The sequence below is a fragment of the Zingiber officinale genome, chromosome 8B (genome assembly GCF_018446385.1).
Source record: "Zingiber officinale cultivar Zhangliang chromosome 8B, Zo_v1.1, whole genome shotgun sequence".
NCBI classification, from domain to species: Eukaryota; Viridiplantae; Streptophyta; class Magnoliopsida; order Zingiberales; family Zingiberaceae; genus Zingiber; species Zingiber officinale.
This window is the reverse complement of record NC_056001.1, coordinates 48,056,387-48,128,475: the sequence shown is the minus strand read 5'-3', so window position 1 is coordinate 48,128,475 and position 72,089 is coordinate 48,056,387. Positions and strand designations below refer to the sequence as shown.

At 36.5% G+C, this 72,089-nt stretch overlaps 2 protein-coding genes across 2 annotated transcripts; one reads left to right on the top strand and one right to left on the bottom strand.

The window, feature by feature from the left end:
* Positions 1–44,413: 44,413 nt before the first annotated feature.
* LOC122014518 (protein PSK SIMULATOR 1-like) lies at positions 44,414–58,682 on the top strand. The gene is made up of 13 exons (XM_042570754.1): positions 44,414–44,647; positions 44,998–45,377; positions 46,737–47,062; positions 47,176–47,268; positions 47,356–47,446; positions 50,707–50,800; positions 53,050–53,147; positions 53,294–53,360; positions 55,759–55,880; positions 57,280–57,396; positions 57,503–57,579; positions 57,676–57,720; positions 57,810–58,682. Exons 2-13 carry the CDS (start codon positions 45,108–45,110, stop codon positions 58,330–58,332), a joined length of 1,923 nt encoding a protein of 640 aa, XP_042426688.1. The 5' UTR covers positions 44,414–44,647; positions 44,998–45,107; the 3' UTR covers positions 58,333–58,682.
* A 2,691-nt stretch (positions 58,683–61,373) lies between these two features.
* On the bottom strand, positions 61,374–68,920 carry LOC122015661 (probable magnesium transporter NIPA6). Its single transcript, XM_042572663.1, has 9 exons — positions 68,648–68,920; positions 68,515–68,571; positions 68,350–68,440; positions 68,097–68,257; positions 67,846–67,973; positions 67,630–67,767; positions 62,849–62,941; positions 62,638–62,755; positions 61,374–61,990 (listed from the first exon to the last, which is right to left on the bottom strand). The coding sequence occupies exons 1-9, from the start codon at positions 68,820–68,822 to the stop codon at positions 61,860–61,862; spliced, it is 1,092 nt and encodes a 363-aa protein (XP_042428597.1). The 5' UTR covers positions 68,823–68,920; the 3' UTR covers positions 61,374–61,859.
* Positions 68,921–72,089: the final 3,169 nt, after the last annotated feature.

Below are 72,089 nucleotides of genomic sequence, written 5' to 3'. Positions count from 1 at the left end.
GGTAGTTAATCCAACTTTGAAGAAATTGACACTCAAGGAGCATTTTCAAAGTTATTATAAACTTTTGAAAATGAAATAGATTTATGATTTACTCCTTGAAAGAGTAAAATGTGCCAAATTTGAGAAGTTTTGGTTTTATTTTAAAATGGCACATATTGGAAAATCGTAAGACCTACTAAGTTGGGATTTTGGTATGTTCTTAGGAAATTAAAGGTAATTTGAGCCTTAATTTAAAGTGCTACTCTTGTGGAAAAATGAAATATGTCAACATTTGTGGAATAAGCTTAATTTCAATTGGCATAAATTAATCAAGAGAATTAAAAATGCCCATTTAGGTTTTGGCACTTTCTTGAAGCACTTTGGGCAATCTAGGGTTTAAGTTTTAGGATTAGCAAAGATTAACGATACTTAGATAGGTAATCTAGGTATTTTATTTATGCTAGACTTTGCCATGATTGTTTGCTCATTATATGCCATGACATCATGTTTTATTTTTGCACTCATGCCTTATCATGAAAATACAAAAAATACCATGTCATGCTATACATACATCATGTAGTTATAAGAAAATTTTCTTTTGAAAATTATTTCTTTTTGATGTATGTCATAAAATTATCATGCATTATGCTTATTTCATTAAAATTGAGGACAAATGGCATTTATCAACAAGTCAACAAGTGACATCCTAGGTGGATGTTCAATATCCACAAAATACCTAGATAGATATGCATGATCCCTAGATTAGGGCAAAACTAAATTTTACATCTCACAAAGACCTATAAGATGACTTGTATGTGTTTTGTCCACAATAGATACAAGTGAGATGTTAGGATGATGAACAAAACTCAACATGTTGATTTAGTGCATTTCTTTGAGTTTTAAGTTCATCAAAACACATAGTTATGTGTTTTCCCATCATTGGGAAAGCTAATGTACAAGTCATGTGCATTAAGCCCAAGGAACATGGTGGGATATTGGTTTTGAAAATGTTTTTAAAATAATTTTGGAAAACCTTGGTGAAGGCTATCTTTTGATAGTAATCACCATTGAATAGTTAGACACAAACTTGAAGAAAACATTAAAGTTTTTGCAAGTTCTCAAGTTTGTGTCAATCTTTGGAAATATGATGTATTTTCATAGAAAACTATTTTTTCATGATAAATTATACCTTAAATAATGTCTACACAGATTTTTACGATTTTTGAAATTTTTTAGAATTTTCTAGGGGTTTCTGAAATTGGCTGAAATTGAATTTCAGCAATTTCAGGCCTCCAATCGATTAGTGGATCGATTGGAGTGCCTCAATCGATCAGCCGATTGATTGAGAAGGCATTTCTCGCGAGCAGAAGCTCGCTGGATCGATCCAAGAAGACTGAATCGATCAGTGGATCGATTCAGCAGGGTTCAATCGATTGGAACTCAACTCCAATCGATTGAAGATGCTGATTTTGGCTGGGAAAGCTTATTTTCAGCATTTTGAACCTATTTTAGTCTAGGTAGCCATTCCTAACCCCTTAAAATACATGTGTATACATAAAAAGGATGTTTTCATATTGAAAACAAGGATGGATTGGTTAAGAAAGACTAAATTGAAGTTTAGGTTGAGGTTGATTTCAATATTGAATTTTTGAACCTCAAAACTTCTAAATTTGGATTTCCTAAAGGTTTAGGGATTCCAAGTCATTGTTGGTGCAATGACAGAAGTTATCACCATGTCTTTAGGGGGAGGGACTCTTTAAAGACATGAACACTATTTTTTCATACACCTTGGAAGGTGGTTAACCTTCTTTTAGAGGAAATGCTCAAGGTTGGGCGTTGGGATTTAATGGGGAGTGGATATCCTCATTGTTTAAGTGGTTATTGCTCACGGATGAGCAAATTGATGATAATGAAGGGTATGGGACCTTCATTATTGTGTTATGAGCAACGAGTGAAGTTGTAAACAACGTTGGGTAACTCTTCAGGGGGAGAGTTTGTTCTTGATGTGTGTCCAATGATGAGGGCATGTTGTTGATGTGTGTCAATAGGGGGAGAATGCATGGTTAAGTTAGGCCTTCAGTACCTAAAGGGGGAGTTTGCCCTCTAGGAAAGGAGGAGAATGAAGGGAACCATCATTCATATATTGGCATGAAGGGAGTTGAGGCTATGGGAGTAGCCTAATTTCCTAACTTAACAAGAGGTATTGTCAAACATCAAAAAGGGGGAGATTGTTGGTGCAATATTTCCTAGGTCAAGGTTGACCTGGTTAACCAAGCCTGAGTCTTGGTTTGGGTTTCGATGTTTGACAATATATTGGGTATAGATGATATGGACAATGCAGGTGCAGTTGTTCATTTGGGGAGATTGTTGATACAATTCCCGTTTGGTCAAAGTTGACCAGTTAAGATTGTGAAGGAAAGTCAAGTAGGTCAAGGTTGACTGGATACTTGACTGAAAGTCCTGGTGAGTGAAGCCAGGCAAAAGGAAGTCCTGGTGAGTGAAGCCAGGTAGAAGGAAGTCCTGGTGAGTGAAGCCAGGCAGAAGAAAGTCCTAGTGAGTGAAGCTAGGCAGAAGGAAAAATCCTGGTGAGTGAAGCCAGGTGAAAGACCTAGTGAGTGAAGCTAGGCAATTGGGAAGTCCTAGTGAGTGAAGCTAGGCAGGAGGAAAATCCTAGTGAGTGAAGCCAGGTGAAAGACCTAGTGAGTGAAGCTAGGCAATTGGGAAAGTCCTAGCGAGTGAAGCTAGGCAGGAGAAATCCAGAGGGGTCAAGGTTGACCAGACATCTGGTGAGAGTCCAAGTAGGTTAAAGGGATTGACCGGATACTTGGCACGAGGAAGAAAAGTCCAAGTAGGTCAGAGGGATTGACCGGATACTTGGCAAGAAGAGAAAAGTCCAAGTGGGTCAAAGGGATTGACCAGACACTTGGTGAGAGAGTCCTAGCTGGTCAAGGGTGACCAGATGCTAGGTCTTATGTACCAACAAGTCATGGTTGACTAGATGTTGATTTAGGGGGCTTTGGACTTGGTTTTGGGCAAAAACCAAGATCTGGATTGATCAGCCGATTGATTCAGCATATTTGGATTGATCAGCCGATTGATCCAGCAGATCGGATCGATCAGTGGATCGATCCAGCAGATCTGGATCGGTCAGTGGATCGATCCAGAAGATCTGGATCAATCGGCCGATCGATCCGGTGAGTCCCCGCGAACAGAACCCCTCTGGATCGATCGGTGGATCGATCCTGAGGTCCCAATCGATCAGTGGATCGATTGGGAGTTGCTGTTTATGCGCGATAAGCCCTGGATCGATCCACCAATCGATCCAAGCTATTCCAGAGAGCACAGAGGTGCTCTGGATCGATCCGTGGATCGATCCAAAGCCTCCCCGATCGATTGGGAGCAATCCAATCGATCGGGATCTGACCGTTGGCGTCGATTTAAGCCGCAGGCGTTCATTTCCTTCAGCAGAACTTCACCGATTCACTCCAGATACTCTCCAGCACCTCCATAGCTCTCTCCAAGCTCCAGATCGCCAGTTCTTGAAGATTCTTGGTGGCTTTTCAAAGTCAAGAGGCGGATCAAAAACAAGAAGAAGAAGTTAGGGTTAGGGTTTTTATTGTACATCTTGTAAGCTTTTACTTATCTTGTATTTCCCTTTCTTCTTCTTGTATTGAGAGTGTTGTAGGGCTTCTCCGCCTTTGGTAGTTACCATAAAGGAGTGTCATTCATAGTGGAGGGTGCGTGAGTAGGTGTGGATCCTTGGACTAGTCACCTCTTGTGAGGTGGATACCAAGTAAATCATCCTTGTTAGCGTTGTATGCTTTTGTTTCTTATATTTCCGCTGCATACCATCAAAGAAACGAGCAACGCCAACGACAAGCACGCAAAGAGCTATTCACCCCCCCTCTAGCTACTTTTCGGTTCCAACAGAGACAACTATTTACTTACTAAATAGAGTTTCGACTTAGGCAGCCTCTACTACTCCATTTATGAAATGGACTAGTAAAAATCCTTTTTTATCTTATTTGAATATATGAGGTTGTTCTACTTATGTAAAAAGGACAATATCAAATAAGCTGGATGCTAAGTCTGATAAGTGTCTATTTATTGGTTACCCTAAGGAAACTAAGGGTTACCAATTCTATCATATATTAGAACAAAAGGTGTTTGTTTCAAGACATGCTGTATTTCTAGAGAAATAGTTTCTCTTGTAGAAAAATAGTGGGAGTATGGTTCAACTAAGAGTAGTTCAAGTGACTCCAATATACTCAAAAGAGACGTCTAATCATGAACCACAGCTAATTACTCATTTGGATGAGATAACATCTGAACCTATTGATACACCACTTCTTCGTAGATCTAGTAGGATACATCTAATTCATGAGAGATATGGATTTCTCATAAGTGAATCGAAAGACGTATTAATCATTGAGAATGAGAAACCTATTAGTTATGAAGAAGTTTTGAATAGTTCAGAAAGGGTCTCATGGTTTGAAACCATGAAATCAGAAATGGATTTCATATATGAAAATCAAGTTTAAAGACCTAGTGAGTGAAGCTAGGCAGAGGAAAAGTCTTGGTAAGTGAAGCCAGACAGTTGAAAAATCCTGGTGAGTGAAGCCAGGTGAAAAACCTAGTGAGTGAAGCTAGGCAGATGTGAAAGACCTAGTGAGTGAAGTTAGGCAAATGTGAAAGACCTAGTGAGTGAAGCTAGGCAGTATGAAAACCCTAGTGAGTGAAGTTAGGCAGATGTGAAAGACCTAGTGAGTGAAGCCAGGCAGTTGGGAAACCCTAGTGAGTGAAGCTAGACAGATGTGAAAGACCTAGTGAGTGAAACTAGGTAGATGTGAAAGACCTAGTGAGTGAAACTAGGTAGATGTGAAAGACCTAGTGAGTGAAGCTAGGCAGTATGAAAACCCTAGTGAGTGAAGCTAGGTGAAAGTCATGGTGAGTGAAGCCAGACAGATAGAAAACCCTAGTGAGTGAAGCTAGGTGAAAGTTCTGGTGAGTGAAACCAGGCAGATGGGAACCCCTAGTGAGTGAAGCTAGGTGAAAGTCCTAGTGAGTGAAGCTAGGCAGAAAGGAAGTCCTGGTGAGTGAAGCCAGGCACGTGGAAATCCAGGTGGGTCAAGGTTGACTGGACACTTGGTATTGAGAAGTCCAAGTAGGTCAAAGGTTTGACCGGATACTTGACACGAGGAGAAAAGTCCAAGTGGGTCAAAGGGATTAACCGGACACTTAGTGAGGAAGTCCTAGCAGGTCAAGGGTGACCAGACACTAGGCATAATATACCAACAAGTCATGGTTGACCGGATGTTAGTTTTAGGAGATTTTGGACTTGTTTGGGCAAGAAAACATGAGCTAGATCGATCAACCGATCGATTGGCTCATGCCCAATCGATTGGTTGATCGATTGGGTGAGTCCCCATGAAATTCTCCTTCCCAATCGATCAGTGGATTGATTGGGAAGCCGACGGCGTCGCACAAAAAGCCTCACAATCGATCGGTTGATCGATTGGGAGCTTCCAATCGATCGGGCGATCGATTGGGAGTTGGGATTTCACGCGATAGGTCCTGGATTGATAGGGCAATCGATCCAGGTGATTTCTATATAGCACAGAGGTGCTCTGGATCGATTGGTCGATCAATCCAAAGCCTCCCTAATCGATTGGGAGCAATCCAATCGATTGGAATTCGACCGTTGGCGCAGGTTATAGCCGTTGGCGAGCGATTTTCTGTGCACGACTTCCATTCTCTTCTACGCATGATCACAGCGAAGACCAGAGCGATTTCTCCACTCTCACAGCCATATCTTGAAGGCTCTTGGAGACAAGTGTAGGTACACTTTTAAGGTTTTCTCTAAGTGGGTTAATATCCACTACAGATAAAAATAACCTTGACTTTAGCCAACAAGTCATTCTCAGCTATAGCGGTAGGTAACAAGTTTACCGATTGCATATCACTTATATGCAACTATCACATTATGCTAGCCACTGATTGATCTTCGCATAAACATCGGGTTGTTAACACATTAACAAGTATACATTAAATGCATATCACCCAACTTCACCTCTATCCACATTGATCATGGCTTCGCACAACAAATCAATGCTTCAAGTTTAAAATTAACCCGTTAATCATGAGATTGCATCTCTATGGTTTGAACATATTTAATTTCAAGTTTGAGCTTGAGTTTGGTCAACAACTCAAACAAGAACTTAAACTCTGGTTCTTACCATATTAATGAAAAGTGTAGGTTTTAATATTGTGTAAGGAATTTGGTCTCATCTACATCATACAAATATTCTATCTACATGACATTATACGCATGATATAAATAATGACATGACATGTCGCGTGCATGGCATAAATAATGACATGACACATCACACGCATGATATAGCATGATACATCACACATATAATAAGATATAATTACATCACATGCATGATAAATTTTAATCTTGTCATTGCATCTACATGGCATACAATATGGTATGAGCATGGCATAAATTTACATATATTATAATTCTATTTAAGAAATAAAAATATGTTATAAATCTAATTTTAATAAATCAAAATTTATCTAATGAAATTAGAAAACTAATTTCTAAATTTAATTAACATATTTTATCTACAATCTTTCTATCAATCAAGAATCTTTAATTATTTTAGAAACAAATTTCTAAATTAATTTCCTAACAATTTAGGAAATAAATAATTACTATTTCTTAATTTATTATAGAATAATTCAAATCTGATTTTTTTTTATGATTTTTCAAATCTTTTCAAATTTGGCATTTCGTAACAATTTAGGAAACTTTTCAAAAATAGAATATTTTAATAAATATAAAAATTTCAGAAAATATTAATTCTATAATTTAATTTAGAATATCTCAAATCTGTATTTTTAATGATTTTTCAAATCTTTCTAAATTTGATATTTCCTAAAAATTTAAGAAACTTTCTTTAAAATAGAATATTTTAATAAATCTAAAAATTACAGAAAAGATTAATTCTATAATTTAATTTAAAATATCTCAGATCTATGTTTTTTTATAAATTTTAGAATCTTTCCATGTTTCATATTACCTAACAAATTAGGAAATTTTCTAAAATAGAATATTTCTTAAAATTTCAGAAAATTCTAGAAATGATAATTTCTAAATTAATAGAATATTTCTAAATTTAAACTTTCAAAATTATATAAGAAACATTCCAAAAAATAGAATTTCATAACAATTTAGGAAATTTCCAAAAATAGAAAAAGTCTTAATAATTCTAGAAAATTTTTAAAATTAATTACAACACTAACTACGAACTGTAAAATAATTTTACAATCATGTCGAAGCATGATCAGGCTCTGATACCACTGTTGGGATATGCCCGATACGGATGCGTGCTAGAACACGTTTCATAAACATGCACGGGGGACTATAAAACAATAATAATTTTTAATTATTACATCACACATACCACACGCATACAAGGATATAATATGCCAAACATGATCGCATAATTAAAATTTTATAGGAAGTAAATTTACACTAGGTATATCTTATGGATGACTTGTAGCGAAAAGGGCATCAACCGTAGTGACGTTGTCGAACCTCGTGTCTATTTTATCCACACCGAGCTCCTCAAGACAACTTTTTGAGTACAAGCCTCTCCGTCAAAAGTTACTAGTCACGAGTGAATAAGAGGAATCAAGAAGAAGAAGAAGAAGAAGAAGAGAAACACACAAGGGAGAGTTTTTCTCTCTTGTGGTGGTCACGCAACAAGAGGGAGCACCCTCTTGTTGGCGGCGAGAGAGAGAGGAGAGGGAGAAGAGGATTGGGCTTCCAAAAGTCAATCAACCAATAATGAAACTTCTATCTAATTCTCTCTCAATTACATCTATATATAATCATCTTTAATGAGTTAGATTAGAAAGCTCAAATCCAACCCATTATCCCTTAACCAAAAATTAGCTCATTAACCCCTTAGTTTGGTTCACAACTAAACCAAGTTGGTTCATGACTAATTCATGATTAAACCAAATATGGTTCAACTCTACCATAAAAGATGTAGCTCATCTGCGCTTCCATCGTGACAAGTATTTCTATATTTATCTTATGTATAGTCCAACCAAACATTTATCCCTTGATCTAAGAATCCTATTTTTAACTTATTTTACGTCTTTTAAAGACTCCTTAGTGCGTGTGACCAATTGGTTCTCGATTTATCTTGGTTATTCATAATTAACTACTTAATTATAAAACGATCATGAGTAGCACCTAGTAGTACATCATGATCCCCAATTAGCTGAAAAATTATAGTTGATCTTAGAACTAATTCTAACCCCTTCAGTAACTACAGTGAGTCGTGTCTTATTCCTTTCACTCGTCTTATACCCACTTGGTTCAGAACATTGTCTATGTGTTTGTCTCCACTAGACTGACTATGTCACACCTAGCCTAAGTAATACTTCCTCGTTCTATGTGCAAATTACTTGTATATGTGTACAAGAGTCTCATACTCTTAACATGTGATGCTTTGGCCAAAGACTTTGAGTGATAATCCTAACGAGTGGCCATAGGGTATATATCTCCTCACAAGGAGTGATGAATCCTCTGTGGGCTATCCAAATATCTTTGGGCATTTCGACTTATACCTAATCATCCCAGGTCCACACCTCAATAAGGTGCTTGCTTAAGATGTCAAAGTATAAATCTTCATGACCAAGATGACTTATATACCTCAAGTCGAAGGAAACTTACACTTGAGCTACAGTAAAAGCTTCACAGACATATCTATATATATAGATAACCATATGAAGTCTTACAACAAGTCACTTCAAGGAACTAGTTACCATAACTAACATCCACGTTTAATTCTCGATATCCTTATATCTCCAGCCAGTGAGAAAATAGTTGCTTGGTGAACCAAGGAGTATAACCCATGTTAGTCTTACAGAATTGATGATGCTCGAATGCATCAATTTGACGACTAGGAAAATCCCAATACGTTCATAATTACACATATAGAGATAATCACTAGTTGTGATCCAATCACAATTTCTCTCATGCTATGAATTGTATTGTGGATATTTACTAAATGAGTTTAAGACAATCAAACATATAATATGCACTCAAATAGTGAATCTATATTTAGTAAAAATCGTAAGGCGATTGCCTTAGGACATCCCTCAAAATCTAACAGTTTTTCTGTCCTAGTACAGAAACCCCCTTAAGTTGCTCCATATAGATTTCCTCTTCCAAATCCCCATTAGAAATACTATCTTTACATCCATCTGATGTATTTCAAGATTCCATAGAGCGACTATAGGCAACAATACTCTTATGGAAGTTATGCTCAACACCGGAGAATATATATCAAAGTAATCAAGGTCTTCTCATTTTCGATATCTTTTGATTATCAATATGGCCTTGTACTTATCAATTGTGCCATCTAACATTATTTTCTTCTTAAAGATCCAATTGCAACCTAGTGGTTTACTTTCCAGAGGAAGAATCACAAGTTCCCAAGTGTGATTTTGTAAAATAGATTCTATCTCAGATGCAATTGTCTATCTCCAATAAGGTCCATCAGAAGAGATTATTGCTTTTGAGTAACTTTAAGTCTCACTTTCTAACATGAAAGTGATAAAAACTTATCCGTAAGATTTTTCTATTCGAGCTCTTTTGCTCCATCTAAGCTCAACCTCGACTGGTTCCTCATCATCATCTTCACCTTATGTTTTAGATGCCCATTTTGAGGAGCTACCTTCCTCTTTGGTCTTATACAGAAGCACATGCTTGAAGAATGAGGTATTTCTCGATTCTATTATCAAACTCTTGTGTATATCCAGTATTTGTGACTCATACATAAAAAATTGATAGGCACTGTTGTTATGTGCATATCTAATAAATATATAATCAACAAGCTTTGGTCCTATCTTAATCATTTTTGGATCAGATACTAAAACTTTGACAAGGCACCCCCACATTCATAAATATTTGTAGGATGGTTGCCTTCAATTCCACAACTCATAAGGACTCTTATGTATTTTCTTTTGACAAGACACCCCCATCTTATTTAAAAGATAATTAGCTATTAACACAGTTTTCCCCACATTAACTCTAGCAATCCAGAGATCAATAAAAGAGCATTCATTATCTTCTTTAAAATTTGATTCTTCCATTTCGAGTTTTAACCATGCTTGACTACATTGACTTTCATAGTAGCTTAAGAGAACAATTTCCTCTCTGAACTCTTGTTGTCTTCTTCAATTCAAAGTATAACCACGAGTTCTTCCACACTCATCTCCTTTCTCTTGTACTTCAGGTAGTTCTTGAAGTCCTTCCAACCTAGAGGTAGCTTCTCAATGATAGTAGCCATCTAGAAGGTTTCACTCAGAACCATCCCTACTGAGTGGATCTTGTGTAATATTACCTGAAGCTACTAGACTTGGTTGATCACCATCTTGAAGTCAACTATCTTGTAGTCCAGGAATCAACCCATGATGAACTTCTTCACCCCTGCATCCTTCGTCTTATATTTCTTGTATAGGGACTCCTGCAGCTCTTTAATCGTTCTCTTCGTGCGATACACAACACACAGTGAGTCGGCAAGTCAATTGAGGATGTAGTTTCGGAAAAGGAACTCAAAGTGAGTTCAAGCCTCCACTGTACTCATAGTATATGCATCAACATCCTCAACATTCTTGGGAGGGTCCTCAGTCAAGAACCGAGCCAGATTGAGCATGGTCAAGTAAAAGAGTATTTTCTGCTGCCACTTCTTGAAGTTCAATCCAGTGAACTCTCTAGCCTTTCCCCGTTGTTGATTGACATAGTTCTAATTAGGGTGCAGGGGGTGTTCATGTGTTGAGTCTGTTGCACCTCAACACTTTATTTTGTGATCTTCTCAACAGAACAAAATTTGCTTCAAGATTGTTAGATAATCTGTTGCCGAAGATATTGGGAAAAATTACTGAATTGAAATTATACAAAATTAATTCTAACTTATCTGTTGAGATAGCCTAGGCAGATAATCTCAGATTGCCAATGGGGTTAGTTTTGCCAAGCTTCCGGTGATCTAAGTTACGGAGTTGATGCGGTGCGTAGCAGAATCGGGAGACAATCACCAAGTCGGAAAGGGAATTCACTAAGAAAGATACCGAGGCGTGTGCTCAACGTAATTTCCTTGAAATAAATTCGCCCCACCTCCAGCTGTGCTTTGAGGTTCTCTTGGGTCTTCTATTTCCCAAGATACAATGGTAAAACCACGCACACAACTAAGCACTGATTGTTCTAGGTGAACTAAGAATGCACCCGAGTGCTATCATGAGTAGTTCAGTCAAACAGGTCCACAGTTGAGAGAGTTTTTGTGGGAGAACACGGGTGGACAGAGGTTCACTTCCTTCTCTTTCTCTCGTCTCTCTTATCTTCCGCTCCTATATCTTTGCTCAAGATCTAGCATTCTTATATAGGAGCTTTCACCTTGCCTGCAATTAATGATCCACTACAAAAAAATCCAGTTTTACCGACGGTCATACCGACGGAAATAAATTTCCATCGATAGTAATTGGCAATCACCGACGGAACTAAAATTTCCGTCGGTATTATTCACATCACCGACGGAATCTTATATTCCGTCGGTAGGGAATGTTTTCTTAAAAAAAAAAAATTTGTTTTACCGACGGAACTAAAATTTCCGTCGGTATTATTCCCATTATCGACGGAATCTTATATTCCGTCGGTAGGGAATGCTTTTTTTTTAAAAAAATGTTCTACCAACGGAAATTAGTTCCGTCGGTAACCCCGCCTAAATCTCGAACCCTAGCCTTTCCTTTCTTTCCACGCGCGCGCAGCGACAACTTCTTCCTCCTCCCCGATTTCGCCGGTAAGAACTCCTCTCCCTCGCTTTTTTTCCCTATCCCTGCTTCCCTTTGTGGCGGCCGGCGCTGGCCGTCTGTGGCGGCCGCCAGCGTGCCAGCGGGCCGCTGTGCCGGCCGTGCCGGTGGCCGCTGTTGCCACTGTGCCGCTGTTCTGGCTGGCATCAGGCCGCTGCATGAGCTGGCCACTGTGTCGGTTGCTTGTGAGTTGGCTGTTCTAGACGCTACATTGGTGGTCATTGCTACGTTGGACACTGCTCTGTTTATGCTTTGTACTTGTTAATTTTTAGTAAAATTTTGTACTAAGGTGTTTTTATTTTGTATACAGATAACATTTGCTGCTCTTCTCCGGTTGACCTACACATCTTCAGGTATATTTTAGTAAATTGTACTGGATATTATTTAGCATGGTTTAATTTAGATATATTCGTATATTATTCTGTAATATAATATAGTTATTTCATTTGTAGCGTGTTTGTACGGAAATATTTGCTAATTTTTAATTTATTAGTTGAAGGTCAAAATGTCTATGAACAAAGCTTGGATGTACAATCGTTTGGAAAATGGGTTTATTAGAGATGATTTTATTACTGAAGTTGAAAAATTTGTGAACTTTGCTAAGAGTCATCCAGAATATATGAATGGTGATGAGTTACGGTGTCCATGTAATCTTAAGAAATGTAGGAATAGAGCTTTTCGTGATGAGGATACCGTGAAGGTTCACATATGCAGAAATGGATTTGTACCAAATTACTATAATTGGTATTGTCACGGGGAGCCTTATGTGTATGAATCAATTGGACCTTCTGGTGGGACGTCATCTGCCACAACTTATACTACTCCTGATATCTCAACTAATGATATTGCAATGCAGTCAATGGTTCATGATGCGATGAATGCTGCAGTTGATTATTCCAATATAGATGAAACACCAATACCTGAATATCAGCAACTATATGAAATGTTAAAAGCTAGTGAAAGAGAAGTGTGGGAAGGAATTCCCTCTGGTCATTCTCAATTATCAGCTACTGCTAGGTTATTGAATATGAAAGCAGAATATCATTTTTCAGAAAGATGCTATGATGACATATATCAATTGATGTCAGAATTGCTTCCTGCTGATAACATAATGACTGATAGTTTTTACAATACAAAGAAATTGGTCAGAGGTTTAGGCTTGCCTGTAGAGAAAATTGATTGTTGTATAAACAACTGCATGATATTTTGGAATGAAGACAATAATCTACGTGAATGCAAAATCTGTTCACACCCTCATTATAAGCATGGTACTCGTATACCAGGGCAGAAGAAGAAAAAAATTGCTTGGAAAGTCATGTATTATTTTCCGTTAACTCCTAGACTTCAACGTTTGTATGCATCTACTGCTACAGCTTCTCACATGATATGACATCATGAACATGAGCACGAGGGAGCGCTGATGTGTCATCCTTGTGATTCCCCTGCATGGAAACATCTTGATGCTTTATTTCCTTCGTTTGCAATTGAACCACGTAATGTGAGATTGGGACTTCTGCCGATAGATTTCAGCCATTTGGTCAGTCAGGGCAACAATATTCATCTTGGCCAGTTATATTAACACCGTACAATTTACCGCCATGGATGTGTATGAAGGATGAATTTATGTTTCTTACAGTACTTATTCCTGGTCCAACAAATCCAAAAGAGAAGATAGATGTTTTCTTGCAACCTCTGATTGCTGAGTTGAATGAATTATGGAATGTAGGGTCAGTCACTTATGATGTTGCAAGTAAAACTAATTTTAGATTGCATGCTGCATTATTATGGACAATCAGTGATTTTCCAGCATTCTCAATGTTGTCGGGATGGAGCACGGCTGGTAAATTAGCTTATCCACACTGTATGACAGATTCTGATGTATTTTCATTACCTTACAGTGGGAAAGTATCTTGCTTTGATAATCACCATAAATTTTTACCAATTGATCACTCTTTTAGGCGAAATAAGAAATTCTTTTTAAAAAATGTTGTAGTGAGAAAATCTCCTCCAGCCCATGTTTCAGGTGAAGAAATCATTGAGCAAATAGATAGTTATGGATTTCTACCAGTATCTCAACCGGGTTCCGATGAGTTAAATAAATACATTGTTAGGATGTCCAAGTGTGGTTGGAAGAAAAGAAGTATTTTTTGGGAGCTACCATATTGGAAGCATCTACTTATTAGACATAATTTGGATGTCATGCATATTGAGAAAAATTTCTTCGATAATATTTTCAACACTGTGATGAACGTGCCTGGAAGAACTAAAGACACTGCAAAATTACGTGAAGAATTAAAGGAACTAGTTAATAGACCAGAGTTGCATCAGGATGAAACAACCAACAGATTTCCGAAAGCTTGTTATACATTAAACAAAGATGGTAAGCAAACTTTATGCAATTGGTTGAAAGAAATCAAATTTCTAGATGGGTATGCCTCAAATATGGCTAGATGCGTGGATGTGAATAGATTAAAGATGTTTGGAATGAAAAGTCATGACTGTCATGTATTCATGCAAAGACTTATTCCAGTAGCCTTCCATGACTTACTTCCTCAACATGTTTGGCAAGCACTCACTGAATTGAGTCTATTTTTTAGAGATTTAACAGCGAGATGTATTATGATGGATGATATGCTTCGGCTAGAAACAGACATTCCTCTTATATTATGTAAGCTGGAGCGCATATTTCCACCTAGTTTTTTTGATTCAATGGAACATCTACCAGTGCATTTACCATACGAGGCACAAATAGGAGGGCCTGTGCAGTACAGATGGATGTATCCATTTGAACGGTTTTTGAGGAAATTAAAAAATAATGTTCGTAACAAAGCAAGAGTTGAGGGTTCAATCTGTAATGCTTATCTGGTTGAAGAAGCATCTTCTTTCTGTTCATATTATTTTGCTGATAGTGTGCAAACAAGACACAGCAAATGTCCTAGAAATTCTGATGATGTTCAGCCGATAAACCCATCGATGCTTTCTATTTTCAAATTTCCTAGTAAATCAATGGGTGCATCACGTTCTAGATGGTTAACTGAAGATGAATACCATGCTGCAAGAACGTACATACTATTAAACTGTGAAGAGGTCAAGCCATACATAAAGTAAGTTAACTACTCTAAGTAAATAATTATTCATTCTTAAATATCTTTCTTGATATCCCAATATTTATATAATTACATTCTTTCTCAGCTTATACGAATAACAACTATATATACAAAATCCATCAATTGCTGCAAGTGAGGTAGCTGAAAAGTTAGAGACCGAATTTGCACTATGGTTTCAAATATATGTAAGTTACAATATTTATAAAAAATTTTCCTTCAATCCTACTAATAGGTGTCCTAATTTATATGTGAATTATATTTTATAGGTGAAAGACCGTAGAATATCAAATGTGCAAGATGATAGGATAATGAATATTGCATCAGGACCGCTTCGTAAAATTAAGGTGTACTCTGGTTACTATGTTAATGGCCTTAAATTTTACGTGGCACGAAGGGATTCACAGAGATTAACTTATAATTCTGGTGTTTGCATCAAAGGATCTATGGACAACAACAATACTGAGTTTGATTACTATGGTAGACTTGAGGAGATCATAGAAATTCAATATCCTGCATTACCAATAAAGAGGTGTGTGTTGTTCAAGTGTTCATGGTATGATCCGACACCAAGAATAGGTACTAGAATTCATCCAAATTATAATTTAGTTGAGGTAAATGCAAACAAAAGATTCAACAAATCTGAGCCTTTCATTTTTGGGATACAAGCGGGTCAGGTTTTCTATCTTGAATACCCTACGAAGAGAAGAAGATCTAGTGAATAGTTGTCTGTTTGTCGAATCAAGTCTCGCTCAACCATAGAGATGCCGAACACAGTCACTCCTCAAAATCATGATGCATTTCAGAATGATGAAGTGGAGAGACATTTAGTTGATTTAGAACTCCAATCTACTTCTCAATTACTTGTAGATGTTAATGTCACTTACGAAGAGATTGATGATGGAGAGATGTCGAACAGTGAGTATGAAGTTGAACTAAGCTCATCTAGCGAAGAGGACATAGAAACTGTACAGAGTTGATTAGTCAGATGGTAACGATGATTAAGTATTATAATTAATACTCATCAAGTAAGTTATGCTTTCGTATTAAATTGTAATTTTACTATCATGTTTTCATCACCTTATTATTATCTGTTGCAATGTTGTTTTACAGATATCATTATGGCAGAGCAGCAGCCTGTAGCACCACGTGGCTACAAGGTCCTTAAAGTCGTCGGGGACTCGTACGTATTTTTTCTTATATAAATTCAAATTAATATATTATTGATTTCTCTTAACTTAATATTATTTTGTGCAGGTTCACACCAGATGGCCACCGAGTGGCCACATATATCATGGGAAAATTCAAAGAACGAGTTAGCGCGTCTGGTACTACATGGAGGCATGTAGACCAGGAGATGAAGCAATTTTACTATAATGAATTTGTGGTAAGTAAATTTAATATATTTGGTATTATAGTTAATATAGTTATCACTTAACTTAAGTGCTTAACTTATAATTGCAGAAAATGTATACATGGGAGGACGAGCATGAAGAAGAATTTAAATCTACATGGAATACATACTGTGTCAAACTATACAGAGACCATATGTATTACATGAGAAAGAAGGGCATTAGACCTGCATATGTTTTTGAGGCGATATGGAGTGCATGGACGACCACCTGGGCTGCAGAAAGATGGCAAGCAAATGCTGAAAAGGCAAAAGCAAATAGAAATACAGAACCATGTGGCCCGAGCACCGGAACCGTTCGGCATACGTCAGGATCCAGATCTATTGTAGAGCATACCATGGATTTGGTGAGTAAAATTTCAAGTTATACATTGTAACAAATTATGTATTTATTAGCAAACTTGTATAATTTTATCCAAAAAATTTGTATATGTAGGAACGCGAGCTTGCCCGACAGCCCACATGTATGGAGGTCTTTCTCAAGACCCATAAGAAGAAGGATGGATCATTTGTTGATTCTCGATCTCAGACTCTCCATGTAAGATTATTAAGTTTATTACATTTGTTCATTTCTATCTTAATTAGTAGTCAACAATACTGATTAAATTGGATATTATTTATTTGTTTACAGCAACAAATGATAGAAAGGGTGGCTCAGGCATCTCAGCCATTAGTAGAGGGGGGAGATTCACAGTCTCTATCCACCGACGCTCTAAATGAGATTTATTATGATGTCGTCAGTGGAAGGACAAAAAACTCTACCCTCTACGGCCTGGGCTCTCAAGCAAAAGTTGCATTTGATTGTCTGAGAAATCCGGCCGGCCGTGCTAGTTCCTCTTCATCTAGTGAGATGCAGTCCTTAAGACGTGAAAATCAAGAACTGCGCACTCAATTGAAATCAATGGATCAGAGGATGGCCGATATGGATCAGTGGAGAGCTGATGAGGAGAAGAGGAGAGCTGATGAGGAGAAGAGGAGAGTCGAACGTGACAAGAGTAATGATGATCTCATGGCACAGATGCGCCAGATTGTAGCTAATTTCACCCAGGGGTCACATGGTTCTGAGTCACAGGAGACTCAAGATCCATCAGCCAGTGATGATTAGCATTTTCTGAGGTATGTTCAATTAGACTTTATTAGTTTTTTATTTATCATAGATAGACCGTAGTAATATATTTATTCCATTTTATATTTGGTATAATATGTTCATTTAATTTCTAAATCTTTTATTAATATATGTTTCAGGAGTCACATTCGGTTCTATTTATACTCTTCATATGATCATATGCTCATTTTTTGTTCAGGTATCATTTTATTATAAATAAAATTTGATATACATATATGTAAAAATGTTTATTTATATATCAACATGATCATTTAATATTTGTCTTTTGACAGGATTTCTATCATTATCTTTCATTCTTGTATTATTTTGCGTACTCTGCACTATGGTATGTATTCTGTAACTTTGCACTATGGTATGTATCATTTTGACAAGATTTATATATGCACTATGATATATTGTTCAGTTTAGTTTGTTTTAAATTCAATGAAGTGTTAGAATGTTATAATTGTTTAACTGTGGATTGTATAAATGTGATGTTTTAATTTATGTGTGGATTATATATGTTTGTGTGGATTGATTGTAATGAATTATATTTGTGATGGTTTGTATATTTGAAATTTGTATATATGGAAATTGCCAAAACAGGAAGTGGCTGGGAATTTTTTTTTGATTTACCGACGGAATACCGACGAAAATTGCAAACCGTCGGTAAATATCGAAAAAAACTACCGACGGAAACACATGTTTCCTTCGGTAGACCAGTGATTTACCGACGGAAACAGGTATTTCCGTCGTATATACCGACGGAAAAACCTGTTTCCGTCGGTAGGCGCCGACGGAAGACCTTTTTCTGTCGGTAATTACCGACGGAAGAAGTCTTCCGTCGGAACTTTATTGTCGGTCCAAAATCACTGTTCTAGCAATGGTTCCGACGGAATTATGTTCCGTCGGTATTTTATTACCGACGGAAATAGGAACTTCCGTCGGTAATGGCCTTTCCGACAAATCGGTTACCATCAACTACATTTCCGTCGGTAACCTATTATACCGACAGAAGACCGACGGATAATTCCGTCGGTAAACCTATTTTTTTTTGTAGTGATCAAATTATGGTCATTTAATGCATGATTTAATGTTGTCATTAATGAGTTTAATATATTCATTAATGTCGAGATGTTACGAAATCATCATTAATGAGTTTAATGTCATCATTAATGTCAAGATGTTACTAAATCACCATTAATTTTATATTAATGCTGCCGTTACACTCTTGAACATATAGTAAAAAGAGATTTAGGTGGCAAAATGTTGGTTCATCCTCTTAGGCAAATCGTGCCTCGACCAGTCTGGCATTCGACATACGCAGGTCATGCTCGCACACGAGTCAACCTTGATTCAGTACAATCCAGACCCTAGATTTGCACCTACCCCTACCACCCATGTCTGAGAGAGTCTCTCCCCATACATATGTTTACAACATCAATGCATATGTTATAATTTAAACCAACAATAACGCTAAGAGACTTCTAATATGAAGACTAAAAACTCATGTATAATAGAGTCTCTTCGTCTCCATCTCTTTATTCCATTCACATTTCAACACATATTAATCTCTTATTGACAAACACAAGTGAACGATGAACAAGATCGATTCAAGAATCGCAATTCACACCCTCTAGCAGTAGCATCGGTTCCAACAAGTGGTATTAGAGCCGAGCAATTTTGAGCCCTCTGATACCTAATAAGTGATATCAGGGCTAGGTTGCTCTTCATCGGACTGGTCATCGAAGGAACACAACACAAGAAGAAGAAAGAGCTAAGACTTTGAGTCCTCAAATTCCTAACAAGTGGTAAAAGAGGAAGAAGACAAGTTGAATAGATGCCAAAGATGGATTTTGGATGTGACATTCAAGCTCCGCCACCCTTCGAATTAGGAGAATTTGCTCAATCAAAGGGAAGAGTGAAGATGTTTTTCTAAATAAATATAGAGGAGTGGTTCACTTTAATGAAGGGATTTGAAGCTCCGAAAGATTAAAAAAAATCCTCTTTGGAAGAGGAAATGGACTAAAGGGCAATCCCCAAGATCTTAGGCTCGCAACAAGGTAATCAAGATTTTGATTAATTTGATGACTAATAATATTTTATGTAAATTAGATAAATACAAGGATATAAGTGAATTATGGAGCAAGTTGATCAAGCTCCATGAAGATCCATATCTTCAACATAAAGTAAAGACGAGCCCAAGGAGAGAAACTCATTGACACCAAAATAAGAGGACTCGAAGGTTGAAAGGTGCTCAACATCCGAGATGGAAGATGAAGAAACTTCTACCTCAAGAATTGAACGAGAGGAAAGTGTTGGACTCCGTGGTAGTTTTGATGTGATCAACCAAGTTAGTTAGGTCCTGCGTTTTGTCTGACCCCTGTGTCTGAGTGTGCAGGAACTTAGGAGCACAAGAAGTCGAGCGGAAGACGCAGCTAGCGAGAAGGACGGCACGGGAAGGGAGCCGACGGGCTCGGTGCGTCCGAAGGACGAGAGAGCTGCGGAAGAGTACTCCGGTGGAGCGAGAAGAACGTGCGTGGCGTTCGAGGGACGAGAAGTCGGACGGAAGCCTGCTCGAGGAGAAGGTCGGGAATTGGGTTCGGGTGAGCCCTATTCCGGTGGGCCGCAATCACCCAAGGAGCCGAACCGGAGCAAGTCAACTGGAGTTGACTTGTCAACGGTTCGGTCAACCGAACACTAATCCTCAGAAGACCAACCGCTGGTGACACGTCAGAAGCCACGTCAGCAAGCCAGCCGTTGGAGGACTAATCGGTCGACCGAACCTCTTGATCGGTCGACCAAACCCAAGATTATCCAGAGACTGAGTCGAGCGCTTTCATCTGGCCAGCGTAGAGGAAGATCGTTGGCCGATCGGTCGACCGAACTTGAGCTCGATCAACAGAGACTGCACCTGGACGGAAAGCTTGGCAGGTACAGCAGATTCGGTCGACCGATCCCTCTCGAGTCAAACCTGATCTCGAAGGATCAGGTGATCTGATAAGCTCGAAAACCCCTATATAAAGAGGGTCTCGGGTAGCCTTAGAGAATATCGAATACGAACGATTTTTATCAACTCTGTACTCTCATTCTCGAAGCAATAGTTTTGTGCTCTCTAAGTGTAAAAGGTTTCTCCGCCTTCAGCAAAGGAGTTCTTTCTAGTGTGCTCTTTCATTGCCCTGGATTAACAACCCTCTTAGTTATAACCAGGTTAACTGCTGAGTTCTTTTTCATTTTTGTTAAGTCTTACTGTTTATTACTTTATAGCTATTGAATCTCGTTGAGTTGAAAATCCGAGGAGGGTATAATTTCTATTGCAGGTAATTCACCCCCTCTTGCCGGTCTCCGCTGCACCAACAAGTGGTATCAGAGCCCAACAGCCTCAGAGGGACTAACCGTCATCTGAAGCACAAAGATCAGAACAATGGCCGGCGCGAACATCCATCCCCACAAGTTCGACGAAGATTTCGCTACATGGAAACGAAAAATGAAGGTATTCTTTAAAACAGACTTTGATATTTTAATTACTATGAAATATGGTTTTGCAGCGCCGAAAGATAAAGAAGAAAACACATGGAGCAAGAAGGAGCAAGCCGACTTCGTCACCAACGGAAAGGCTGAGTTCCATCTACTCAGTGTACTGCCACCTCAGGAGGTAAATCGGATCGGAAGTTACGACTCCACGAAAAATCTCTGGGAGAAATTCCTGGAGCTCCACGAAGGTACCTCCGAAGCGAAGCTAGCGAGGCGCGACATCCTCCGGAACCAGTTGACGAACCTCCGGATGAACCAAGGTGAGAAGGTAGCGCAGCTCCAAGCAAGGATCAAAGAGCTGATCACGCAACTGTTGGTGCGGGTAGCACTAACGGTCTAATCCAGGTTTTGATGAATGACAAATGGGTTAAGTTAGTTGTGTTATTGTCTGACACTTTTATCAAGTGTGCAGGAAAAGTCCAGCTAGGTCGACGGGCTGACCGGATAGCTGGCGAGAAGTCCAAGCGGGTCGACGGGCTGACCGGACGCTTGGCGAGAAGTCCAGCTAGGTCGACGGGCTGACCGGATAGCTAGCGAGAAGTCCAAGCGGGTCGACGGGCTGACCGGACGCTTGGCGAGAAGTCCAGCTAGGTCGACGGGCTGACCGGATAGCTGGCGAGAAGTCCAAGCGAGTCGACGGGCTGACCGGACGCTTGGCAAGAAGTCCAGACAGGTAAGTGAGGTAAGTCACTGGAGGGGAGTGACTGCGAGGACGCGTTCCCGGGAAGGGAACATTAGGCGTCGATCCGGCTTAGATCCATTTCGGATATCTAAGTCGAGATCGTGACTAGATTCTGGTCTCGGAAAGACGGAATCTAAGTCATACTCTGGATGCTAATTTTTATTACTGAGCGTACCTGTAAAAATGTGCTAACAAACTGTGCTGCAGGGTTTATTTGCCTAATACTAACACCGCTTTGCGGTAGGAAATGGGGTCCGGCGCCGAATAGCTCCGGCGCCGGGATCCAGCGCCTGAGGCAAATTTTATCCGTGACGACGCGTTGACACTTGGAGCATCTTGGTTGGGAGTGTTACGTCACATTCCGTGCGCCTGAAGGGATCCAGCGCAAAGATATAAAAGAAACCCTGTGCAGGAGCTTCAATACATCGGTCTTCCGAGAACTCGAGTCCAATCACTCGCTCTGCCTCAACAACGTTCACAAAGCTCCGACGACTCACTCCGGCTCTCTTTTTAATTCATTGTTTGTCGGTTAGCTTTGTTTTCTTTCTTTTTCATTAGCAATATTTGTACGTAAACTGTAATTATCCGAATTGCTAGTGAATTGCCCAACGAAAGTACTCAAGGAGTACGGACCTTCGAGTAGGAGTCGTCACAGGCTCCGAACGAAGTAAAAATCAACAGTGTTCATCTCTTTACTTCTTTACTTTTCCGCTGCGTTTTAACTCGAGATTTTCGAATCGATATTCACCCCCCCCCTCTATCGAATCTAACGGTCTTACAAGTGGTATCAGAGCCAGGTTCCGCTCTGATTTGGTGCAACCACCAATCAGACAGGGGGTGAAATCATTTTTTTTAACAATTCCAAACTGATATTATTATCTTTTTGGAAGTTTTTTTTTTTTTTTTTGCATTTAAAATCAAAATTGGTACAACACCAACTTAGAGTTTCTATTTCTCCCGCACTGCTAATCCAAGACGAAGTCTTGGGATTTTTTTTCCAGTTAATTTAGTGTGTGCAGGATAAGATGTCTCAACAAGAAGGCTTCAGCACAGTACGTCCTCCCCTATTCAACGGGGATGACTTTTCGTACTGGAAGAGGAGAATGGAGGTCTACATGAAGACAGACTACGACCAATGGATGTGCGTCACAAAGGCTTACAAAATTCCAGTAGACAACTCCGGGAAAATAGTAGACCCTGAAGAATGGACAAATGATATAAAGAAAAAGGCATCAATTGAAAACAAAGCCATCAATACTCTACACTGCGGACTAACACGAGAAGAACTGAACCGGGTCGGGCCGCATCAAAACGCTAAGGAGCTTTGGGATAAACTGATCGAGCTGCACGAAGGAACAAGCGTAAAGGTAACAAAAAGAGATTTGCTGTTAAATAAAATTTTTAATATAAAAATGCAGGAAGGAGAAACGGCAAGTCAGCTCCACGCGAGGGTCAAAGATATCCTCAACGGTCTCCACGCGATAGGCCACCAAATGGAGAACCGAGACTTAATCAGGTACGCGTTAAATGCTTTTCCGCGAAACAATTTGTGGGCATCAATCGTAGATGCCTACAAAATTTCAAAAATTTTATCTAAATTAAAATTGGATGAACTCTTCCGTGAATTAGAACTTCATGAGCAAACTAACGCCGGTCGAGAAAGGTGTAGCTTTATTTTCAAAGGTTTCTAAGAAAGTTTGAAACTCAGAATAGGGAAAATTGGGTCGTTACAGAACACCTGGTGAACCTGGTAAGGAAAATGTTCACCAGGAAAAAGAGAAGCTTCAGCAAACAGGATCTTCAGAAGATCAGTTCGCCAGCCGACTCAAGAAATGTCACATGTTTCGGATGTAACAAAAAGGGGCACTACAAGAATGAATGCCCAAGATTGAAACTTGACAAACCAAAGTCAACAAAGAAGAAAGCCCTCAAAGCAACATGGGACGATTCCTCCTCAGACGAATCGGAAGGAGAAAGGCAAAAGCACCAAAGTCACCTCGCGCTGATGGCTCGCGAAGCTGAAACGGAAGACGAATCAGAGGAATCGGAAGACGGGTCTGAACCCGAATCGAGCCACGAGTCCGCACTCGTTTCCGAAGGTTCCGAAGAGGTATACCTAAACTTAAATCGTAAATTCTTTAGAATTATCTCGTGTTTAAATAAAAAAGTAGTTAAGTTGGAAAATGAAAATAAATCGCTTCTTGAGGAAAATCAAAACCTCAAGGAACAATTAAAAAATTCGAATCCAACTCAAGATCGAACACTTGAGGAGGAGAATTTATCATTAAAAAATGAAATTAATAAGTTAAAAGAATTGTTGGAAAAATTCACAACAAGATCTAAAAATTTAGATTTAATTCTAAATAACCAAAAGGCATGCTATAATAAAACCGGACTTGGATATAAGTCAAACTCAAACAAAACCTTTAAATCATTATTAACCCAACACAAAGCAACTAAACAAGCTTGGGTCCCGAAAGTGTGCTTAACCACGCAAGTAGGACTTAATCAATTCTATATACCTAAAGATAAAATACATTATATAAACTTGAATAAATCAGATCAAAAACTAAAATATAAATTTAACTTAAAATCAAAATTCAAAACTCAACAAAATTTAGATTATCACCAAGTTGGTTATAACTATAAAAAAAATCGACACAAACCCAAAATCTAAATTAAGGGCCAATAATTCAGGGGGAGGCTCCAGAATAGCTGGCACCTCCAAAACAAACTAACCCGACAGGGTAATTAGGATTAGTAAAAAGAGACCAAGTTTAACTTGACTCATGGTACTGGTGAAGTTTTTGGATGATAGTAGGTTTGGGAAGCTTGGGCATCGCATGTCTAGAAAGATATGGCTTCGATCTGGTGCATTTGGCCAAGTGGAACTGACCGAAGCTACCCTTAAACGAATCCTAACCAGTTAGACCAAGATTTAGTACTAAGTTCTGTGGATAGGACTATTCGAAAAACTTCGAAAGGTTGGTTACTTCTAATAATGTCCATGAGACTCACCAAGCTTAGAAGTTTATCCGAAGAATGCCTATTTGTGGAAACCAAAGCTAAGTCTGAATCTAACACTAGTTAAACCAAAACTCTATAATCAAACCAATTTCATCTCACAAAACCATAGGTTTCCCTGATTGATAATATAGTTCGGGTGAGATGAATAAGGCTTTAAAAATTAATTTCAAAATTTTAAACTTAAAAATTATTTTCAAAATTTTAACTTAAAAACTTTAATTTTAAACTTAAAAATTATTTTCAAAATTTTTAACTTAAATTTTTAAACTTAAAAATTATTTTCAAAATTTTAATTTTTAACTTAAATTTTTAAATTTAAAAATTATTTTCAAAATTTTAACTTAAAAACTAAAATTTTAACTTAAAAATTATTTTCAAAATTTTAACTTAAAAACTTTAATTTTAAACTTAAAAATTATCTTCAAAATTTTAAACTTAAAAATTATTTTCAAAATTTTAACTTAAAAATTATTTTCAAAACTTAAAAATTATTTTCAAAATTTTAACTTAAAAACTTTAATTTTAAACTTAAAAATTATTTTCAAAATTTTAACTTAAAAACTTTAATTTTAAACTTAAAAATTATCTTCAAAATTTTAAACTTAAAAATTATTTTCAAAGTTTTAACTTAAAAACTTTAATTTTAAACTTAAAAATTATTTTCAAAATTTTAACTTAAAAATTTTAAACTTAAAAATTATTTTCAAAATTTTAACTTAAATTTTTAACTTAAAAATTATTTTCAAAAAAAAAAAAACTTTAACTTAAATTAATTTCAAAAAAAAAAAAGTCCAAAACCAGGGGCCCCCTATAAATAAGGGGCAGCAGGCGCCCCCAACATCTGCCCCACTCCCTCTCACTTTTGCCAAGGTTCACTTTGAACCTCAGTGCGAAAGTACTCTAAATCAAAATCTTCTTCCGGTGACGACGCTGTTGCGATTCAACCGAGGTCGTCAAATCTATATTTTTTTTCTTCGATGGCTCCTCGGTAAAACACTCTTCCACTCTCTAAAAATTTCTTTTGTCTTCTAAATTTTTTTTAAATATTCTTTATATACAGTAGGAAACGAACAAATACTGGTGTTGGACCCTCCAATGCTAGTACAGACCCTAGGTTTCCCACAGACGAACTTAGGATTAAATTTGAGTCCACCATTTATAAGGCCATTAGGACTACTTGCATAGATAGAGCGTTCTTCCTAAGGTCATGTCCCTCTGCCTTAGAGGTTATAGGCCACTACAATTTAAGGAACCTTGTCGAATGTACCAGTCCAATAAACATAAGTCTATGTGCCGAATTTTGCAATAACCTAGTAAAAGTAGACGACTTCACCTATACCACTAGGGCGGCAGGCACTGATATCGTATTTTCCCCTACGACTATCCGAGAGTTTTTAGAGTTACGTCCTTCTACTTGCCCCTTTTTATGCTATCCTCCGAGGGATCTACCGTTCGACGATCCCTACTCACATATTACTCTCGATACGATGTATTCGTATTTTTTTGGGGGAGCGAGAGATCCCACTGTGACACAGTTTAGGTCAGTAGAACTTAGAGTCCAGGACTACGCTCTTTATAGGGTTGTAGTTCTTTGCATTTTACCACTGACCACTCGGGACATCGCTGTGATGCGCCCATTCCATTCATTCCTACTTTATGCCCTGATTCATAGGTTAGAGATTGACATTAGCCTACATATCTTTTCCACCATCATTTACTCAGCCGGATACGTGACTGACAGTCGAGTCCATATGCCATTTGGTCACATTCTGACAGCCTATATGTCCTCGCTGCACATTGATGTCACTAGAGGAGACGTTGCCCATATGACCGAGTTCGATGTTATATCCTCTCGGAACTTTTCCCTAGTCGGCATCCAGGTAGATAGAGATGATGGGACTATGACTTGGCGGAGGGGGGCACAGCACCAGCCCGATCCAGACGCACAGATGGACGAGTTCATACTCGCACTATTTCCGGAGGAAGCCGCACCGGCTCCACCACCACCCCCAGCTCGAGCACCACGACACGCTCCCCGCACTCTAGCCGACCGTATGACCGGACTAGAGAGAGCCATGGCGAGTCTCCAGCAGGAGAACTCCGACTTTCATCGGGACATACGGCGAGAGGTTGCCGAGTTACGAGCTGCCGGGGACACCCGCCACACTGAGCTGATGACACTTCTTCGATCCTTGGGATCTGGACCACCCCCTTCATCATCTCAGTAGCTTTAGTGATGACCTACTTCTGTAGCTACACTATTTGTAAAATATTTTGGATTTATCTAGTGGCATTTCAAACTTACATTGAATATGTTCTATCTTAATAGACTAGGAAATCTCAAAAATACTTTCGAAATTGATTTCACCAACTTATAGGCTAAACTTGTTTGTTTTCAAACTTTCCATTTTTAGATTTTCAAAAACAGTTTTGGCCTTAGACTAGGTTTACATCCTTAGAAAGCATGTACCCATAGGACTAGTTTTTGAGCATCTCACCAACACCCTAGGGTTACCTTGCTTGTGTTTGACAAACATAGAAAGGGGTGAGATGCATAGGCCAACTGTCTGGACTTAAGATGCTTATTTCAGTGCATCAACATAAGTTTGGACGTTAAATACAATTCAGATATTAATCAGATTAAAGTTCATCAGTCAAGTCAAACACTGACTGATTATAATTTCCTTAATCTGACTAACCTAGTGAAAGCTACTATCTTCTGATAGTTAGTTAGTACCTAATTGGTTAGACAGCTGGTTAGAGTTAAGTATCAATTTCAGGGGGAGAAATAAAACTACTTTAGTTTTCCAAATTGAATTTTAAACTTAATTTTGAAAATCAAAGTTTAAAAACAACTTGTGAAATTCTTTTACCTCACAAACTTTTTATCCATTTTTCCTAGTCTTTGAAAACTGACCTTTTCAAGTATTTTAAACCATAGGTTTAACACTTTTACACTTTGAAAATTTGATTTTAGAAAATAAATTTTACAAACACATTCTAAAAATATGATCTTAATTTCAAAGCTAAATTTTACAAACTAAGCTTCTCAAAATCATTTTCTTTGATTTTGAAAATTGAATCTTTTACAAACTTAGTGTTGAAAAATAAATCAGTTTTGAAAAATATATTTTCTCAAACTTGTTTTGGAAATTTGGTTTGAAACATTAGACCTTATACACTTATGATTGAAAATTAGACAATCTACACTTAGCAAATTTTCAAAAGCTAAAGAACAAATGCGTTAAACAAGTTTTTTAAACTCCCCCAAAGTCAAATTGATTTTTCTTGGATTTAAAGAGTGTACTTTTATCCTTGAATTTTGAACCAAACTCAGTTATTTTTCATGATTCGGTAACTTAAACACTATGCTTATTTACCCTTGTTCTTTTTTGATGAATGCCAAAGGGGGAGGAGGGTTAGGTGGTTAAGTTAGCTAAACCAATTTGAAAACTCAAACTAACTTTAAAACCACACAAATGCATGTTGTTTCGTACATATGCTTTCACTAACTTAACCAGGTTGTCATTTCATCAAAAAGGGGGAGATTGTTGGTGCGGGTAGCACTAACGGTCTAACCCAGGTTTTGATGAATGACAAATGGGTTAAGTTAGTTGTGTTGTTGTCTGACACTTTTATCAAGTGTGCAGGAAAAGTCCAGCTAGGTCGACGGGTCGACCGGATAGTCGGCGAGAAGTCCAAGCGGGGACGGGCTGACCGGACGCTGGCGAGAAGTCCAACTAGGTCGACGGGCCGGATAGTGGCGAGAAGTCCAAGCGGTCGACGGCTGACCGGACGCTTGGCGAGAAGTCAATGGGTCGACCGGATAGTCGGCGAGAAGTCCAAGCGGGTCGACCGGACGCTTGGAAGAAGTCCGACGGGTCGACGGGCTGACCGGACGTCCGCGTAAGTGAGGTAAGTCCGAGGGGAGGATCATGAGGACGCGCTCCCGGAAGGAACAATAGGCGCCGATCCGCTTAGATCCATTTCGGATATCTAAGTCGAGATCGTGACTAGATTCCGCCCTCGGAAAGACGGAATCTAAGTCATACCTGATACTAATTTATAATCTGAGCATACATAAAATGTGCTAACAAACTGTGTTCAGGGTTTATTTGCCTCGGACTAACACCGCTTTGCGGTAGGAACAAGGGGGTCCGGCGCCGGATGGCTCGGCGCCGGAAGGGATCCAGCGCCGAGGCAAATTTTATCCTGTGACGACGCTGACACTTGGAGCATGCTGGTTGGGAGTGTTACGTCACATTCCTGTGCGCCTAAGGGATCCAGCGCCCGAGCAAGATATAAAAGAAGCCCTGTGCGGAGCTTCAATACATCGCCTTCCGAGAACTCGAGTCCAATCACTCTGCTGCTCTGCGCTCCAACAACGTTCACAAAGCTCCGACGACTCACTCCGGCTCTCTTTTTAATTCATTGTTTGTCGGTTAGCTTTGTTTTCTTTCTTTTTCATTAGCAATATTTGTACGTAAACTGTAATTATCCGAATTGCTAGTGAATTGCCCAACGAAAGTACTCAAGGAGTACGGACCTTCGAGTAGGAGTCGTCACAGGCTCCGAACGAAGTAAAAATCAACAGTGTTCATCTCTTTACTTCTTTACTTTTCCGCTGCGTTTTAACTCGAGATTTTCGAATCGATATTCACCCCCCCCCTCTATCGAATCTAACGGTCTTACAGCAACTAACTAATCTTGGAGAAGAGGTAACGAACCGTGACTCTATCTGGTATGCGCTCAACGCCTTCCCCGGAACTCTAGAGTGGGCCTCCTTAGTAGATGCGTACTACATCTCTAAGGATCTCGAGGTAAGTAGTTTAGAACAATTATTTTCCACTTTTGAACTTCACGAATCTCGAGTTTCAGAGCTCAATGGAGTAGAGAAGACCAGTCAGAACATTGCCTTAAAGGCAAAAATCAACAGTTCTGACTCCGAAGCCTCGCTCGACGAATCAGAAGTGACACTACTGGTAAGACGCTTCAATAAATTTTTTAAATCTAACAAATTTAGATCGCAGAGGCATGAGAGAAAAAGAAGAACGATTCGTTGCTACAACTGCAATGAAGAAAGGCATATCAAGGATGACTGCCCGAAATTGAAGAGCAAGCAAAAGGAGAAGACAAAAACCAAGTACAAGAAACCATATTCCTCCAAGCACAAAAATCTGAAGGCGACATGGGACGACTCTTCATCCTCCGAGTCAGAAGTCGAAGAATTCTCGGGACTAGCACTGATAGCCAACCATCAGCTAGAAGAAACATCTAGCTCAGAAATGAGCATTGATGAAGGGGGAGGAACATCAGAAGAAGCAAGCAGCAGTGAAGGGGGAGCGCCACCAGAACAGGTAAGTAAGGTACGCAATCTAACCCCAACTCAATCTTTTAAATTTATCAAGGCTCTTTCTAGAGAGTTAGATCAATTAGAAAAAGAGAATGCTGAACTAAAGTTGAACCTAGCAAAAGCATGCCCGTTAGAGATGTATGATCATCTAAAATCAGAGAATGATAAATTAAAATTAGAAATTGAAAAATTGAAAACTGATGCATGCTTAAATAGATTTCCAAAATCAAAAGTTAGAGTTTATGAAAAATTGAATTGGTACATTAAACAACATCAGGGTCAACTTAGGAAAATTCCTAAAAATTATATACCCTCTATGTTTTTAAAGAATCTTGTAGGAAGGAACCTTTACTGGGTTCCAAAATCTGTACTTGATTAATTTTACAGTGATAAAATTAAACTTTGAGTTTCTTTATGGAAGCTTTGTCTAAGGAAGTGGTTGTTGCTCCAATAACCAAGAAGGCCTAGTGTCTCGCCACGACCTGGAAGCCGAAATATCGAAATAAAAATGTTTAATTAACTTTCTGATAAAAGCATTAATATTAGAATTAAACAATGCTTTAAAAAAAAAGTTTTTAAACATATCCTTAGGAACTCTTTTTTAGAAAAATTGTTTCTTGAAATTTTAACTTAGAATTTTTTTTTTTTCTAGAAAAATTGTTTCTTGAAATTTTAACTTAAAAATTTTCCTTTGAAAATTCTGAAAAATTCATCTTAACTTAGAAATTTTTTTAACACTTAGAAAATTTTTTTAAGTTAAAACCTACTTCAACTTCTGTAACTTGTTTACCCCCGTTTTTGCTGTGATCAAAGGGGGAGAATAAAGAAAAATACAAGTTTAGGGGGAGTTAGGAGGAGTTAGGAAGGTTTAAATTTTCAAATATTGTTGCAATTTTACTTATTGCAAAACTTATGCTTAATATGCTAGTTTAGTCATTTTTCTTTAAAATTACTTCTTATATCTGTTTTACCCTAACTTGAACTTGGGTTGATGCACATCAAAAAGGGGGAGATTGTTGGATCCCGTGGTAGTTTTGATGTGATCAACCAAGTTAGTTAGGTTATGCGTTTTGTCTGACCCCTATGTCTGAGTGTGCAAGAACTTAGGAGCACAGGATGTCGAGCGGAAGACTCAGCTAGCGAGAAGGACGGTACGGGAAGGGAGCCGACGGGCTCAGTGCGTCCGAAGGACGAGAGAGCTGCGGAAGAGTACTCCGGTGGAGCGAGAAGAACGTGCGCGACGTTCGAGGGACGAGAAGCCGAACGGAAGCCTGCTCAAGGAGAAGGCCGGGAATTGGGTTCGGGTGAGCCCTATTCCGGTGGGCCGCAATCACCCAAGGAGCCGAACCGGAGCAAGTCAACAGGAGTTGACTTGTCAACGGTTCGGTCGACCGAACCTATTGATCGGTCGACCGAACACTAATCCTCAGAAGACCAACCGCTGGTGACACGTCAAAAGCCACATCAGCAAGCCAGCCGTTGGAGGACTAATCGGTCGACTGAACCTCTTGATCGGTCGACCGAACCCAAGATTATCCAGAGACTGAGTCGAGCGCTTTCATCGGGCCAGCGCAGAGGAAGACCGTTGGCCGATCGGTCGACCGAACAAAAGGATCGGTCGACCGAACCTGAACTCGATCAACAAAGACTGCACCTGGACGGAAAGCTTGGCAGGTACAGCAGGTTCGGTCGACCGAACCTGGGGATGGGTCGACCGATCCCTCTCGAGTCAAACCTGATCTCGAAGGATCAGGTGATCTGATAAGCTTGAGAACCCCTATATAAAGAGGGTCTCGGGTAGCCTTAGAGAATATCGAATACGAACGATTTTTATCAACTCTGTACTCTCATTCTCGAAGTAATAGTTTTGTGCTCTCTAAGTGTAAAAGGTTTCTCCGCCTTCAGCAAAGGAGTTCTTTCTAGTGTGCTCTTTCATTGCCCTGGATTAACAACCCTCTTGGTTGTAACCAGGTTAACTGCTGAGTTCTTTTTCATTTTTGTTAAGTCTTACTATTTATTACTTTATAGCTATTGCATCTCGTTGAGTTGAAAATCCGAGGAGGGTATAATTTCTATTACAGGCAATTCATCCCCTCTTGTCGGTCTCCGCTACACCAACAGAAAGACCATTGACATCGGAATGAGAGGCACCCTCAACATCCGAAGTCGATGAGGAAGCTAATGTCCCTTCAACAAGCATAGAGAGCTCAACTTATGAAGGTATTACAATTTCGATTGTTAAAAATAAAAATCATATTATTTGTTTTGAGTGTAGAAGAAAAACGCACTATAAATGTAAGTGTCCAAAATTGACAAAGAAGAAGGTGCTAGCGACATTCAAGGCAAAGAAGAAGCAAAATAAAACTGAACCCTTGGAAAGAAGGGAAAGAAGAACATAGTATGTTTTTCATGCAACAAGGATACAGCCAGAATTAATGTCCAAGGGGGATGCATCCAAGTAAAGACAAAAAAGGAAGCTCAAACTTAGGGAGAGCTTCCAAGGTATTGTTTTATAATAAAATTCCTTTATTTCATGATAAAATCATGTTAGAGTAAATTATTATGATTTGAGTGCTAGTTATCATAAAGTTAAGAAATATGATAAACCTAATGATAATTTTAGATTGTCTCATGATAGACTTACTTTATCTAAGGATAGGAAGAAGTTAGTCAATAATCCTAAGAGTACTAGACATATTCCTAGGAAGAACAATAACCTGATAACAGTCAAGAATTAATACATTGGAGAAGGAAAATTAAATCTTAAGATCAAGAATTAATCAATTAGAGAAGACTCTAAGAAAAAAGACAAATGAAGTTAGTGGGTTAAAGTAATAAAACCTAAGATTAGGAAGATATAACAAATCCAAAGACAAGAAAAACTTGGGTCACAAATCTAAGACCAAAGTATGTGATCATATCATAGAGTATCATATAAACTAATCCTAAGTGTAGGAGTAAAATCAAGGTTAGGTATGAGGTCATTCTTATTATTGACTTTGATGAAATAACAACGACTAAAGTTTCTAAGAAGTCTAGGAAAATCATTAGAAAAGTATTTAAGGAAATTATCTTGAATGAGTACCTAATATACTTAGGGAGTTCTAATAAGTATTGAGTTTCTAAGAGTATGATCCCTTCACATTAAATGAATATAGGGTGTGTCAGTTTAGATTGAAAGAGTAGTTAATTCAACTTATGATAAAATTGACACTTTAGAGTATTTTTAAAGTATGAGAGTTATCTTGAAAAAGAAGATCAAAGAATCTTAACCTAGAGGATTTTATAGTGTGTTAATAAAAGATTGAGTTCTTAAATTGATTAAAAATTAGCATGGTAGGATAAAATTTAATGTGTGCAAGTTTGAAATTTTTTACACATCCAAGAGAGTTTATCTAGTTGTGTCAAATTTGATATTTGACATAATATTATATGACGACACTTAGATTGAAGATTGAAGTACATTTTACGGCAATTTACCAAAGGGCGCACATGGAAATCTAAATTTACCAAAAGACGTACACTACTTCGGTATTTACCAAAGAGCACACTTTTTTAAATGCATTTCCTATTTTACCCTCCTGATAATTTGACTTTTTCTACTATTTTTCTTTTCTTCTCTCTCTTCTCTCTCTTCTCTGTCGGCAGAAGATAGGAATAACATTAGTCAGTTTTTAATCACATTTTAATACATTTGAAGAGGCCAAAATAAATAATGGACATCATATTTGAACTCCTTGCAATTTTAGAAATCCACAGGAACTTAAATGGGTGCAATTGGAGCTTTCTAGGTCGATCAGTGGGTTTCGGTCAAAACCCACTGATGGACCTAGAGAGCTCCGATTGCACTCATTTCAGTTTCTATGGATTTCTAAAATTACAAGGAGTTCAAATATGGTGTCCATTATTTATTTTGGCTTTTTATAGATGTTAACAAGGAAAATCAAAGAATCGGCATAAAAGCCCACGTTGGGCCTGATATCATTCCATATCAGGCCTAACGTAGGCCTGATATCATTCCATATCAGGCCCAACGTGGATTTTTTTGCCGGTTCTTTAATTTTACTTGTTAACATCTATAAAAAGTCAAAATAAATAATGGACACCATATTTGAACTCCTTGCAATTTTAGAAATCCATAGAAACTGAAATGGGTGCAATCGGAGCTCTCTAGGTCCATCATTGGGTTTTGACCGAAATCCACTGATCGACCTAGAAAGCTCCGATTGCACCCATTTCAGTTTCTATGAATTTCTAAAATTGCAAGGAGTTAAAATATGATGTCCATTATTATTTTGGCACTCCTAGTGGTGGACCAGAGATTTTGAAAATCCTAAATCTCTCTTTATTTTTTTTTATTTTTATTTTTTATTGTTACTAGGCCTAATATCTCCCCGTATCAGGCCCAATGTGGGTTTGATATGGGGAGATATTAGGCCCACATTGGGCCTGATATGAAGAGATATCAAGTCCAACGTGGGCATGATATCTCTTCATATCAACCCTAAACAAAAAAAAGGAAAAAAAGAAGAAGAGAGATTTAGGGTTTTTCAAAACCTCTGATCCACCACTAGGAATGCCAAAAATAATAATTGACGTCATATTTGAACTCCTTGCAATTTTAGAAATCCACAGGAACTGAAATGAGTGCAATCGGAGCTTTCTAGATCGATAAGTGGGTTTCGGTCAAAACCCACTGATGGACCTAGAGGGCTCCGATTGCACTCATTCAGTTTCTATGAATTTCTAAAATTGCAAGGAGTTCAAATATGGTGTCCATTATTTATTTTGGCTTTTTATAGATGTTAACAAGTAAAATTAAAGAATCAACAAAAAAATCCACATTGGGCCTGATATGGACTCAAATCAGGCCCAACGTGGGCCTGATATGGAATGATATCAGGCCCATATCAAGCCCAACGTGACTTTTATCCGATTCTTTGATTTTGTTAACATCTATAAAGACAAAATAAATAATGGATATCATTGTTGAACTCCTTACCGTGTCAGAAATTCATAGAACTTGAAATGAATGCAATCGGGCACTTCTAGGTCCATGGGTTTCACTCAAAACTCACTTATCGACTTAAAAAGATCCGATTAGACCAATTTCAAATCCCGTGATATTTTGAAATTGCAATAACGATGTCTTTTATTGTTTATTTCAGATCTCCTTCTTATTGACATTGCGTTTATAAGATATGGTAAGCACACAAAGCTCAATGTCATATAATTAAGAGAGAGGATGAGAGACCTGATTAGGTCATGTGCATTCAAAATACTGAAATAATTTTTGAATAAGATAGTTTAAAAATATGGCTTGAATATATTAAAAATACATTGAAGCCAAAAATAATAATGGACACCATATTTGGACTCCTTGTAATTTTAGAAATCCACAGAAACTGAAATGAGTGCAATCGGAGCTTTCTAGGTAATTAGTGGGTTTCGGTCAAAACCCACTAATGGACCTAGAGAGCTCCGATTGCACCCATTTCAGTTTCTATGGATTTATAAAATTACAAGGAGTTCAAATATGATGTCCATTATTTATTTTGACTTTTTATAGATGTTAACAAGTAAAACTAAAGAATCGACAAAAAAAACCCACAGTGGGCCTGATATCGGCTCAAATCAGGCCCAACGTGGGCCTGATATAGAATGATATCAGGCCCACGTTGGGTCTGATATGGAATGATATCAGGCCCACGTTAGGCCTGATATGGAATGATATCAGGCCCAACGTGGACTTTTATGCCGATTCTTTGATTTTACTTGTTAACATCGATAAAAAGCCAAAATAAATAATGGACACTATATTTGAACTCCTTGTAATTTTAGAAATCCATAGAAACTGAAATGAGTGCAATCGGAGATCTCTAGGTCCATCAGTGGGTTTTGACCGAAACCCACTTATCGACCTAGAAAGCTCTGATTGCACCCATTTCAGTTCCTGTGGATTTCTAAAATTGCAAGGAGTCTAAATATGGTGTCCATTATTTATTTTGGCTTCTTCAAATGTATTAAAATGTGATTAAAAATTGACTATATTATTCCTATCTTCTGCCGATAGAGAAGAGAGAGAAGAGAGAGAAGAAAAGAAAAACAGTAGAAAAAGTCAAATTATCAGAAGAGTAAAATAAGAAATGCATTTAAAAAAATGCGCTCTTTGGTAAATACTAAAGTAGTGTACGTCTTTTGGTAAATTTAATTTTCACGTGCGCCCTTTAATAAATTACCCTACTTTTTATATTATTCATCTATACTTGTCATGTTTTGTGTGTCATGATACATGGATTATTATAGCAGCTATAAATTAACTGTTACGATATCAAAAATAAGAATATTTTTGGAAATAAAAATAGATTGAGATGGAATATGTTGTATGTTATTTTAATAAATATAAAGAGACATCCTTTCTATGATTTTAATAAAAAAGGATTTTTTTTTTTTTACTTTTACTTAATATATTAGATGCTATTAGTATGAGTTAGTGAATGACAAATTTATTATAATAAAATAAGGGATTAATTTTTGTCCGGCGCAAATTTTTGAAGAAAAAAATATCTCTCAACTTTTAATCAATTTAGTGGTTGATTATAAGTTGATTTTATGATTTATTTTTTTTCATATAATTTGCGGACGGACATTGAGAGACATATGAAATTAACATTTTTACCACCGTAGACGCAATTAATATTATATAGAGAGTCTAAGTGCATACCTTTCAACTAAGCTCCATACACTTCTGACTTCTTCCACCCTGCTTTCTTGAAAAAAAATGCCCAGCCTAAATTTCTTCGTCTGACTTATATACATATCTCAGTGTATCTTGGCTGCTCAGCATTCATGGGGAAAAAAACATGAAATAAAGCTACTTTCGGCAAAGTCAGTATAAAAGTAAGAAAAAAAAGAAATTGCTGACACCGAAAGTAAATGAATCAATCTCCCATATTTCATGCTCTAGTTTGCAAAGCAGTTACCCTAATTCTAGGTGTAGCCCTCATCAACCTGCCCCTAATTGCACAACTTGACCATCTGTATGCAATGTCGTTTGTGGATGCTGGACGGAGAAATAACTACTCCTGGTCCTAGACCTAGTGAAAGGTCGTCACCATTGATGGAACCTCTCGACAAAGACGGGAGATGCACATGTCAAGTCCCGGCTATAATGTCATAGTAAAACGTTTAAATAGTCTCAATTATTGATATATTACAGGATATTTTTCTCAAATAGAATAAAAAATCTAGGGCATGGTGAGAAGCCGATTCACTAGAGACGGAGCCCCTGAGTCCAAGGTAGCCCCTAAGTAAAGAGGGAAGAAAAACAAAGATTAATAATTTTCAACCATCAAGTAAATCCTAAATACCAAGTCAAAGAAGAGAAAAAAAATCCATATATTGCGTTGTTTTCAATTTTTTATTAATTCAGAAAATTTTAATTTACACTTAAGTGAAGATACGGTTCACAAATTTATTTTATCATCTTTGTGCACCTGATCATTTTACTTTTAATTCAATTATATATTTAATTAATTATTTTTTATTATAATTATAAATACAGATCATCTGTTTTGTTCTGTCATTTAGATTAAACTTACAACATGCATATTTATTATTTTCTTAGCTACTAATCAATTCTGGCCATGGATGGTAGTTTTTATTTCTACCCTTCTCATCTTTGCTTCCAAGATCACGGTCCAATTCTCCGTCTCACTCGCCTAGCTTCTCTCATCGTCGTCCTCCGCTAGTCGTCCTCCGACAATATCGCATCCCTCGTCCATCTTATTTACTTGTCTCCATACCTTTTTCATTGTCCCCACTAGAGGCGTAGGCGTAGTCGTCAGCATGATCACTCTCGATCGTGGCTACCACGATCAGATTGACATGTCTTCCACATTAGTGTACCCTTACGTTGACACTGGAGGCAAGCAACCGTAAATTGAGGTCTCGCGTGAGATGCTCGAGCATGGTCTCGCACCACGCTCGTGGATGGCCTACCTCTATCTCACCGTCGGCAACACACTCTCTAACACCTCATCGATCAAACTTTCTACGATAACCCTTAAATTTTCAATATCTACTGATTAGATATCACTATCGGTGAATTAACTAAATAATTTCATAAATAAAAAAATATTCAATAAAAAATTATAATTCAATGTAATATAAAAAAAGACGAGATAATAATTTGATTGCACAAAGTGAACCCGAACCTCTTCTATAATTTATTTGACGAACTCAGTCAATATGAGATCAGCCAGTCAATTTCTAATTCTGAGATCTGTCCCTACACTTATACATCCGAACTTACCTGATGGCTGATATGTGGGTTGGATCGTTGACTTTCAAAATTAATTGGAGCTAAAATTTGAATACCTGCATTATAAAAAATTAGAAAAACATATGTCAACGCGGATTATAAAAAAAAAATTAAAAAAAAAAACATATCTCAACTGTTAGATATGAGAACTCACGACCAATGAGGAGAGGGAATTCACTTTAAAAAGACTTAAATTAGAATAAGTAAATCACTTTATTTTATCATAAATACTTATTAGAATTAGTCTTTGTAAATATCTCGACAAGACCCATCTTGATTACTTGTAAATAAACATACAGCCCTTCGCCAATACGTCAATTAATGAATTAATAAGGCCCCGATTATCAGACAGTGCAAATAAATATTTACTGCGTTTGCATCACTCGTGGTGCTAGATTGTCTCTCACGGTATGTCCCATAATTTATCTGTGCTTCTCAATTTACTCATGACTAAAAAACTTTTGTGAAATTAGATCTACTACCACTAAATGAATGAAGAAATAAAAATAACTCGACACGTGAGCTTTTTATTTGCATCCCCGCACTATAATATCTTCTACACGGTATGTTTCTATATTTACCAACACTGCACCACTATTATCTTGGCACAATTGTTATCATCATTCTATAGTTTTTTCCATTGTTAGTATTTGAGTCATCAAGTTGACAACTTAGAAGTAGAGATCTAACTACTAGGGATGATAATGGATAGGATCTGGATAGGATTTCATCTCATCTATACATATTCCAATTTATTATATGTATATTCATATCTATCCTCATACCCATCGGATATTTAACTTTCATACATATTCTCATATCCGTCGGAGGATCGGGTATCTATATCATACCCATCATTCTATTACTATCTATCATTCTCTTTTAAAAAAAAAATATTTCAATGTACTTATATGTTCTTTCTCGTCTCATGCTCCTTTTATCGTGTGAGCATTTCTCGTGAAAAAAAAATGAGATATGTGTTGATGATCAAATAAAGAGACAAACTAAGTTTCTTTTATAAGGCGGAAAGCGGACTAAAGTCTTTTTCTTTTCCAACAAAAAAATAAGACTTTTATATATCAAGTATCGGGTAGGGCATGAGCAGTATTTTAACACATCCGCCTCCATACCTATACTCGAAAATACTCATACCCGATTATTATAATGAGATTTAAAACTTCCCTCTATATCCTCCTTCATTCAAGTCGGATGTCGAATTCTTCGTCGGAATCGGGAAAAATTACCATTACTACTAACTACCTAGATTTTGAGATTTAAAAGTTTTTCCCGGAGATCACATGTTACATGACTCCAAATGGAGATAACCTCTTTGCATTTTGAGGGGGAGACTCTCTATTAATATCAACTATTCAAGTCATTCCATGATTTTGTATCATGATAATAGTATATGTGAAACAAATCAATGAGCAGTGAGATACATCGATCCGTGGTGAGATAGATCGATCGATCAAAAATCTATTATATACTGGGGCAGGTTGGAAGATCTCCAATTCAATCCAATGCATATTATGGGTTAGGCAGCTCAAATCATGAGTCCGTCAAAAAATTAAAAAATTAAAAATTATTTAAATTTGAATTAAGTTGGTCAAATCTATGAGCACATTGAATTTTCCATTTAATTTTAAATTTTAACATTTTTTCTTCTCAATTCACGAAGTCACCCGAGCTTATCATGGGCTAAGCCCACTTGGGCCCGCGACTAGCAAGTCGGCCCGTCTAGATCCATCTTAAAATAAATTTATAACATTTTAACTAATATGTTTAAATTGTTTGGTGGACAGTTCAACCCAATATATCCAATTCTAAATTGATAATTCTAAATACTAGTTTGTAGATGGTCTTATCATTTGTTTCACCTCTTTATAGTGTGAGAATGTAGTCACGTTGATGAGAAGTTGTCTGACAAATTACAATAGCATTAGTATCTTAATCGTTTTTTTTAATTCTTTAACTAAACTTGTCGTTAATCAATAATTATTGATTTCATTTTGACATCCAATGAGAAACTAAGATGTATCATTTCGATAAAAATTGTATTGTCCTCCTTTGCATGAATGAACAAAAAAAATCATTAATTTTTTTTGGCTCTTCGAAAAGAAATCATTAAAGAATAGAGAAATAACAAAATTATGAATTTCTCATTGTCTTTGATGATTCATAATAATACAAGTTTGAAGTACAATTTATTTTTTAAAAATACAAGTAAAAGAGATAGTGCAAAATGTTGAACAACAACTAATGACAATTATCCACATGATAATCTGAATCTCCGTTATGAAGAAACACAATCAAATTTTTTTCTATTCAAAAAATATCATAAGTGTCAATTCGTTAATTACTGTGATTTTTTTTTATTTTTTTTTTAAGTTTTCGATTATGCCAATAAAATTTTATCTTTAAAGTTTATGGGTTAAGTTATAATATTAAGCACAGAAAAAAAAATTTAAATCTAAATTTTTTTTTCGGATTTACACGAGGTATGTGGCATAAGATCCTTAAAGTAACAAAACTCTCTCTCTCTCTCTTTTCTCTCTCTCTCTCTCTCTCTCTATATATATATATATATATATTTATTTAGCGACATCCCGTGACACGATGCTCATGAGCAACTGAATGCGTGAGATGCTCAGATGCCACTCAGGCACCCCGATGAGTATTCAATCGAGGTGCCCGAGTGGCTTCCAAACAAATGAGAAGATAGAGGGGATTGGGGAGAAGGCAATAAAAGAAACTAAAAAAAAAATTATTAAGAATTGAGAATGGACCCTAAGACTCAAAAATCAAGAAAGAAAGAAATCTAAAATTTTAAACCTAATTGTAATATTGTAAACAAAGGAAAGAAACCTTACTAGAAAAGGAAATTTCATAATAGACAAAAATTAATAAAATACGATACTCATATATATAATTCCTAACACCTAAATACCATAAATACCAAAAAAATTCTAAATACCATAAAAATATAAATGACTCAAAGTAGTAAAAGGGCTCCAAAAAGGATCTAAACGATAGAATTTGGGCATAAAAATTAAAGGTTATGAATTCCCTAGTAACAAACATAAATTTTTTAATTCTACATGTGTGGACGCTGATACAGTCTGATTCTAAGTCCCGAGTCAAAAATTATACCTTCTGGAAGATTATGTTGATCATGCATCACCAGACCACTCAGTCGCCCATACACATCACACATGGCACATGGGTTGTCGCTTAGGATAAAAAAAACCTATATATATACTCCATGTGCACGATGTGTATTTTTTATATATATTTTTTTTAAATTTAGGATTTAGAATTTAAGTATTTTTTTAAATACATATGGTGCACGGTGGGTACCATAAAATAAGTAGGATATATATAGGGTGCGGACAAAACAACATGTTTTCTAATTTTTTTGGTTTAATTTTTTAAGCTCTCGACTATGCCAATAAGATTTTATATTTAGGATTTAGGGGTTGAGTTATATTATTAAACACAAATAAATTTTCAAATTTATTTTTTTGTGGTTCGAATAGGGTGTGCGGCATAAGGTCCTTAGCTGTAGACGAAGTCATGTGAACTTCGTCCGCGCCAACATTATTTTCTTTTTTTTTACTTTTTTATTTTTTTAAGCTCTCGGTTATTGTAGAATCGAAACGTACTAAAAGGGGGTGGTGAATAATACTCGTGATTTTTCACACTTTTTGAAAAACACAGAATGCACAACGGAAATAAAGAAACACAATCGCAAACATAAATAATTTTACTTGGTTCGGAGCCTTTGACGACTCCTATTACAAGGCTCATGATCGTTGATCGTTTTCGTTGGACAATCACTAATAGCTCGAATAATATTATAATTTGAAGTACAATTGCTATATAAAAATTTAGTTATCGACAATAAAAGAATAAGAAGATGTTCGTCGATTGTCGGAGTAGCAGTTGGATGTTTGTTGAATCATTCCGGAGCAATGCACAAGAGTAGAAGTTGTTCTGAATAATCTGTCTTCAAAGCTGCTAGTTAAACCCTTTTTATAGCTAAGTTAAACCTGATCCAGATACACTGATCTCAGGATCAATATTTGACTCGACGTTGATCGGTGGACTGATCATGCCTGAATCCGCCTAGCTTTTCGTCCCGATACTATTGCTCGAATAAGAGTTTTTGTTCGGTAGACTGATCCCGCTGTTGTCGACCGATTCGTCAATGATCCTCGAGTTATCTTATCTAATCGACCTAGTCTGAACAGCCCGCTACTTATCCACTATTCAGTCGACTGAACCCAAAGTTCGGTCGACCAATCCCTTGGTCGAACCTGATCAAGTTGTTGAAAATCTGACTTTTTGCTTGGGGGTTCAGTTGACTGATCCGGATGTTCGGTTGATCGAATAAGGTAAAAGTCTAACCTGCAAAGTGTTAATCTTCCTGCAAAATAGAATTGGAATAAAAGTAAACAATATATAAAAATTAACTTTTGATAGCTTCCGAACTATCCGATTCTGACATTCGGATTTTCCTAGAAACCCTAGGTCGAACCAATGCTTACTGTTTCTTCTTCGGGGAACACACCCTCACTTACTCATCTCAGAAGAGTTTATCTTTTGCCAGATCGGTCCTCCAAACTGTCTGAACTTTGTTCAGCGTCTGAGACTTCAGAACTTCATGCTGAACGTCCGATCCACAACCCGTCCAATCTGCCACCTGGTGTCCGCGACCCTTAGGATTTTCATCTAGAGTCATCGACTCTAGGATTTCATCCAAATTCCTTAATCCGCCAAGTGTTTCCTTAGTCCTCCGGACCAGGACTTCGTTGTCTAATCACAACTAGGACTTTCCACTTGCCTAACCGTAGCCAAAACTTTCCACCTGTCTAGTATCAATTAGGATTTTTTGTTGCCTAAGATCACTTAGGACTTTCCTACAAACTCAGATAACCTTGTTAGACAACAAGAGACCTTAACTTTGAACATTTTATCATAATTAAAACTTAGGTTTGATCATTTAGTATTTTCTACACCAACAGTTATGCTAATGAGATTTTATCTTTAGAGTTTAAGGGTTGGATTATATTATTAATTAAAAAAAATTCAAATCTAAAAAATATTTGAGGTTTGCACGAAGTGTGCGGTAAGATTCTTAGGGTAACATTTATTATATATATACACACACTAACTTACATCCCTTATGGTGCACATCTTGTGAGCACGCCATGTAATTTATTTATTTATTTATTAAATTTCTTTAACTTAAACCCTATAACCTAAATTATAAAAACTAAATCTTAAATTTTAAACCTAAGCTCTCAAAAAAATGCGTAGGCTAACATTTGTGTGTGTGTGTGTGTAAATGGGTTAAAAACTCAACACAAGGCAAAGTGAAGAACTTCGTGAAAAAGTCATTCTTCCAATAGAAAGTGGCATGCTTATAACCTTTCAACAAACACATGCTACGTGAAAGAAATTTTAAGCATATCCGGGTTAAGGAAGAATCAAAATATAACTTTGGGTCTCAATTGGCTTGATATAAGAAAATATTTTAAAGTCAACAAAAGAAAAAAAACCGAAAAGGAAAAAAATATTATAAAATTATTTTAAACGTTGATTAAATATTGGTGGTAAAAAGATGAATATGTTCGTCCCAACGCCCCTATCAATTCGTCCCAGAACTAACACGGATGAGGTAAATCACGGACGACTACTAGCTTTTGGAATAGTAACTAGCACATAAGGAAGGTATTTATCTTAATTTTGTCGAGATTCGAACCTCAGATCTTATTGGTGATAATAGTTCATGTGCTAGTCATTAGATCCATCCGAGGGGACTAAACGATGACTAAATATAGGATGTTTACTCTACCAACTCCCGCGATCAATAAAAAATAATAATAATAAATTCCTACCGATCCCATGAAGATAGAGATGGGTAAATAAATACATATACACATAAATACTATACCAAGGAATGGAGAGAGACGGAGTCAAATAAATTATAAAATTAATTAGGAGGAAGTGTCCCTTGGCAAGCCACTGCAAAGCAGAAGACTTGGGAGGAGTAGAATGAAGACTAGGGAGGTGCCATGGGTTTGACCATTTCCACTTCACTCCTTTTTTGGTTCGCCTCGCTCCTCTTGCTTCTCAAACTTCGCCTGCTGCCCCTGCAATGCCACCGACTCCACGCCAGTCTTCTCTCCCGCTCTGCTCCTTTTCCAGCCCATCGATGCCGCTGAAAGTTTGAAGGTTGGATCTTGATCGACCGGAATATCTATGCCGCGAGAAGGGAATTTTTCCTTTTCCTTCTCTCTCTCCCTCTTTTAATCACGATTGATTTGTCGAACTGTAGTAATTGGTCAAGCAGTCCATCGCTGGCGCAGTTTTGTTCTCTCTTTCTTCTTTTTTTCCTCTTTTTTCTTATCATTGTTGTTATTGTTATATTTTCTTAATCCGGTATTCTGTTACGTAGTTTTGATTGTCTTGGGCTCAGATTTTGCTTTGGATTCCGAATGTAGATGGCGTCACTTTCATTCTAGATTCTTCACTGCTCGATTGTCCTTCCGAGGCTTAACTCTTGATCTACTTGGGATTTGCAGGAGGGGTCATGGAATTTCCGCTCTTTGAGATCTCTCTCTTGGAAATTTTGCATTGAATTTATTTCAAGGGAAGTGCAAAGGAAAACTGAGATTGTTAAAAATCCAGCACAATGGGCGGACTTTGCTCAAAACGATCCGCTGTAGATAAGTCACCTAGTGAGACTACTCTCGATCCCAATGGACTTAAGGATCAGGAGGGACCAAATCAATCCTTTGATAAGATGGATTGTGATTCGGTTAATTCAACCGGAGGAGAAGCTATGGGGAAACGGTTACAAGAACAGGAAGCTGGAAACATTGCAGAAAGCGAGCCAAAGTTCTTTCGGACTCTTTCATACAATTTCGGGTCAACTAAGCCCAAACCCTCAAGGACTGCCAAGGCAAGTTCATCTCCTAATAATAATTTAGTGTGCCTAGTTTAGGACAAGGAGTGCTATTAGGATGGAGAATAGTTTATTGTCCTTGTACTGTCTTTTTTCTTAAAAAATATTTTATTTATAATTATTATTTTTAAAGATAATATCATGGTCAATTGGAGGATGAAACGTTTAAATTTAATCTTCCTTTATGAATTGAAGATGAGGCTACAAGTTTTACACTTGCAGCTATAACATGGTTAGGAAAAGATAATATCCTTCCAAGCAAGTCATGAATGTTAAGGAGTTGCTCATCATTGAATTTTTCTGTTTCTTATGATGCTTATCACATGCTATATGGCCAGCTATTGATTTGTAAATTATTATATGACTGCACAAAAGTTTAAACTAGTAATGCAAAATATCAATTCACACCATAGATGTCCCGAGGTCTAAAACATAACCTTTCATGATCATTACTGACAGCATTGATACGTATAAAGTCTGGAACTAACATAAATCATTTTTTTAGTGCAACATCGGAGCATGCTAATACAACAAAGAAATTGGACTCAATAGAGTGAAGGAATGATAGCTCATTATTTTGATGCTAGTGGCAGTGGGTTACTAGCTGCAATCATGCACACTTATTAGGAGCATGCATGCTCTTATATTGTTGTCATTTTACAGCGGGCATGATTGTTTAGAGGCACAAACTGGAGATGACACTGGCTTCAATCTGATCCTATGTTGCATTTTTGTGACGATTTGTATATAATTGACAACCTATTTATAAGTACCCAAATATTTAAGGATATACGGAAAATAATGATAAGGTAAGGTACACGGGACTAGCGTGGGAATTGCAGATGAAGTTTCAAGTTCACCTTGTACCAAACGTTTGAGCCAATCATCTATGTGCAACCTGTCAAATCCTTGTAAACTTGATGCATACAAATCCTCAATATTGAAAAACCTAACTTAAAATGTGTGCCCAACACATTAATAAATCCTGGTCAAACACAATTACTCAGGGCATGGTGCACCAACACTGAAAATATAGATTCACGGTGCACCAACACTAAAATATAGATTCATAGGAAGCTCAACTTTATTTTTATCAAATAAAATTTTGTGCATGGAATCATACCCTTCTTTTAAACTTCCCTATTTATATTGCTGGTTTCTTGTCATAATTGCACTTTGTTCTAATTTACGATTTTTATAATCCAATTTGTTACTTTTCTCTCTCCACTCTTTCTGAACTAAGTTCACTTACCAATTGTTGCCTTGATTGCTATAATAAAATGTCTTAAGAAAATTATCTCTTTTATACAATTTACCATGCTCATGGAATGAATTGTTCCTACTTCATTATAGCAGGTTTCTGAAGTGAGCTCAGTTTTGGGCAAGGCAGGTAGTGTTGGGCTCGGCAAAGCAGTGGAAGTATTAGATACTCTTGGGAGTAGCATGACAAGTTTGCACTTCAGTGGTAGTTTTGTATCCGGGGCATCAATAAAAGGAAATAAAATATCTATTCTGTCTTTTGAAATTGCCAATACAATAGTTAAAGGTTACAATGTTATGCAATCACTTTCCAAGGATAATATAAAGCATTTGAAGGAAGTGGTGCTTCTATCTGAAGGTGTACAGTATTTGATATCTAAAGACATGGGTGACTTGTTAAGGATTGCTGCTACTGACAAAAGGTTTTATACTCTTGAATTTTCCAATTTTGGTATTTTGATGCAATCTTGTTCCATTGGAGGGTTTTTGAACATTCATCAAGTGTACTATGCTTTTTTGGATGCCATTGCAACAGTGAAGAACTGAAACTATTCTCGAATGAGGTTGTGCGGTTTGGAAATTGTTGTAAAGATCCTCAGTGGCATAACTTGGAGCGCTATTTTGACAGGTAACTTTCCAATAATCAGTATAAATAATTAACCGTTAATCTGTTTAGTTTTATGGATTTCAACAGTTTATTTCATGTTAATACTAGATTAACATCAGAAAGAAGCCACCAAAATCAGCTGAAAGAAGTAGCTGAAAGAGCAATGGAGCAACTAATGACATTGGCTCATTATACAGCTGTCAGTATCTGTTCTCATTGATTCTTCTCTGTACATATTTATTTCCTTTTTAATTATCATAGTTTGGTGGTTTTTTTGTCATGATATATACAAATTAAAGTATTGGCATTTTTTAGGTAGAGATGATAAATGTTTATGGTTGTATGAAATTTCCATTCACATGTTTGTCATGTTGCTATTTTTTCACAATCTTGAATCAATTTATCTGAACTAGTTTATTCCAGGAAATTAAACACGATAGTCATCAAGCTAGTCTCCATGCATGTTATTACAAATTTTTTGGATTTGACCTTCCAGCACAAAAAACCATCAGGATATACTTTAAAAACCATATTGTTCTTTGTTTAAATTCATATTTACATCATTATGTGTATAGATTAAAGAATGATGGTTGAAATGGAGAGGAGCTTGTCATTGTGTTAGTGTTTTTTTTTTGTCTCTTAGGCTAAAGAAAAACATTGTAAGATTAGGGCACTAGTAATATTTTATGGGTTAGTGTCTTGGTAGTTAGGAAAAAATTCATGAAATGTTAGTCTAACAAAAATGAGAATACTAAGATGAACTTATGAAATTACTAAAATGAAAAAAAAAAATCTATTTATCAAAATGTAATTAGGTGATAGAAGATAATAATAGAGTACAAATATTTTCAAGCATAATCCATGGTACTCTTCCATGAATAAGAGGAAATATCCGTGCTAATACAATTTATTAAATAGAAACATTCCATGACAATAAGGAGCAATATAAAGAGCCCCTGGGGCAATGGTGCGTAGGGCACCTTCTCAGTTTCCGAAGCATCTAAGGATCGAGTCCTAGATTCGGCGAATTAACGGATGAATTCCCTTTATGGCGATTGACCTAAGAGCGCTAGGCTAAAGGCTTACCAGCTGCGAGCGCTTCCCAATTCACCCTGCTAGCGGGTGGGAAACTTCTGTGGAGCCGAGCCGGTCACTTCAGGATTAGTCGGTGTAAGCTGGGTACTTGGTGCTAACTAAAAAAAACAAGGAGCAATATAAGCTAGATAGATATAGTAAGACGATAAAGTAAACATGCATTTTATTCATTTTTAAGATAACAAAATAAGTTTCAAAGTGAAAGCAAGAACAACCCCCATAAGAAATGAAAATGCAATAAGTATTCCTTCTGCAATCAAAATTATATTAAGAAAAATGCTACTAGAAATGTAAATGAGCAAAATCATTATTTGATAAACTTAATTTTTAGAACATTTGGGTATCTCTGAGAGACTTTATTCTTGTTGCTACTGATTAAAACCTTAAATATTCACCTGTAAATTGGAGGTCAAGAAAAACATAGAGTCAATATGTCTAGGGAGGAGGGAGATGCCTTGACCATATGACTAAGCTTATTGTTTTCACTTTTTAATATCTGTTTCAAGACATTTATTCACTTTAGGTTTTTCATTTTTAAGTGGTATTCCGATTCATGTTTACACATTATATAGCAATTTTTACATTTAAGGTATGAACAATCATGTGGTATTTACTTATGTGTCTATTTAGTAAATGCTGTGCTATTTTAAAATTGTATTAAAGATGGATTTTAAAGTCTAAGTTATAGCATATAAGAAGCATGAAACATCAAATTAAAAGGATATCAAGCATAAAAGGTGAAAAAAAGGGCAAGCCCGGTGCACAAAGCTCTCACCATGGGGAAGGATCCATTGTACACAATCTTATTCTACTTTTTGCAAGAGGCTGTTTCTAGGATTTTAACCCTCACAAAGCAACAACTTTACTATTGCGCCAAGGCTCACCTTCATGATAGCCCATAATGGTAATATCATAGATATGAAATGAAATATAAATCAATCATTTGATAGCCAATTGTTGCCGATCAATGACTTTAGGAGGTGCTCTCACTATGAGTAGAGAAAGAAAATATATTGAGAGATGAAGAAAGAGAAAATACGGTGTACTTAGGCTAGCAGAGTGGAGAAAAGCAGTGACATTCACCAATACAATGATCGTGTGGTTCACAATTGAGGTCTTGTGTGTCACCATGGGGACGAATAGAATGTGAGAGATGAGATAAGAGGGATTGGGAGAGGGATATCTTCTGGCCACTAGAGGAAGCTGAAGTGCCTCCGCTTGTCGACGGCTGAAATCACACTCTTTGCAATGTGACCTGGACAACTTTGCATGGAATAGAAGGAAGAAGAGGAGAGGGGCCATGGTTGGTTATGGTTATGAGGAGAAGTGGGACCAATATAAAGAAACTCAAAACTTAAAAGGCTCCACTAAACCAAGCAAGAAAGACAATTAAAGTGACCCAACTCAACACAACCTCGGTTCATCCTTAACCATTAGAATGAGTCCAAATTGAGTACTTTGAATCTACATGACCCAAACCACAACAACTACTTAATGATCCCAACCAACCCTAATTAGATCTCAATTGGACCACCAAAGTTAAAATGAGTTTAGTTTAATTGATTGTTAAAATTCAAAAATAAATGACGATTAGAAAATTAAATGAAGATAAGATACAATATACAACATTTTTAAGCACCCAAGTAAACAAGTTGAATCAATTTGAAAGTGCTATAGGAATTTTTTTTTTTGAGGATCTAATTATCGCTAGTGATATAACCTTGATAGGGTTTTATGAGAGGATAAGATCATATAACCAAACCTAAATAGTTCAAATTACTTGACGCAAACCGCAACTCCTATCTAATTGACCCAACCAACCCTAATTAGACCTTAATTGGACCACCAAAGCTAAATTCAGTTTATCTTAATTGATAGTTAAAATTCAAAAATTAAATGACTATAGAAAATTAAACGAGATAAGATATGATATATAACAATTTTAAAGCATCCAATAGATTTTATAGTTAAACAAGTTGAATTAATTATATTAGAAGGTGCTAGAGAAATAAATTGTGGATCTAATTAGTGCTAGTGATATAGCCTTGATAGGGTTTTATGAGAGGATAAGATCATATAATCAAACCTAGATACTCAGAATTATGGTTTCTTGTTGGTGTTGTTTGCCTAAAATATCTGCAAAAAATACCTTTCCTAGTTGCAGTAAGCCACTGACCATTGAATAAGATCCAACTTTCAACTTGACTGTACCAAATTTAGTTAAAATTTTATGTTTTCAATTCGTACCATGAGGTTATTAACTGTTCATTCCCTTTTTTTTTGGGTGATTTTGGTTCTTTTTTAATTGTCTATCTACTCAATTTTTGGAATATTTTCTTTCTTATCCAACTAATGTTTATGCAGGAATTATACCATGAGTTCCATGCCTTGGATAAATTTGAACAAGATTACAGGAGAAAACATCAAGAAGAGGATATCACAAATGGCATGAACAAAGGTCAGTTGCTTTTCTGTGTTGTTTGTTGTTACTGTATGATTTGCTTAATAGGAATGCCTATCTGCTATTCCCTTTGATCACTTCTCAACATATTCCTGGTTTGAAAGAACTTAATCTTGTAATTCATGAATCACTTTCATTTGTTACTGACCAGAACAACCAGAACTGTTGAATGAATTAAATGATGATAAATATCAAACAATCTCAGAGGTCGAATATTCACCTTACTTTTGTTTATCTACCAAAATACCTTATATCTTTTATCAAAACACTCCCTATGCCCTTTTGAATGAGCTTTTGAGAGTACTCTCTTTCACCTCATTGTTCCAATCCTCTTAGTGTCATGCTATGCATTCCTTCTTTATATCTGTCTAAAACACTGTATTTTTTTAATTTATCTTTTGAGATATAAATATTAAATTTTTGCTCATGTAAAATTAGAATTTCCTTAACTATTTATTTGGATTTTTATGATTTTATAAGTTTATTATTTTTTGTTTAGCATTTTTAAAGAATAAATTACTATTTTAAAAGGAGCCAAACTAATAGCCATGGATACTTTTTTGTAAACACATTAAAATAAAATATCATTTGTGAAAATCTCTTCGCAAATTATTTACATGGTACAAGGAGTTTTGATAAAGGTCTGAAAAATCAATTAATACATTTTTGAAATAAACTCTGCTCTTCATGAATTAACATGTTTGCAATCTCATAGTATTATATTATTTGAGACAGTTGTATTTGGGTTGTTAATGCTTATTGCATCCATAAGTTAAAATTACCCACGGATAACTTAGATAGCTAACATAAAGACTCGAGAAACTAGCCATGCTAACAAGAAATATTAAAGCTTTGGTAAGTTTAGAAACTGTTACATATATACTTTTTCAACTAATCTTTTGATATTTCTCTCGGTTCGATATGTTACGATTAATGCCGGTGTGGTAGAGGAGGGTGAATACCACTTTTTGCAAGCACAATTAGTGTTCTAGAAATATATATGTATATGTGCAATAGAACTAGGGAACACAAATATAAAATGAAATAAAACTTTACACGGTTCACGATTCCTAAGAATCGCTACATCCACTACTATACACAGTGTCCACTATATTTTCTCCTCTTCAATTGAGCATTGGAGGTGGGGAAACCGCTTACAACAACAATTACATACAGGAAAGGAAAACTACAAGAATAGTATAAATAATAAAGGTTTCAACGAAGTAGTATGTGGGCGTTGCTTGTACAAAGTACTTTTCTTCTCGCAACCCCTGTAGCCCCTTTTATAGACTTCATTCCAAATTTCTCATTTTGCTGATTTGGTGACCATTAATCGATTGATCATCATCCATCAGTCGATAAATCCTTTGGTTCTTATTGGAATCACGCTGTTGGAACTTCTATCTTTTGTTGCGTTTGAATTACACTGTGGCATCAACGTCTGGACTCTTTAATAATTGACTAATCAATTATCGATTCCAATCGACTCCAAGACATTCTATTATTATGCTCTTCCAATAGAACTCAATTGATTGGAAAACATTCTACTCATTTAGAAAGAACCACAATCGATTGAGCCAGATGACTAGAAAACCTTTTATTCAATTTGATAAAGTTTAAACTAATAGTCGACTAATCCTTATCCACCAGTCGATTGATCCAATCATAATACTCCAATTAGACTCAACTTGGAGTATTTAGACCACCAGTCGACCCGTCCCTATTTACCAATCGATTGGTCATCATTTACTAGTTGACTGGTCAAACTGCAAATCCAAACCACTTGGGGTATTGATTCATCAGCACTGATACAAACCATCAGATGACTCGTTAAACAAAGGATACAAAAATGTATGTTAATTTTCTCATGCATTATTTAAATCTATAATTAACCAATGTGCTTAGCTGGGTTAATGTGTGAGTTGACATGTTCTTCAAGTTGTAAATGAGTGACCTGGAACTTAACCAAATCAATGTTCGGTTTGATCTGGTAACTATATGCCTAACACCAAAGCACTACTAAATCTTGCCTAGTTAGAGGGACATTATTTCCATATGAAAATATTCTCTTTTTCATTAAAAAATATGTTGTACTTTGAGTTGCCTTTATGGTGATTTGGCCCACAAATGGCTATGAACCAGGACAAGGTCTTTGCTTTCTTATATATATGGCTTCATTGTTGATATTTTTCCTATATAACATCAATAAACTCCATAATGTGTGCAATTATTTAATTGATATATAGGTGATAATCTCCAAATATTAAAGCAAGAATTGAAGAGCCAAAGCAAGCATGTAAAGTTGTTGAAGAAAAAATCACTATGGTCCAAAAACTTGGATGAGGTATTATGCATATTTTGAAGTTTACCTTAGATATTATCATCAGGCCAATAAAAATGCTCGTTGGTATTGTATCAGCTGACTATATGACGTGTCTACTTGATTTTTCTTCCTCCATCATGGTTTCTGATATTGTTCTTTTTTTTTAGGTCCTGGAGAAGCTTGTAGATATTGTCCACTTCTTATATGTGCAGATACATGATTCCTTTGGTACAGGTGCTAAAATGACTTTTCCTAAATCTAAACTCATATTAGTTTGTTAATTCTCTTTAATTGTGATTTAGAATTAATGCTGATTTACATGTTTGTTTGCTAAACATAACTTCTTGTTTTGTTAACTAATTTGAGTTGTTTTGGTCCTGAAGCAGTATCAGACAATATATCTGTCTCACAGACAACCAATGGTGGAAATTGGCAGCCATAGCCTGCCACAGTCAATTAAAAGAACCATTCTTAATCTGTGAGAAAAGTAATTAACAGAAATGAAGTCTTGAGCTGCACGCTAATGATCTGGTTTGTGCTCAGTTTGGAGGTCAAGTCCTAGATGATAGAGAGTTAGGTAGGTAGAGAAGTAACACATAAGAGATGGACTTGCTAGTCTACCATCTATTGCTTGAAGTTATTGGTTACCCCCTACCCATGTCATCATGGTATGATCTCGGTAATGGTATGTTGAGTTGTACACCTAGATCCCTTTGACCTGATTTTCCCACTTGGTTATGCTATTTGACACCTTCACCTATACCCGTGTCACAGTTGTACGGGAGTCCAAATAACATATTGTCTTGTAAGTATCTAAAGATATAAAAAAGGCATGCTTTAGGCAATTAAACCTGCAACGAGTGATTGCACTCAATAGGCAGGCAACTAACAACACACTAGTTCTAATCCTATTTCAGTTTGCTTTGCCAATTTTCCATCTTGTAAGGTAACATGAAGCAAGTTAGCTATACATGAGGTGTGGCATAATGTTGACTATTTCGTGAACTGACATTGGTACAGTGGGTCAAACTGTGGTGGCGTGACTGGTAAGTGAGATTCCATATGTGATGTTATCTACTAAAATTTTCTTAGTCAATAAGTACTGTCCAAATCAAAAGGCACCTTCTGGTATGTCTTTACATTCTATTTATTGTATTGCTGTGGGTTTTGGATATTATATTGCAGTTCATCAGTACTTCATTATGTCAACAGAAATTACTAGAAAATAGCCCAGCTGAAAACCAGTCGGAGAAAAATTCACTTATCTGTCTGATTGCTGGATGATTCCAGTTTGGTCCTTGGAAACTAGTAATTCTACCCAATAACCTTGGAAAATGAATAAAATAAATAAGGATAGTTGAAAAATCTCAATCTGAAAATTGAGTGAGAAGCTTCAGCGATGTAGGCGTCACCCAACTTTTCAGGCTTCCCCTTGTGCTGTCAGACATTCATCCTTTTCTTGTGCATGCATGCAACTGATGATTACCAATTGCTAATCTGATTTTTTGATCTATACCTCTTGAATATCAAGGTGCAACTTTTCAAGCTTCCCCTTGTCAAAGGGTCAGACCTTCACCCTTTCTTGTACATGCATGCAACTGACCATTACCAATTGCCTCCTTACATGTCTCCAAGTCTTTAATTTAGTCAATCCTCCTCACCTAAAGGCCTCAATCCTCTATTTTATCAGATGCACTAAGCTCTTTGAGATTGCTCTATGCCTACGAGCCCACCTTGTTTAGGCCTCTAAGCCATCAAAACCTATTATCTCTAAGATTGTATTCACAACAACTCAATGCTTGCACTAGAGTGTCCTTTAAGCTCCTCCAAAACTCAAACACTCATTTCAAGCCTCTCAGCCATCATGTACAAACCAATATGACCGCATCAAGTCATTGATCTCCGTGAGCTCCATGTACACTATTCCATGGTTTGAAATCTCATATCATGTCAAGCAAACAGTCAAAATGTATCGTGTTAATAAATTATCGAAACTTGATACCACTTGACATAGACAATGTCTCCTTCGCCCTTCAACCTCCCAACCGACACTGCATTGAAATGTTGGCACGATACCTAAACAATATCATTCCAATTAAAGACTGAAACTTCAGCATGGTTTAAGATTTTGAACCTTGCACTATTCTAAATTCCTGCACATGTGATGCACATATTAGTAACATAGCTCAAACTTAATTTAAATCCTTTGCCAAAGTCAAAGCCAACCACTTGCGAGCATCGTTTGCCCAGCAAATATTTCTTGGGTGTTGTCATAATCATCTTCTAACTTGATTTAGAAGATTACATGTAGATGAAAAGGTGGTTTGAAATAATTTTCATGGTTAAACCTAACTTTTCTTCATCTGTTAAATTTAAAGGATTTTACTATTGGTGCAAACTCAAGTTGAATGGCTGGACTTTATATATTGAAGAATCTTTTAGTTAGCATGTTTTTCCTAATTATGCATAAGGGTTAAGTTTGAGTTGTTTTTGTTGCACATTCCTGATTTGTATTGTAAGCTCAAGTAACTCTACTGTTTTGCTTTCTATTACCAAATAAAGTTACGACAATGATCCTTTAGTTCATTTGTGGCATCTTCTATATACTAATGTTACTTATTTATCCTTCTAGATGAAAATTATAAATTTCAAAATGATGATGAAAAAACAGCAGAGGTGATTGGCAGTCAAAGACTGGGACCTGCTGGCCTTGCACTGCATTATGCAAATATCATCACCCAGATAGACACCCTTGTGAGTAATGAGATGCATGTGAATAATGTAATGTGAGGGTGTTCTTTCCTTGCACACGTACATGCTTATATTCTTTATCCATCAAAATACATCTCTGCATAGTACTTCTCTTCAGAAAAGTTTATTATTTTTCTATGTAAAATCAATAAACTGTCTCAAATCTTTATGCGTTTTGTTGACATATCTGCATTTTGTTTTGAGATTTGAATATTGCCAGCACAATGCATGTTGCCAACACAATGCATGCTGTCCATTATTCCATCCACCAACTCTAGTTGCATCTGGCATTTAGGGTGGTTTACTTGGATGAAAAAATAGGATAGGGAGGGAGAGGAGCGAGGAAAGTGACACAAAAATATATAAGCAATGAAACTCCATGTGTGATTTTGTAAGCTCTCTCTCTCTCAATTTTCCATCAAATTAAATCCAGCATTAGTGATGCGCTACCATGCTAAGCAAATAGCCTATAATGCAGTCTAAGTGAATTTCATTTCAGAAAATATTTCTTGGAGATTCTGCCAAGGACAGATTCCCAGATACTATTAAGCAAGCAAATTAATTGGTCTAAAAATTTCAAGAAAAATGCGAGTCAAACATGATTTTTAAATATAACAGAAAGCTGGTTTGAGCAATGGAACTTGATATCTAAGATCTAAGTTACTCTGGCCATTCTCTATACTGTCTTGTCATGCTTTAGGTTTCAGAGTGAAAAGTTACCAGACTCCAAATTAATTTTACTGGTAGATTGGTATGTTTGTTAACATATATTTCCTTGCTTACCTGATTGTACTATCAAGTTCCCAGTACAGAAAATGTATTTTGAGGTTTTGAACTGTTGCTTTTCCAATTGCTTTTTTGACTCGGGCAACTATGTTCTACAGATTCATCCCTTACCTGAGTCCAAAAGTAATGGAAAAGCAAAAAAGTTCAAACCTCAATGTGCATTTTATGCACTGGGAACTTTGTTCTAGATTTACGTACTTCCCTTATGGATTCTCATGTAGTTAGCAATATTGTAAGATCATGGTAAGATGCAGCATGTTTTCTATAAAATTTCCCAAATATAAAATTTCTTAGACCTTTATTTTGCTGTTCTGTGTAAACTTATTTTGGTATACGAATGTATCTCACTTGGAGTTTAATGAAAAATACTCTGTGGCACTCGTGGGGAGTCAAGATGGTGAGTGAGGAAAGGAACAAAGCTTGCAGATGAAAAATATAATGCTGATGTTCATTTTGTGTACCTTTCTTACCCCTTCCTCCCATCCATCCAATTAAACAAGCCATAAGCATTCATGTTTCGGGAAGAAACCTTCAATAGATGCTGATGCATGTGAATGCAACATATTCTGATCTGTTTGGGTGACCATTGTATCTGCTAATTGTTAGTTGTAAATAGGTTTCTCGTTCAAGTTCCGTGCCTCCAAATATGAGGGATTCGTTATACCAAGGACTGCCCCTGACAATTAAAAATGCATTTCGTTCTAGATTGCTGTCTTTACAAATCAAGGAAGAGGTATGTCATCACTAAAATCTGCAATTCTTCATAGCTAAAGATTTTCTCATCTTTATCATACACTTTTAAATCGCTAGGTGCTATTAATTTTCTTAAAATTTTGCAGCTAACTATTCCTCAAATCAAAGAAGAGATGGAAAAAACACTACGTTGGCTTGTTCCGATGGCCAATAACACGACCAAGTAATTTATCTTCCTCTGCAGTACTCATCTTAATCTGTGTCTCTGAACATGCAAACAAAATTGTGCTTATGTTTGTGACTGATGCAACTTGTTCAGGGCTCACCATGGTTTCGGTTGGGTTGGAGAGTGGGCAAATATTGGGTAAGAAAACTGTATTTGAATTGATCTCAGGACCTCCTATCATTCTAGTCGCTTCAACATAAATAACTTAGTTTCATTTCTACTCTCAGGTCTGAGATAAACCATAAGGCAGGTGGTCAGTCAGACTTGCTTCGGATCAAGACACTCCACCATGCAGACAAAGAGAAGACTGAAGGATACATACTTGACTTAGTGGTATGGCTCCAACATCTTGTCTGCCACTCAAAGTCTGGCATTGGAGGTACCAGGTCACCCATCAAATCTCCAGTTTGTTCTCCCACTCAAAGGGGTTTAACTGTAGTATCACCTTCCTTGAAACTGAGCATCCCATCTTCCACACTTTCGCGAGAAGACCAAGAAATGCTCCATTATGTAAACTTAAGAAAAATTACTCCAGGTATTAGTAAGAGTCAGGAGTTCGACACAGCAAAGAAGAAAGCAGGCAAGAACAACAGGTTGAGCAAGAGCAACAGCCATTCACCAACTAGTTCTGACAAGAAAGATTTTTTCATGCCGAGAAGACCCTCAATGCTCCCTGTCATTGGCTTTGCTACTGACTGGACAAAAGCACTTGATGTGATTGATCAAGTGGACAATATTAGAAAACCATAAAGTACCATGAGTATGACCTCGTCCAAGGATTCATAAGGGCATCATGGCCCTTCACACTACTAAGCATCTTGATCGCGGATTGCCAATAGACAGTTACCATATGCAATTGGATTGCATCCACGGTAGTGTTTGTGCACAGAGAAGGAAATGCAAGAGCCACCTTGATTTGCATTATCAAGAGTAAATTACTTTTATTATTGCAGTCGAGATTCAATGACTGAATCCATAATGTTTTCTGCTTTGAAAATTAACGCTGTGATCTCTAAGGTAATCAAGATTGCTTTAGTGGGGAATTGTATAAACATCTACATCATTATATTCCAGATGATGACAGTTTGCCTTCTTTTGAATCTGGTGTTACAAAGCTTGTGTTTGTTAAGGTTAGCTTGAACCTACTAGCCTATAGTCTTTGCTTTCAGAAATCAAGCTGGAGCAATTGTGATTGCAGCCTGAGACAAATCTCCAGCACCTATGGGATTGGAACTGTCCCTACCTTGAGTGTGTAGCTTTTGCTCTGATACTGTCATCATATTTGTAGCTTTTGGGTGGAGTTTACAAGGAATTTCACTCAACCATCCATTTGGCAGCCTAGCCCATAACATCAAGCAGATTATCGTGGCAATTATCTTCTTCACACATTTTTGCTTGTTCCTCTTGGTCTACTAGTTCCACATCCAATTCTGGATCTGCTTATTCTGGTCAATTTTATGGGCTAATTACATAAAATTGGTCTGCATGAAGAAACCTGTATCGGCTGGTTCTTCCATGGTCAATTTTACACATTGTTCAACAATCAAACATATTGATATCATGATCAATCTTGAGACTAATTACATAAACATAAACCTCTCTCCCAATCAAAAATCTCAACAATAACTTACTCCCAAACACATTGAACGAGAGCTTGTGTTGGGGGAGCTTTGAATTTTTTTTTCGTGCCCATTTACTTATTTGATTTTGATGTATTTGAAAAATGGTTTTAGTTAGGTTTGACCTATATTTCTGAATAGTGCCACAGGAGCTTTCTGATGTGTGCTTTCTTTTCTCTCAAGGAAGAACTTAGGATGCAACAACACTTGTCTAAAGAACCTTCAAGAACACTACCATCGAATCCTTCACAAAACATTTCATTATGCTCGTCTAGATGACGTTCAACAATCAATTGCTGAAACAACTTTAGTCGACTTCTCCACTGTATTACATTAGAATCTAGTCGTTTTCTACAGCTTGTTTCCAATGACACATTCCGATTAGGCACCAATCAACTACTCTTCACTAGTCGATTGACTAATCGATTAATCTTCATTGAGAACCAAATAGAACTATTATGTTCATTCGAACTTTGGGCCAAGTCGACTGCTTTATCAGTCAACTGCTAGGCCATCAATAATCGACTGATTAAACTTCGAATTCATCAAACCACAACTTTGTGGTTTTGGTTTATCAATTAATTGATACCCCTTTACTAGTTGATTGGAACTTTGATTTTAACCTCATCTAGGCTGGATTTGTATAGTGCCAAGAGACGGTCTTCAGAACTTCCTTGTGTGCCTAGTAGAGTCAACCTCACAACTTATCAGCACTTTATTCCCGCACCTCGACTCATTTAGACCTCCTATCTACTAAATATTTGATCAACCCTAATTCATTTGGATTTTTCATTTGCCAAGTGTTTGATTAACATTGATTTATTTAGACTTTTCATCTGTCAAGTATCGACCAATCTTAATTTACTTGGACTTTTCATGTGTTGGATATTTATTGAACCTCGACCTTAATCTTGATCCACTTGCTCTTAGTTGTGAGGGGCCATCAAGACGACAGATTTTAACTTTTTTTTTTCAGAATTGATCCACTTTGCACAGCACGAGACTCAAATTTATGACCATAGGATTAAGTCTTGCATTCTACCAAAACACATTCAATGATATTGATCAAACGTTAAAATATAAACCATGATCAATTTTGACCATGGGCGATTGTAAAGGAATATTAGATTTTGAAAGTACAAATGAAATGGAGAATGTTTTGTGCAATGCACTAGAGGAGTATTAGTGGCAAAGTGGCATACAATGAGGAGTATTAGTGCATACTATGAAAACTTGATTAAAAACTAGGGAATACCTGTTTATCAATTTCTCTATTGCATACAAGGATGGTTGATCATAAGTCATATTGCTAAGATTCCGATGGATTTATGTTTGCATTGTTATTCTTAAATGATGTTATTGCAATCATCAATAGTTGAATGAAGTCATATCTGTTGCATGGTTTGTGGCACTGATGGTTGAGCACCAATTCCTTGTCATCATAGCTATAGTTCCTTTTTAAACTTCTCCATTAGCCCAGTCCCTAATTTTGGTAAATTCTCTTTCTCTAATTTTGTAAACATTTTTTCAGTCATTCTTATTGTCATCATAATTGATCTTTGTCATCAACTACAGAATGCCTTGAAACCTCAAAGTTGGAGACTCAACTTCATCTAAAACAGAGAAATCGATTGTACACTCTTTTCCCCTTCGCCAGGTGATCTTTTTTTGCATCCTTTTCGCGAACAAATTAGTTAACTTGCCGTCGTCCTCTTTTCTTCGCTTCTTGTCTTGTCTTGGTACCTAACACTTTTTTCTTCACCTAGTGTTAAATCTGTTGTAGTGAAATTCACAATCGATTATAAAAGTTTAGTAGCTTTTAGAATTTAGCTTGGGCTTTGCTCAAGAACATGATGAGAGAAAATAAGGTCCGAGGAGAGTATGCTAAATTGGGGTATGAGTTGGGTTGAAGTCAACTCATTCCAAGGCGAACTCGATTTGTCTGAACTATATTCAGCTTAGTCAAGGAATCCCTCTTCTTAGACATTTATGGTTAAATCTAGTATAGTGAACTATTTTATGTTCCAAACACAAATAATGATACAGATCTATATAATCTAATATGGAAGTAGTCAAATAATCGATACTATCAAAACTTATTCTTATAATTTTCTACTTAAAACCTAAGCATTAACTATGACGACAACAATAACAATCAGCCTTTTATCCTACTAAATGAAATCAGCTCTTAACATTAACTGTAGCATCTTTGAAAATAAAACAAACTTACAAGCTCATAATGCTAACTTCTCCTTAATGCAGCGAATCAAGCAAGTTCTTGAACTAAAGACTTGCCTTTCCAGTGAAAGAATGACTATACAGCAAATTACATCACAAGACTTGCAAGTACTTGCTAAAATAAAGATATAGAGATGAATAACACTTTAGACCTAAAGATCTTACTCTTAGAAGAAGAAAAAACGACCACAACTCACTCAGCAGCAAGATACTAAAAATCGTCGCTCTCGTGAAGCTAATATATCAAAAATGGAAGGGGCTATTTGAAATGTAAATGGAAACCAGTAACTAGAGACCATAAGCACCCCCAAAGAAGACATCAATTGTCTATTTTAGTTTGACATGGCTGGGCTAGAACTCTGCAGGTCTTCCATGCAGCGAATGAGCTGTAGAATGAGAGCAGTGAGCCATGCCGATGAATTAAGTGAAATGATCCTGTCGAACCACTGCAACAAACTCCTCAGACAACAAATCATCTTCTTTCAGCTTTCCCATCTCACCATTTCCTTGAATGTGACAATATATTTTGGGAGAGAAAGGTGTGTATAGATCTGCAGATGCATGACAACAATTTGATAGCGAAATAACATAAAGATTCACAACCGATTGTAGAGGAAATGAGGCAAGATGCTAATAAATAAACGGTACAAAATTCAGGATTGAAACTGAGAAAGGAGTCCCAAAGTAGCTGGATAAAGGATGTGATACTCTAGAAGTAGAATTGAATTGCTATTTATCCATGGTATCGACAATCTTATAATACCATTAGTTTTAGAGTAGAACCACAACTTCATCAGACGTACATGATTTTAAATAAGAATGATCTCCTTTTCTTTTTATTCAAAGTTGTCTCTAGATTGCGATTGGTCTACCACAAATGAATTATTCTTATGATTGCGGAAAGTGAATATAATGTAAGTAGATGAGTGTACAGGGAAGATTTAATAGAATGAAGTTGCATTAACATGATAACATTATTGGTTCAAGAACCATGTGATAACATTATTGGTTCAAGAACGATGTCATTTGTGATGGTTAAATTAATTCCAGTTTGAACCAACATAGTGTATCCAGAATGATATGAATATCAATCAATAAGGGATGAAAGACACCATTGATAGTAAATAAATCCTAGAATTAGTCAGTCAGAAGTTAACTGTAATACATTGATGTATACCGTATTTGACTTAAATTTTACCTGAAGAGGAAGGAGGTTCAGGCTCTCTTGTAGAATGCAATACAGTAGTTCCAGAAATTACTGTAATAAGCCCACAAATCTCTGATGCAATATCACTTGCACTTTGCCCAGACCAATCCTGCACTTATGTGAAAGAGTAAGCAATAAATATAAAATAAAGAATGAATACTAGTTTAAGGTAACCACAAAACTCATTTCCATATTTCAGTACCTTGAACATAATTGCACTTGCTAAAATAGTAAGAATTGTGAACATGGCATAATAGACTGGAGAAACAACTGCAGTATTGAAAGTATCTAATGCCTGGAGAGAACAAAATTATAGCGAATTAGTATGAGTAGACACTTTGTTGGTTCTGAAAAAAGATAAGGGAAAATTGCAATTAGCTAATTTAAAGATAGATATTGAATTGAAGCCGGGAACCAAACTAACAAAAACATTCTCAGGAACGAATATCAAAAAGCATCATCCAAAGTACAATCAGAAGATGATAAGTAATAAGGTCAAGAAAATAATGTCAACAGTTCACTCAACCATTTTGGATCCTGAATTAGTCTTTTAGATCTATTCCACTTATGCTGCCCATGTATTCCATCCTACCATGCAATTTTTTAACCCATAAGTTCCTGCTCAATCAACTGATCTTCAACACATTAAAAGTAGCATAGTTAACCAAGCAATTTAGCCAGTGTGGGTTCATAACATTCTTTTAGAAAACCACTACCATGTTGTAATTGATCTTCAACTCTTGTATTGTTGTAAAACATTTATCCACCTCCGAAAAGTCAAAAGATAGAGGGCACTTGGGGAGTGATCTACCAACGGATCATAGGAAGTGGAGTAGGAGCCAAAGACTACCAAACCATGTATATTGTATTCTCTTGTGTTTTGTGTTTGTTTTTCTCTTTGTTTTCTGTTACATACTAACAAATTATAGATACAAACACGAACAACAATGAATGTCTATTCACCCCCTCTGGCTACAATTTGAATCCAACAAGTGGTATTATAGCTGAGAAGCTCTGTTAGACTAACTGCCAAAAGGGCACCGTGTTATAAAAGTAGAGAATTCAATTAGAATTCAAATGAATTTCAGAGATGGTTTCGATTACAATATCCAAGTTCCTCCACCCTTTAGAATAGGAAGTTTTCCTCAGTGGAAGTCGGGAATAGAGACCTTCACTAAAGTCAACATCGATGATTGATTTGCTTTGAGGAAAGGATTCGAGGCTCAGAATAACAAGAAGAGAAGAATCCTTAAGGTCGAAAATTCAAGGCAAATGATAGGGTAATGGAATTCTTGATTAACATTTTGCATAACAGCATGTGCAGATAGGTGAGTACAAGGACGCTCATGAAATATGGATCAAGTTAATCAAGTATCATGAGAAGCCCTCACTGGTACAAAAGGAGAAAGAGCTCAAGGAAAAGGATTCATTAGTTCAAGAACAAGGAGAAAGAGCCCAAGTAGCCATTGCAAGCTAGAGTAGTAACTACATTAAGGTTCACTCGACTCATTAGAGGCCATCAATCGATTGAGGTAAGTAAACAACCAATTGTTGTAAGATTAGGACTTGTAAGGGTTTCTCTATTTTCAAAAGCTATCCAAGATGGAGAAAATATAAAGAGCATTATGAGAGTGATCTACCGATGGATTAAAAGCCGCGGAGTATGAGCCAAGGGTTGTTGAAACACTTATATCGTATTGTCTCGTGTTTTGTGTTTGTTTTTCTCTAGTTTTCCATTGAGTACTAACAAATTGTAGACACAAAGATGAATGAAAGCAAACGACTATCCACCTCTCTCTAGCCACAATCTCGATCCAACAAAAACCCTCTCTATCCACCCCTCTCTAGCCACAATTTCTTCCTGCAAGTTTATTGTAGCTCCCATCTCTACAGGTGAAATCTGTATTATATTCCCATTTTTCCTTAGTTTTAGGAATGACAATTTCCCATACCCTAATAAAGACTTCTACGTCTTCCATATCCAACAACAACACTATACATATGTAGCCGAGAAAACTCTCATTTGGATCTTTCTTATCTCCACATGTATTTTCTTGAGTAGTATTATCTTCACTTCTTTTTCTTTATTTGTTGTCCTTCAAATCTTTTTCTAGGATTCTCACCTGAACAAGGAACTCTTTGCCCATCTCTTGTTCCTTCATCCAATATTTTAGCCACATCTACTAGTTTTTGCCCAATAGTACTTCCTACTTCATTTTAATCTCTCTATGCTTCTCAAACCTTTTTCTGTGTTTTCTAAAGTTGTATCCTCTATCCTTCCCGGTAAAGATTTGAATAGAGACAATGTGCTATCAATCCTCAATGCAGACATGAACATGAAAAACATCTAATTCTCATTCTGCTACTCTTAGCAGAGATTTGAGTAGAGTTATCCATCTCTAATGAAGACTTGAACAGAGAACATACTTTCCCGTTCACTATACTAGCAAAGGATCAAGCTTTGTTATCCCCAATCAGGACCTGAACAGACAAAATGTCATATTATGATATTATATTGGTAAGTCAAGCAAATGGTCAAGCTGAGCTATTGATCTTTCCTCTAAGAATTTGAGTGTTTTCCTCTTCTCTCTCAAACTATTACATGTTATATGCACTACTTTAGGGAGAAGCCAACTTAAGAGACTTGTTCTTGAGATCCCTTTATCCTAGTGCCGTTTCATATTCATCCTCTTTATCTTCTCTCTCATCAATGTGCTAGTTGGTTTGAAGCCTAAGGAATCAGTGCTCGCATGTAACATCAACTAATTTCTAAAGCTTCAATAATCTAAAATTGAAGAGATCTTTGGTTGCATTTTTCTTTAATTCTATGTATTGTTTCACTTGTGTGTGAATATTATACTATCGTTTCATTATGGTCAGGTCTTAATCTATATTTTCAGTTCATATAACAATTTAGACATAGATAGTGTCTATTCTCTAGATTTAAGAAGAGTATTGAAGGAATTAAATTTAATAGTTATTAGATGCAATAGGTTTTGTCCAAGGTTCTAAAATTTACTAGGTGGCAGAACAGTGCCTAGTGCCTAGTGCCTAGCGCTTAGCGCTTAGCGCTTAGGCCACTTAGGCCGGGACTAGGTGCCGCTAGGCAGATTCCACGGTATCAACATAAATTATATAATAAATCATATTCTATAACTCCAACACAATAACATCAAATTTAAAATGAGTTCAAAATTATACAACTAATAAAATATCACAAATTTATTCTACTTCTCTATAATTTTCAACAACTTGTCTTCATTAGACACAAATTCAATATCATCACTGTGATCCTCCTCTTCTTCTTCGGATGCAACATCATCCTCGTAAAGTTTTTTCACTCTAGAGCTTCTTTGGGGTTGTCTAATGAAATGACGTTTCCAAAGGATGAGGCTTTGGTCAACCTTCAATTCAATCGTTTCCAAGTCACTTAGTTGAGGAAATATCAGACAATAATTTTTTTTTCAAATCGATTTCTCCGGCCTTTAACTCTCTGATTTCTTAAAAATGTGGGCTTCTTCATTCATTCTGATTTCTCCAGCTCAGGTACGATGAAGATGAAGTTTGGTGCTAGCTACCAGGGCAAGCCAACAAATTGATTTTCTTGTTGGACCAAAGATTAGGATTTATAAAACTTAAGCCCAACACACACCAAAAAAAAAGGTTGCATGTCAATTTTTTTAATTGAGATTTAAATTTAAAGCCCAAACTAAAAAAAAATCACGAAAACCCTGTACTATTTCAGCGATGCCTAAACGATTCGACCGATTAGTCGGTGCTTAGGGCTGCCTCATCCCACCTAGGCGCCAAGGCTGCCTTGGTTGGCCGACTAGCATGTTTTCGGTGCGGCTGGTTGGCACCTAAGGCCTAGGCAGCCCCGCCTAGGCTGATTTTTAGAACATTAGTTTTGTCCCACATTAATGCATCTAGATTTAAGGTTCTATCATGAATTACAAATACCCATGTAAATTATTTCACAATAAGACCGTCCACATCAGTGTCTCTATCACTATATCTAAAATTTAGGGTAAATAACTCATTTTATTAAATTTAGACAATCATTTTTCACTATACACTATATCAACTACCCTAAAATTTCTATTATCTTTAATTTTGTTATTATTTTTTCTTTTTTATTTTTTTATTAGTATATTTATGGAATGAGTGGAAAGAGAGAGATTGAAAAGAATGAGTGGAAGGAGAGAGATTAAAAAGAAATATTATTTTACTTTTAGGGTAAAGGTTTCATTCCCTAAATTTAGAGAATCACTATTCATCAAATCTAAATTTAGGGAATATATAGGGTAGTTGATGCAAAGATTTTTTAGCTACCCTATCTAAAATTTAGGATAAAATATTTGAATAGGGTAGCTGATGTGGATGCTCTAAGCAAGATATTATTTCCTTTCCCCAAAATCTACATTACTCAATTAAAAATAACGAAAAGGTCAATACAAAAAACAGTAGTGAATTTTGGCATTACTAAACTAGTCTTGAAGCTATCTTACACCTAGATACTAAAAACTAACTAATGTGCATAAGGGAAATAAAAGGAATGCCAAACATGAAACTCCTGCTAATTGTATAGTTAACCCGGTACTGAAAAATAAGTAAAAGCTAACCACAAATTGCCATGGGAGAAGTGAAGATGAATCTCTGAAATTAAACTATACCTCAATTCACGACTTACTTATAAACATGTCATTAAGGAAAAGAAAAATAAGAAAGAAGACACATTTACAAAAATACAGAGTGGAGAACAACATTATCTTTATTTGATATCACAAATGATAATTTCAGGTGTATTTACAATAAAGAAGGTACTTCATACATTAAGGGGAAAAGGTGTGTTCTAACTGTGACTATCTGGGGAAATTGATGCCATAATATTTTACTGGGATATTCATATACATAATCTGGAAGTAGCACATAAGAGAATTCTCAAATTGCATCCAAGTTCTAATTTTCACTTGGTGACCTTACCTTGTTCAAGTAATTCAACTGAATTATGATGCAGGAGATGGCCACCATTGCAAATACCCATGTCTGGAAGTAAACAGCTTGATTGATGCCTTCCAATGTGAGTTTGATTGCAATTCCTACGGCCTTAATACTCATAACCTGCAATGCTCTATATGACAGATACGAATGCAGAAGCATCAAGAGAAGTCCAAATTACCGAAAGAACAGGATCATTACCGTCAGTGAACCAATTACAGAGCATATGCCCAAGTACACCATTATGTTTGTCTGCCCAAACCGTGGAGAATAGTGCAGCATAAGCACCAGAGATACAGCAATAGCTGAAAGTGTGTACAGAAGAAAGGCTGGAAATGAAGAACAAGCAGGAAGAAATAAATAAATTCAGCAAGATCGTTAATTGTGTAAAGGAAATGCATTAGGCCAAAGAATCAGTAGGATTAACTTTAAAACGAGCCACCAGATACTACCTGGCTGCGTCGCTAAACCCCAAATCTGTTCAACAGAAGTCGGTGTCTTCTCCTCTGGAGCATGGAGCACGATGACAGTTGAACCCACAACACAAAGCACACACCCTAAGACACCCATTGTCTGTAGCTTCTCCTTCAATATGAAATGAGCCAAAACCGCACTGTACCGACCAATCGGCAGTAGAAAAAAAAAACATGTTTTGACCATTTAATAATGCTTGTACCGGAAGAAGCTTTCATCAACACGACTTACCTCACAATAATACTCAAAGCGCCCAGAGGCGTTACAAGAAGAGCCGGAGAAAAAATGTAAGCCACAAAGTTGGCAATTTCGCCAACAATCACTACAAAACTTCAACTTTCCCTTTAAGATCAAAGAAATAATCAAAATCCAGGAGCGGGAGGAGAAAGGACTTACTCGTAACCATTCCGATCCACCAAAGTGGTTCCATAAGATATCCGTAGCCACCAACAGCTTAAGAAATTCATAAAAGAAAAAAAAAAGGTCAACACGACAACGAGTAGGTCTAAGAGGGAGAAGCGCTACATACCGGCTCGGGAGCCGGTGGCGCCGGCGCGCTTGAGGCCCTGTTTCTTGACGATGAAGCTGGTGCCGATGAAGGCACTGGATGCGACGGCGAGGAGGAACCCCTTGAGGTTGTCGGCGAAGAGGTGGGAGGATCCCAGCGCAGGTGGTTGACGGCAATTGCTCGGAAGTTGTTCCATTAGTCTTGAGGCGTCAGAGCGCTCATTCACCAGCCGAAAGGAGCGAGAGGGAGAGAGAGATGGACACAGGGTTTCTGGGCTCTCGGAGGAGACAGAGAGAAGGCTAGTAGTTGAGAAATTAATGTAGTCTCTATTATAAAATATAAATAATAATAATAATAATAATAATAATAATAATAATAATAATAATAATAATAATAGGCAAAAATTAAAATGGGTCTTAGATTATCGGATAGTTAAATAAAAAAACAAATAAAATAATGTCACAGTAGATTTCCATTTTAAAATTATTTATATTTTAATGTTTAGAAAATTGTTAAAATAAATTGTTGCTTAAGAATTCAATTAAAGATATTATATGTAAATTATTTTATATAAAATATCTTTATATTAAAATCGATCAGAATTATTTTAAACTCTTTTAGTAGATTTTTAATATTGCTACAGTTGAAAACAACTAGGAACTGCTGTTACAGTGTGTGATAACAATTGAATACTTCAATAATTGTAACATGTAATAATTATTAAATAAGCTATTATAATAATTTTAAAATGATTTTGATCATGTTAAAAATAATTTTATTAAGTTAGTAAAAAAATTAATATAAACAAAGTTCTATCTATAATATTTTTAATAAATTAAAATTAAAATAATTTATTTTGTTGTAGGATGATGTATGTTGTAGTTATTTGTAATAGTGAAGTAGAAATAAAAAAAGATTTTAATAATAATAATTAGAAGAGAGAGTTTTTTTTTTATGTTTGACCATGGAGAAATTTGAATTCCAATTGGATGTGCTGAATGGAATGCCTCAATTATGGTGTGATGATAAAAAATAGGACGAAGTTTTTAGACAATGAGGATTTAAATCTTATGCAAAACGTATGATATTGAGTCATTCGTTAGGATCCATTTCTATTTCTTAATTTACTCTAGAAGATGATGAAAAAATTTGATATGATGGTCACTTCCATAATTAGACGTAAGAATGGAATACTTTGAATTACCAATAATAAATAATTGGGTGCATCGCAATCCAAATTGAATAGATTTAATAATTATCACAGGCTGTTAATGAGTGATTAATTGATTTGGGATATGTGTAGTATGATGGGTACCTGCCAGTCCAACTCAAAGAAGGAATGGCAGCTGGCGTAGTTTGGACATGACCCGATCTTAACATGTTATTTAAACCTAATTAGTCAATCAAATTCTTAGTTGGATTTAACTCTAAAGTTCAGAAATCATAATAGAAAAAGACGATCCATGTTTATTAAATCAACTTGAGATTCATTATATATTTATACAAACCAACCTAACATGCAACACCTATGTTGTCAATTGGGGGCAATCACAAGTACAGGTGAGACCATGAAGATGGAGTTCGAGTTGAGTTGGTATCTACGTTATAGACTTAGATCAATAAAGATGAATTGTGATATAAATAAATGTTTCAATTGAGATTAGGTGTCATGTCAACACGAATGTCATTGTCAGATTCGTAGAATAATTGGATTGTCTTATATTTTATGGCACGTTACTTCTAATTTAATTTAGTTTTGGTTTTGATTTTGGTTGATTGGTATTTCTTTATATTTTTTTTTGAACATTCTCTTGGTAAATATTTTTCGGATCATATTCATGTGTTTTTCTTCGTTTGTTGAGTCTTGAGTATATGTCTGACTCACTTTTAGGTTAACTTTTTATTCTGGATTTTGTCATATTATTTAGTCTTGCATACAAGGTAATTCTTTTCTCGGTTTGACTCAAGTTAAATTGTTCATGCAATTTTAATTTACAAAAAAATTCATCTAACTTAATAATTGAAAGGCCCCTAGAGACTTTGTGAACATTTACTACTGATGCCCACAAAGCATTTCGAGGGAAGACGTTTAAGGTATACCTTATTATGTCGTAGTTTTCTAGGTGATGTCCGCTTAAGCAGAGGCCGTTGAGAATGTCTTTGAGTCGTGCGTGGAGTTGGGTGACAGTTTCTCTGGGAAGCATTTTGACATTGAATAAGTTATTTAGCAGGAAATCTCTTTTTACCTTGGAGTCATCTATTCCTTTGTGTCATTTTACTAGGAGATTTCAAAGCTTTTTTGCATTCTCGTAGGCAATGACATAGCCAGAATTTACATTCGGAGGGGGGGGGGGGGGGGGAATTCAAGCTAACCATGGCACGCTGCTGAGGTCACACCCGACCTCAGCACCTCGCTGCAAGGAAAGACCTCACTGTGAGGTCACGACCAAAGTGAGACCTCGTTGTGAGACCACCGCTAAGCTGTCACTAAGAGAGGAGAGGGAAGGAGAGAAGATCATGCATACCGATGAGATGCATGTCGATGGCAGAGATCGAAGAGGACATGAGTGTGACAAGGTCAGAGAGGAAGATTTTAGGGTCTTGAGAAGAAAAATCAAGAATGAAAACCTTAAATTAGTGACGGAAAACTAATTGAGTCGCTAAAATAGTGACGAAAACTTATTCTATTGCTAAAATAGTGAGGGAATTAAGTTTTCGTAGCTAATTAAATAAGTTAAATAAGTATAGAGATGGAATTGACAATGGAATTTAATTTTTGTCATTAAATTACTAACCATTATTTATTTCGGTCGCTAATTAGTGACAGAAATTAAATTTCGTCGTTAATTATGGGTTTCTTGTAGTGAATTATATGATGAGTTGCAATAAATGATATGATTTAATTGATCAAATTTTGAACGATCCCCAATGAAATTGATCACCTTCATATAATAAATCAAACATTAAATGCATAGAAGATCTAAATATATGTAAATATTTGACATACTTAACTAGCAAATAAAATTATAAATATATGAAAAATTAATACATGTTTTTCCAACACTTAAATTCGTAATCAAAAGAGATAAAGCAAGAAAACTTTACTTCAATCAAAACACATTTATTGTGGAGAGTCGGCAAAGTGACGACGGCAGCGCTAGCTGCAAATGACAACGGTGCTGGTGATAGCGGCGTGCAGTGATAGCAACATGGATGGCAACGACATCAATGTACGACAAAAGATTTTGAGGGTAAAATTAGGGTTAGGGAAAGAATAATAAAGGGATTATGAGAGGAATAAGACCACAGGAAAGAAAAAAAGGAGAGGGGATTAGGAGGAAGAAGAAAACACAAGAGAGGAGAGGGGAAAAAGTACCGGTAATGGGAGATATCAAGAGAGAGAAAAAAGGTTGGCGGAGAGAGAGAAAAAAATATTTGGGTTCTTGTTTATTTTAATTAAACA

What these genes read in the sequence shown, in the direction of transcription:
- LOC122014518 (XM_042570754.1), top strand. Translation starts at nt 45,108, where the DNA reads ATGGGCGGACTTTGCTCAAAACGATCCGCTGTAGATAAGTCACCTAGT. An exon ending in CTTTACAAATCAAGGAAGAG is followed by an intron (nt 57,397 to 57,502) that starts GTATGTCATCAC and finishes AAAATTTTGCAG; the next exon opens with CTAACTATTCCTCAAATCAA. An exon ending in GGAGAGTGGGCAAATATTGG is followed by an intron (nt 57,721 to 57,809) that starts GTAAGAAAACTG and finishes TTCTACTCTCAG; the next exon opens with GTCTGAGATAAACCATAAGG.
- LOC122015661 (XM_042572663.1), bottom strand. Translation starts at nt 68,822, where the DNA reads ATGGAACAACTTCCGAGCAATTGCCGTCAACCACCTGCGCTGGGATCC. An exon ending in CGCCACCGGCTCCCGAGCCG is followed by an intron (nt 68,572 to 68,647) that starts GTATGTAGCGCT and finishes GAATTTCTTAAG; the next exon opens with CTGTTGGTGGCTACGGATAT. An exon ending in CTGTAATTGGTTCACTGACG is followed by an intron (nt 67,768 to 67,845) that starts GTAATGATCCTG and finishes AGAGCATTGCAG; the next exon opens with GTTATGAGTATTAAGGCCGT.